At 40.3% G+C, this 72,089-nt stretch overlaps 5 pseudogenes; all 5 read left to right on the top strand.

Annotated features, from left to right (window-relative positions):
* Nucleotides 1-6,525: 6,525 nt before the first annotated feature.
* Nucleotides 6,526-7,408, top strand: LOC130679452 (olfactory receptor 11G2-like; annotated as a pseudogene).
* A 14,349-nt stretch (nt 7,409-21,757) lies between these two features.
* On the top strand, nt 21,758-22,640 carry LOC130679450 (olfactory receptor 11G2-like; annotated as a pseudogene).
* Nucleotides 22,641-37,151: 14,511 nt separating this feature from the next.
* Nucleotides 37,152-37,789, top strand: LOC130679435 (olfactory receptor 11G2-like; annotated as a pseudogene).
* A 14,612-nt stretch (nt 37,790-52,401) lies between these two features.
* On the top strand, nt 52,402-53,039 carry LOC130679436 (olfactory receptor 11G2-like; annotated as a pseudogene).
* A 14,600-nt stretch (nt 53,040-67,639) lies between these two features.
* LOC130679434 (olfactory receptor 11G2-like) lies at nt 67,640-68,277 on the top strand (annotated as a pseudogene).
* The last annotated feature ends 3,812 nt before the right edge of the window (nt 68,278-72,089 follow it).

Genomic DNA, 72,089 nt, shown 5'->3' with positions numbered 1-72,089 from the left:
GTGCACCTGGAACGTTTTCAAGAATAGATCATAGACTAGACCACAGCAACAGCCTTGGCAAATTCAAAAAGATTGAAATTGTACCAACCAGTTTCTCAGACCAGAAATATCCCACAAATACATGGAGGTTTCACAGTATGCTCCTAAATAACCAATGGATCAATGACCAAATAAAAACATAGATCCTGCAATATATGGAGACAAATGACAATAATTCAAGAGCACAAACTCTGTGGGATGCGGCCAAGGGCATGCTGAGAGGAAAGTATATTGCAATACAGGCCCACCTCAGGAAAGAAGGACAATCCCATATGAGCAGTCTAAACTCACAATTAATGAAACCAGAAAAAGAAGAACAAATGAGGCCCAAAGTCAGTACAAGGAGTGACACAATAAAGATTGGAGCAGAAATAAATAAAATTGAGAAGACTAAAACAATAGAAAGAATCAATGAAAGCAAGAGCTAGTTCTTCGAGAAGATAAACAAAATAGATAAACCCCTAGCCAAACTTAACAAGGAAGGAAAGAGAGTCTGCCCACATAAACAGAATCAGAAATGAGAAAGGAAAAGAATCCCTATGGACACCAGAGAAATGCAGAGAATTATTAGAGAATACCATGAAAAATTATGTGGTAACAAACTGGATAACCTAGAAGAAATGGACAACTTTCTAGAAAAACACAACCTTCCAACGCTGACCAAAGAGGAAACAGAAAATCTGAACAGACCAATTGCCAGCAACGAAATTGAACTGGTAATCAGAAAAACTACCCAAGAACAAAACTCCTGGACCAGATGGCTTCACCATTGAATTTAATCAAACATTTAGGGAAGACCTAATACTCATCCCCCTTAAAGTTTCCCACAGAACAGAAGAGGTGGGAATACTTCCAAAATCATTGTATGAGGCCAGCCCCCATCACTCTAATACCAAAACCAGGCAAAGACACCACAGAAAAAGGAAAATTACAGACCAATATCCCTGATGGACATAGACGCAAAATCACTCAACAAAATATTAGCAAACCAAATTCAAAAATACATCAAAAAGATCATCCATCATGATCAAGTAGGATTTCTTCCGGGGAGGCTAGGATGGTACATTGGAAAATCCATCAACATCCTCAACCACATCAACAAAAAGTAGGACAAAAACCAACACCATTCACGATAAAAAACTCTCAACAAAATGGGTATGGAAGGCAAGTACCTCGACATAATAAAGGCCATATATGACAAACCCACAGCCAACATTATACATAACAGCGAGAAGCTGAAAGCTTTCCCCTTAAGACCAGGAACAAGACAAGGATGCCCAGTGTCCCCACTTCTATTTAACATAGTACTGGAGGTCGTAGCCACGGCCATCAGGCAACACAAAGAAATAAAAGGCATCCAGATCGGCAAGGAAGTAGTTTAACTGTCCCTGTTTGCAAATGCCACGACATTGTAAATAAAAAAACCCTCAGGAATCCACTCCAAAACTACTAGATCTAATATCTGAATTCAGCAAAGTTGCAGGACGCAAAAGTAATACGCAGATTTCTGTGGCATTCCTATACGCTAACAATGAACTAGCAGAGAGAGAAATCAGGAAAACCAATTCCATTCACAATTGCATCAAAAAGAATAAAACACCTAGGAATAAACCTAACCAAGGAACCGAAAGACCTATCCTCTGAAAACTACAAGACGCTCATGAGAGAAATTAAAGAAGATATCAATAAATGGAGACACATCCATGCTCATGGATAGGAAGAATTAATATTGCCAAAATGGCCATCCTGCCTAAAGCAGTCTATAGATTCAATGCAATTCCTATCAAAATCCCAACAGCATCCTTCAACCAACTAGAGAAAATAGGCCTAAAATTCATATGGAACCACAAAAGACCCCGACTAGCCAAAGCAATCGTGAGAAGGAAGAATAAAGCAGGGGGGATTACGCTCCCCCACTTCAAGCTCTAGTACAAAGCCACAGTAATCAAGACAATTCGGTACTGGCACAAGAACAGTCCCATAGACCAGTATGGGAGAATATATTTGTAAGTGACATATCTGACAAGGGGTTAACATCCAAAACATATAAAGAACTTACATGCCTCAACACCCAAAAAGGCAAATAACCCAGAGAACAAATGGCAGAGGCTATGAAGAGACAGTTCTCCAAAGAGAAATTCCGATGGCCAACAAGCACATGAAAAGATGCTCCACATCACTAATCATCAGGGAAATGCAAATTAAAACCACAATGAGATATCACCTCACACCAGTAAGGATGGCCAGCATCGAAAAGACTGAGAACAACAAATGCTGGCGAGGATGCAGAGAAAGGGGAACCCCTCCCCCCCTACACTGCTGGTGGGAATGTAACGTAGTTCAAGACGTTGTGGCAAGCAATACGGAGGTTCCTCAAAACACTAAAAATAGAAATACCATTTGACTCTGGAATCCCACTCCTTGTAATTTACCCAAAGAATACAACTTCTCAGATTCAGAAAGACATATGCACCCTTTTGTTTATTACATCACTTTTTACAATGGCCAAGATACGGAAGCAACCTAAGTGTCCATCTGTAGATGAACGGATAAGGAAGATGTGGTACACATACACAATGCAATACTATCCAGCCATAAGAAAGAAACAAATCCTATCATTTGCAACAACATGGATGGGGCTGGAGGACATTATGCTCAGTGAAATAAGCCAGGCAGAGAAAGACAAGTGCCAAATGATTTCCCTCTTTTGTGGAGTATAACAATGAAGCAAAACTGAAGGAACAAAATGGCAGCAGACTCAGAGACTCCAAGAATGAACTAGAGGTTACCAAAGGGGAGGGGTGTGGGAGGGCAGGTGGGGAGGGAGGGAGAAGGGGATGGAAGTGTATTACGTTTAGTACACATGGTGTGAGGGATCACGGGGAGAACAGTGTAGCACAGACAAGGACATAGTGTATCCTTGGCATCTTGCTGCACTGATGGACAGTGACTGCACTGGGGCATGGGTGGGGACTTGATAATAGGGGAAAATGTAGTACCCACATTGTTTTTTCACGTGAAACCATCATAAGAGTGTATATCAATCATACCTTAATAAAAAAATGTTTTTAAAAAGCTGCCTGTTAGGCTCTCTTTAAAACCCTATTTAAAATGGTAACTCCTCTTCATTTCCAATCTACCCCTCTCACAACACTTCGTTTTCCTCAAATGAAAAATATTAAAATGACTTATTCACTGATTGACTTTTTTTTCTGTTGCTGCCCACACACAGTCTTCAGTTGAAATGTGCTATGCAAGCAGGAATTTGTTTCTATTTCGTTTACCCTGCTATACCCCCAGTGCAGGTGAAGCCCTCAATAAACATTTGTTGAGTAACCCTGTACCAGTCTTAACACTTAAATGTCATGTTTAAAGAGCTATCATAAAATTACAACTGAAATGTCTCTAAAATGACAAATCTGAAAATATGGGTGAGGAAAGAATTCTTTCTCTTTCTTCAAAAATAGAGACAAGGAGTTTTAATGATACGTCTTGCTAGTGCAGCTATGACGACAAGCTTCTTACCATTTACTTTAATGCCCAGGAACCTTCGGCAATGACTGGTTAGTGGAGGCATGAGAAAAGATAAGGACCTAGTTCTGTGCATGCACCATTCCTCAGGGAATAGCAGACATTGGGATTTGAGTACAAAGGAATGAAATTCAAAAACAATCTCATCTGCTGAAGAAATAGTTATATCAGGGGAGAGGGTCCCAAATGTCAAAAGGCCATGATGCAAGGAAATAATATAAACAGTTATGTGCATCTAGGATTTTTATTTTGACTACAAATATGAGCTTTGAAGGCAGCAAGAAACATCTCTCAAAATTCACTCTTTGCAACTCACGGCAGGTGGCATTACCGGATCACCCAATTTTTCACAAGTCCCTCGCATGCTTTTTGCTCCGGGGTAATATTTTCTCCCCACCCCCACCCCCCACCCGCCCTCTGACCTTTCTTCTCCACATGTATCCACATAACTGAAACTCTGCATGCTCTATTGCAAATGCTTAGTTTACCACATAAGTGGATTTACTGGCAAATGCTTTCTTCTTGTTCTGAAAATGTAAGTATCAGAATAAAATTCAGAGACAAGGTTTCAAAATATTAGTCTTTCTCTTATATCCTCAAATCTTGGAAATATTAATGAGTATTATGCACAAGAGGCCTGGAGAGAGTGTACGAAAATGTTTAACTGATAAATTACGGGGGACAGATTTATTATCAGTATCCTGGTGAATTTTGTTGCTTGTTCAATAGACCAAAAAAATGACAAAATTTCTGATTCCACTCTAATATCATATCTCTCCCACCCACATAGTGCAATCTGTTTCACTAATTTAATATGACTTGGTTTCATGGCAAATGACCTGTCCTTAAAGGACAAACCGTTCAGCGTCTGTGTGCTTCCTGTTTCTTGCATTTGCGGGATCTTTGCATTGTGACTTTTAAAGTGTGTGGACCCAAGCGATACTGTTCGGAAAACCCAGATGTGTGGGTATTAATACTGATCTGATTTACCATGGGGTCCCAAGGTCAGTGAAAATGACTAAGATAGCTTGGAGTAGGGCACCAACATATCAGGACACAGGCCAGAGCATGACAGACAAAAATGAAGTGAGTTTTAAAAACTCAGTCAAATTCAGTTATGAAGATAACCACTAAGACCTGTGTGGCAACTAAACGAGCTTTTTCATCAACAAAAGAAACAGCAGAATAGTTTGTGGGCATCCTATAAGTATGTTATTTTTGAAATGTACTCATATCAGCAGCCTCTCACATTAATAGTAATATCATGCTTTTTTTTTTTTTCTCTTTGCCTCTGTGTATTCTGTGTGCTACTTGTGCTGAAGTACAATTTAAATGCTCGTAAGTGAAACGCACTCTGTTTTTCATTCCTAATGAATTTCCAAGATTCACTAACTCTACAATTTGCTGTCTCCAGAAAAGATGACATTTATTATTGCCCACATACTGTACAACAATCTCAGCTGAGAAAGTTACACAACTATTCAGAATAAAAATACTAAGTAATCCTTTTTTGAAAAGTATTCACTATACAATCATAACAAATCAAGAGAGGAATTTTTTGTCTTACAGGCCGAACAAAACACACACACACACACACACACACACACGCAAACGCAAACACGAACCAAAAAAAGTCCCCTCATATAATTTGAGAAATCTGGGACCTGCCCTAATTGCCACCTGAGATGATGTGATTGTTATGGGAAACAGACTGAACTACCAGACTCCATTCAGAAAAGGTGCAGTCCACATAGCCTCATGGGCAATGAGATTATAAACAGCAGTCTTTCCACTTAATGCCAAATGTGGTGACGGCCATGAGTAGGTTTCTAAGGAGACAAGACATAGAAAAAGTTAAGCTTTGATTCAGTAACAACAAACTGGAGAAAGTTCAGGAGCAGGAGGGAGGGAAGCAAGACATTCCATGTCAACAGAAAATGCCTTGAATGGCCACAAATGTACCAGAGGCAAGTATAAAAACAAAAACACTTCAAACACAGAAAGGAGCAATCGAAGCGATTTAGAACACCACACACACAAATCTGAACATGCAAGTGAACTTTACCACCACACTTTTGGAAAAATTGGCCAAGTCTCATCCCATCAACAGTCCAGCCACTCAGAGCAGTGGCTCTCCCTAAGGTCAGGTGCCCCAAATGGCATATCTAGTTCTCACATTCACAAGAGAGGGCATTAAAATTTTCAACCAGGGAAATTTGAATGCCAAAGTGCAGGGCTCTTCCCCATGCTCTGGAGCTGAAGCCACCAGCTGGAGAGAGAGAGAAAGCATTTCCTACACACCAAACTTGTGTGGTCATGTCATACACATCTGTGCCGGAACGAGAGAGGCCCTTCGAGCCATCGCTTTGCAATACCATAAACAAGCACAGAGAGAGGAATATTTGCCCTGCCCCGTCACTGTTCCTCAGTGAGACACCACCTTTTCCAATGTGAGACTTGAGTAGTGCTTCATTTGGCGTTACTATCACTATTACTGATTATGATAAATTAGTTTTACAGAATGCTTTAGAAGAGATTTCATATACACTGATTTGCTTGTACAATACTCTGTACATGGTACGTAGATGAGGTTAACAAATAGAGGTTAAGTGACATATTCAAAGTTACAACTTCTGCACTCCTTATGTGTAAATCCTGTTCCTGACGTAACTGAGAGATTATAATTGAGAGATTACAACAAACCCTGTTTTTTATTTTATTTTTTGCATCTAATTAGAATGAAATCATACTCTTGGGGTATAGGTTGTGAGGATCAGCTTTGTTGTTTTAACAGAAACCTCATTCTGTATTTCTTTATGCAAAAACAAGGTAAGGACATTTGGTGGAAGAGCCAGCAAACCCCACTAGAGTGCAATAGCCGATGTCATCGCCGCGCCCTCCGAACTCATGAACGTGTCCGGCAGAGAAACCACCCACGCCGTCAGCCACTTTATCCTCATGGGCTTTCCCTCCAGGCCCGAAGCGCAGCTCCTCTACTTCGGGCACTTCTCTGCGGCCTACACCCTGACCCTGATGGGGGAACGCGGCCGTTGCCTGCGCTGTGCGGTGGGACCGACGCCTTCACAGCCCGATCGATGTACATCCTCTTGGGGAATTTCTCTCTCCTGGAACTATGTTATGTCACCACCACCACCGTCCCCAACATGTTGGCCAGCTACCCGTCCACAAGCAAGTCCATCTCCTTTGTGAGCTGTCTTGTGCAGTTCTCCTTCTTCTCTTCCGGGTGCGAAGAGGGCTTCTTCCTTTGCATCATGGCCTTTGACAGGCACCTTGCCGTGTGCCGCCCTCCGCGTTACCCGCGCATCATGACCAGACAGCTGTGCACGGGCCTCGTCGTCCTTGGATGGTCGTGTGGGTTCACCCTCCTACCTACCGCCAGTTGTCCTCATTTCTCAGCTGCCCTACCGTGGCCCAAACACCATCAGCCATTTCGTGTGTGATCCTGTCCCACTGATGGTGCTGTCGTGTTCTGATGACACCACCACACAGTTCATTTACTCGACCTTCAATTCTGTTTTCATGATCGGCCCCCTTCTCTTTATCCTTTGCTCCTACGCTCTGGTGACTCTGGCTGTGCTACGGATGCCCTCAGCAGCGGGCAAACGCAAGGCTTTCTCCACTTGTGCTTCTCATCTGGCTGTGGTGATCCTGTTTCTTTGGCTCTGTTACGGTGATGTGCGTTAGTCCCGGATCGGGACACCCAGTGGACATGGAAAAAATCGTTACTTTGTTTTATTCTGTGAAAACACCTCTGTGCATTCCGCTAATATATAGGCTCAGGAACAAGGAGATGAAGGCTGCTCTGAGGAAGATCCTGAGGACTGCCCAAGGTATTCATAAAATACAAAGAGCCAAATTCTTCTCTCAAACGCAACTGATCTCAAGACATGAGTGATATATTTGTCGACAAATTCATTAACTTTTATTAAGAAACTACTATAATGAGGGCCCATTATCATCCTAAGCAAGATGCAGTAATGTTATTTAAGAATGTTTTAACTAACAAGTGAATGCAACTGTGTTGAAGTTAGTATCAAGTAAATGAAATGATATGTATGTAAGTCAATCAGTCTCTATATGTAATTCAATTTCTAAAGAGAAGGTAGAAGCATGCTGTGCATTGCTGAGTTGAATTAACTAATATACATGTAGTAGAGATCATAGATTGCTTTGGGGATTAACACTCCAAACCAGTAGTTCTCCACTAACACGCACTGATTGATAAAGAAGTCTCGAATTTGAAGGAAGTCGCCGTGCCAGAGTGTAGCATGTGACTTGACTTTAAGGAAACAGAATAATAGCCGTGGCTGGACGGTAGTGATTGTTTAGGGTGTACAAGACAAGAATTAGGAATTTAAAGGTATTACTAACTTAGAATATAGCAAATAAAAGAGCTAAACATAAGAACCGGGGCACTACTCAGGGCATAACCCACTTTCGGGTAAATCCCATTTGAGTAACAGCTTCCGGTACTACTTGTAGTTTAGTGTTAGTACTGTGTGACTGTTTTTAAACTGCCATAAGCATCCTTAATACTAATACGACTTCTACTGCGTTTCTGTTGCCATTTTTTTTTTTTTCAAACATGGCTCTTCAACACATACTTTAAAAGAATCATAGTATGAAATGCAATTTTTACCAAATTGTAATTTGTAGTCTTCAAGAAGTCAATTCCTCTACAAAGTGAGGTGCCGCATCAATTGGGTTTTGTTTCATGAACAATCTGGGTTGAGAATACTTTCTGAAGATTAAAAGGCAGGATTTTTGAGTTCGGGGAAAGAAGTGGTTATCTTTCTTCTACTTCACAAAAGAAACAAAGAGCTGGACAATTGCCTGAAAGCTACGTCATATTGGAAGAAAATATGAACAATTTAGGACTTCGTGCACATGAACTACAACAGTAGATTTACAGTGCCGATGGCTTTAACACCGATTTTCATTCACGAAGGTTAAGGAATGTTTGTGACAATTCCATTCGTCTTTCATAATCACAGAAGAAAAAGGAAAAAGAAGAGATTCTTAATAAAACAGTGTGTTGATTGTGATAAAGGTGGAAGTGCCCGTTATTTGTTATTGCCTTTATTCTTGACCAACGTTTTCTCACCGATCTTAAATTCCACCTCATATTGTTTCTTTTTTGTATCATCAATATACGATTACATGAGCAGCATTGTGGTTACTAGATTCCTCCCATTATCAAGTCCCCACCACATACGCCATTACAGTCACTCTCCATCAGCATAGTAAGATGCTACAGAGCAGAGTCACTACTTGTATTCTCTGTGCCATGCGGTCTTCCCCTCCCCACCCCCACATTACCTGTGCTAATCACAACGCCCTTTATTCCCTTCTCCCATACTTCCCACCCACCACCACACCCAGTCCTTTTCTCTTTGACAACTGTTAGTCCATTCTTGGGTTCTGTGAGTTTGCTATTTTGTTCTTTCAGTTTTCCCTTTGTTCTTATGCTCCACAGATGAGTGAAAAATCATTTGGCACTTCTCTTTCTCTGCTTGGCTTATTTTATTTCACTGAGCATAAATAATAGCCTCCCGCTCCATTCATGTTGTTGCAAATGTGTAGGATTCGTTCTCTTCTTACGGCTGAAGAATATTCCATTGTGTATATAGACCACTTCTTCTTTATCCATACACCTACTGATGGACACTTAGGTGGCTTCCATTTCTTGGCTACTGTAAATAGTGCTGCGATAAACATAGGGGTGCATATGTCTTTTTGAAACTGGGCTCCTGCGTTCTTAGGGTAAATTCCTAGGAGTGGAATTCCTGGGTCAAATGGTATTTTTTTTTTTTTATTTCTGGTCTTTTGAGGAATCTCCACACCGCTTTCCGCAATGGTTGAACTACTTTACATTCCCACCAGCAGTGTAGGAGGGTTCCCCTTTCTCTGCATCCTAACCAACACTTGTTGTTCCCATTCTTTTCCATGTTGGCCGTACTAACTGGTGTGAGGTGGTATCTCACTGTGGTTTTAATTTGCATTCCCTGATGATCAGTGATGTGGAGCATCTTTTCATGTGCCTGTTGGCCATCTGAATTCCTTCTTTGGAGAAGTGCCTGTTCGGATCCTCCACCCATTTTTTAATAGGGTTATTTGCTTTTCGGGTGTTGAGGCATGTGAGTTGTTGATGTATTTTGGATGTTAACCCCTTGTTGGATATGTCATTTACAAATATATTCTCCCATGCTGATGGACACCTTTTTGTTCCGCTGATGGCGTCCCCTGCTGTAAAGGAGATTTTAGCATGATGTAGTCGCCTTTGTTCCTTTTTTAGTTTGCTTCCCTTGCCCGAGGACACGCGTCCAGGAAAAAGTTGCTCATGTTTATATTCAAGAGATTTTTGCCTATGTTTTCTTCTAAGAGCTTTATGGTTTCATGACTTACATTCAGGTCCTTGATCCATTTTGAGTTTACTTTCCTGTATGAGGTTAGACAGTAATCCAGTTTCATTCTCTTACATGTAGCTGTACAGTTTTGCCCCACACCAGCTGTTGGAGAGGCTGTCAATTCCCCATTGTATATGCATGGCTCCTTTATCATATAATAATTAACCATATATGTTTGGGTGAACATCTGGACTCTCTATTGTGTTCCACTGGTCTGTGCCAGTACCAAAGTGTCTTGATTACGGTGGCTTTGTAGTAGAGCTTGAAGTTGGGAAGTGAGATCCCCCTGCTTTATTCTTCCTTCTCAGGATTGCTTTGGCTATTCGGGGGTCTTTGGTGGTTCCACGTGAATTTTAGACATATTTGTTCCAGTTTGTTGAAGAATGCTGCTGGTACTTTGGTAGGGATACTGCATTGAATCTGTAGATTTCTTTAGGCAGGATGGCCATTTTGACAATATTAATTCTTCCTAGCCAAGAGCATGGAATGAATTTCCATTTGTTAGTGTCCTCTTTAATTTCCCTTAAGAGTGTCTTGTAGATTTCCAGGTATAGGTCTTTCACTTCCTTCGTTAGGTTTCCAGGTATAGGTCTTTCACTTCCTTCGTTAGGTTTCCAGGTATAGGTCTTTCACTTCCTTCGTTAGGTTTACTCCTAGGTATTTTATTCTTTTTGATGCAATTGTAAATGGAATTGTTTTCCTGATTTCTCTTTCTGCTCATTCATCATTAGTGTACACGAATGCAACAGATTTCTGTGTATTAATGTTGTATCCCACAGCTTTGCTGAGTTCACATACTAGATCTAGTAGTTTTGGAGTGGATTCTTTAGGGTTTTTTTATATACAGTATCATGTCATCTGCAAACAGGGACAGTTTAACTTCTTCCTTACCAATATGAATGCCTTTTGTTCCTTTGTGTCGTCTGATTGCCGTGGCTAGGACCTCAAGAACTAGGTCGTATAAAAGTGGGGAGAGTGGGCATCCTTTTCTTGTTCCTGGTCTTAAGGGGAAAGCTTTCAGCTTCTCGCTTTTATGCATAATGTTGGCTGTGGGTTTGTCATATATGGCCTTTATTATGTTGAGGGACTTGCCCTCTATACCCATTTTGCTGAGAGTTTTCCTCATGAACGGATGTCGAATTTTGTCGAATGCTCTTTCAGCATCTATGGAGATGACCGTGTGGTTTTTGCCCTTCTTTTCATTGATGTGGTAGTCGATGTTGATGAATTTTCAAATGTAGCACCATCCTTGCATGCCTGGGAGGAATCCCACTTGATCGTGGTGGATGATACTTCTGATCGATCTTTGAATTCGGTTTGCTAATATTTTCTTGAATATTTTTGCATCTATGTTCATCATGAATATTGGTCGATAATTTTCTTTTATTTATTTTTTCCGTGTGTTTGCATGGTTTGGATATTAGAGTGATGTTGGCCACATAGAATGAGTTTGGGAGTATTTCCACCTCTTCTACTTTTAGAAAGACTTTAAGGAGGATGGGTATTAGGTCTTCACTAAATGTTTGATAAAATTCAGCAGTGAAACCTTCTGGTCCAGGGATTTGGTTCTTGGGTAGTTTTCTGATTACCGATTCAACTTCATTACTGGTAATTGGTCTGTTTAGATTTTCTGTTTCTTACTAGGTCAGTCTAGGAAGTCGTATTTTTCTAGAAAGTTGCCCATTTCCTCTAGGTTTTCCAGTTTGCTAGAATATAATTAATTTTTCATAGTATTCTCTCATAATACTTGTATTTCTGTGGTGTCCGTAGTGACTTTCCTTCTCTCATTTCTGATTCTGTGTATGTGTGTCGACTCTCTTTTTCTCTTGATAAGTCTGGCTTGGGGTTTATCTATTTTGCTTATTTTCTCATAGAACCAGCTCCTGCTTTCATTCATTCTTCCTATTGTTTGATTCTTCTCGATTTTATTTATTTCCGCTCTAACCCTTATCATGCCCATCCTTCTACTGACTTTGGGCCTCATTTGTTCCTCTTTTCCTAGTTTCATTAATTGTGAGTTTAGATTGTTCATTTGGGCTTGTTCTTCTTTTCTGAGATAGGCCTGTATTGCAATATGCTTCCCTCTTAGCACTCTCTTCGCTGCGTCCCACAGATTTTGCAGGGTTGAATTATCGTTGTCACTTGTCTCCATACATTGCTTGACCTCTGTTTTTATTTGGTCATCGATCCATTGGTTATTAAGGTGCGTGCTGTTAAGCCTCCATGTGTTTCTAAGGCTCTTTTCATGTTCTTTGCATAATTTATTTCTAGGTTCATACTCTCGTCTTCTGAGAAGGTGGTTGGTACAATTTCAATCTTTTTGAATTTACTGAGTCTCTTTTTATGGCCTAGTGTATGATCTATACATGAAAATGTTCCATGTGAACTTGAGAAGAATGTGTATTCTGCTGCTTTTGGGTGTGGAGTCCTGTAGATGACTGCTAGATCCATCTGTTCGAATGTGTTATTCAGTGCCTCTGTCTCCTTACTTATTTTCTGTCTGGCTGACCTGTCCTTTGGAGTGAGTGGTGTGTTGACGTCTCCTAAAATGAATGCATTGCATTGTATTTCCCCCTTTGATTCTGTTAAGTATTTGTTACACATACGTTGGTGATCCTGTGTTGGGTGCATAGATATTTATAACGGTTATATCCTCTTGTTGGACTGACTGCTTTATCGTTATATAATGTCCTTCTTCATCTCCGGTTATTTTCCTTGTTTTGAAGTCTATTTTGTCTGATACAAGTTCTGCAACTCCTGCTTTTCTCTCCCCACGAATTGCATGAAATCTCTTTTTTCCATCCCTTCAGTATCAGTCTGTGTATGTCTTTGGGTGTGAAGTGAGTCTCTTGTACGCAGCATATAGATGGGCCTTGTTATTTGATCCATTCAGTGACTCTATGTCTTTTGATAGTGCATTCAGTGCATTTACATTTAGGGTGATTATCGATAGGAATGTATTTATTGCCATTGCAGGCTTTAGGTTTGTAGCTACCAAAGGTTCAAGGGTTATTTCTTTACTATCTAACAGTCTAATTTAACTTGCTTAGTGCTCTATTACAAACAGAAACTAAAGGTTCTTTTCTTTTTCCTCGTTTTTCTTCCTCCTCCATTCTTCAAATATTAGCTAGCATATTCTGTACTCATTCCCTACCCCTTGATTCAATTTGGGGGTAGCTGATTTCATTTCCCATCTGCTTAGTTGTTGTTCTACTTTGCTGTGCTTTTATTTCCACTGGTGACAGCTATTTAGCCCTAGGAATACTTCTATCTGCGGCAGGCCATCCAAAATGAACTGTAAAGGTGGTTTTCGGGACATAAATTCTCTCAGTTTCTGCTTCTCTGAAAATTGTTTTAATCCCACCTTCAAATTTAAATGATAACCTTTCCGGGTAGGCTATTCTTGGTTCAAGGCCCTTCTGCTTCATTGCGTTACATACATCAAGTCACTCCCTGCTGGCCTGTAAGGTTTCTATTGAGAAGTCTGATGATAGCCTGATGGGTTTTCCTTTGTATGTGATCTTTTTCCTCTCTAGCTGCTTTCAAAACTCTATCCTCGCCCTCGATCTTTGCCATTTTAAGTACTATATGTCTTGGTGTTGTCTTCCTTCGGTCCCTTGTGTTGGGAGATCTGTGAATCTCCATGGCCTGAGAGACTATTATCTCCTTCCCCAGACTGGGGAAGTTTTCAGCAATTACCTCCTCATGACACTTTCTATCCCTTTTTCTCTGTCTTCTTCTTCTGGTAGTCTTCAAATATGAATACGGTTCCGTTTGGATTCATCACACAGTTCACTCACTATTCTTTCATTCCTAGAGATCCTTTTTTCTCTCTGTGCCTGTTTCTTTGTATTCCTCGTCTCTAGTTTCTATTCTCTTCACCAACTCTTCTACTACATCTAATCTGCCTTTAAATCCCTCCTTTGTATGTTTCGTTTCAGACATGGAATTTCTTAATGATTGAACCTCCATCCTAAATTCATCCCTGAGTAATTAAAATGGCAAAGATCAAGGATAAGGACAGACTATTGAAAACAGCCACAGAGAGAAATAAGATCACATACAAAAGACATGCCATCAGGCTAACTTCTTCTCAGCAGAAACATTACAGGCCAGAAGGGAGTGGCATGATGTATTTAATGCAATAAAGCACAATGGCCTAAAACCAAGAATACCTTATCCAGCAAGATTACCATTTAAATTTGAAGGAGGGATTAAACAACTTCCAGATAAGCAAAAGCTGAGAGAATTTACCTTCCACAAACCATCTCTACATTGTATTTTGGAGGGACTGCTGTAGATGGAAGTGTTCCTAAGGTCTAATAGCTGTCACTAGAGGTAAGAAAAGCACAGTAAAGAAAGTAGAACAGCTAATTACTAAGAAAATGCAAAATTAAATTTACTGTCCCCAAAGCCAACCGAAGAATAGACAAAGAGTACAGAATATAACACCTAATACATGAGGAATGGAGGAAGAAGAAAAAGGAGAAAAAGAAAAGAACCTTTGGATTGTGTTTACGATAGCATATTAAGTTTAAGTTACGTTAGACTCTTAGATAGTAAGGAAGTTAACCTTGAACCTTTGGTAACCAAGAATCTAAAGTCCGCAATGGCAATAAGTGCATAACTATCGATAATCACCCTAAATGTAAATGGACTGAATGTACCAACCGGAAGACATAGAGTCATTGAATGGATAAAAAAACAAGACCCATCTATATGCTACCTGCGAGAGACTCACTTGAAACCCAAAGACATACACAGACTAAAAGTGAAGGGATGGAAAAATATATTTCATGCAACTAACAAGGAGAAAAAAAATCAGGAGTTGCGGTACTTGTATCAGGCAAAATAGACTTCAAAACAAAGAAAGTCACAACCGATAAAGAAGGACATTACATAATGATAAAGGGGTCAATCCAATAAGAGGAAATAAACATTATAAATACCTATGCTCCCAACACAGGAGCACCTACAAATGTGAACCCATTACAAACAGAATTAAAAGGGGAAATAGAATACAATGCATTCATTCTAGGAGACTTCAACACTCCAGTAACTCTGAGGGACAGATCAACAAGACAGAAAATAAGTAAGGACATACAGGCATTGAACAACACATTAGAACAGATGGACCTAACATACATCTACAGAACTCAACACCCAAAAGCAGCAGAATACACATTCTTCTCAAGTGCACCTGGAACGTTTTCAAGAATAGATCATAGACTAGACCACAGCAACAGCCTTGGCAAATTCAAAAAGATTGAAATTGTACCAACCAGTTTCTCAGACCAGAAAGGTATGAAACTAGAAATAAATGCTGCAAAGAAAATGAAATATCCCACAAATACATGGAGGTTTCACAGTATGCTCCTAAATAACCAATGGATCAATGACCAAATAAAAACATAGATCCTGCAATATATGGAGACAAATGACAATAATTCAAGAGCACAAACTCTGTGGGATGCGGCCAAGGGCATGCTGAGAGGAAAGTATATTGCAATACAGGCCCACCTCAGGAAAGAAGGACAATCCCATATGAGCAGTCTAAACTCACAATTAATGAAACCAGAAAAAGAAGAACAAATGAGGCCCAAAGTCAGTACAAGGAGTGACACAATAAAGATTGGAGCAGAAATAAATAAAATTGAGAAGACTAAAACAATAGAAAGAATCAATGAAAGCAAGAGCTAGTTCTTCGAGAAGATAAACAAAATAGATAAACCCCTAGCCAAACTTAACAAGGAAGGAAAGAGAGTCTGCCCACATAAACAGAATCAGAAATGAGAAAGGAAAAGAATCCCTATGGACACCAGAGAAATGCAGAGAATTATTAGAGAATACCATGAAAAATTATGTGGTAACAAACTGGATAACCTAGAAGAAATGGACAACTTTCTAGAAAAACACAACCTTCCAACGCTGACCAAAGAGGAAACAGAAAATCTGAACAGACCAATTGCCAGCAACGAAATTGAACTGGTAATCAGAAAAACTACCCAAGAACAAAACTCCTGGACCAGATGGCTTCACCATTGAATTTAATCAAACATTTAGGGAAGACCTAATACTCATCCCCCTTAAAGTTTCCCACAGAACAGAAGAGGTGGGAATACTTCCAAAATCATTGTATGAGGCCAGCCCCCATCACTCTAATACCAAAACCAGGCAAAGACACCACAGAAAAAGGAAAATTACAGACCAATATCCCTGATGGACATAGACGCAAAATCACTCAACAAAATATTAGCAAACCAAATTCAAAAATACATCAAAAAGATCATCCATCATGATCAAGTAGGATTTCTTCCGGGGAGGCTAGGATGGTACATTGGAAAATCCATCAACATCCTCAACCACATCAACAAAAAGTAGGACAAAAACCAACACCATTCACGATAAAAAACTCTCAACAAAATGGGTATGGAAGGCAAGTACCTCGACATAATAAAGGCCATATATGACAAACCCACAGCCAACATTATACATAACAGCGAGAAGCTGAAAGCTTTCCCCTTAAGACCAGGAACAAGACAAGGATGCCCAGTGTCCCCACTTCTATTTAACATAGTACTGGAGGTCGTAGCCACGGCCATCAGGCAACACAAAGAAATAAAAGGCATCCAGATCGGCAAGGAAGTAGTTTAACTGTCCCTGTTTGCAAATGCCACGACATTGTAAATAAAAAAACCCTCAGGAATCCACTCCAAAACTACTAGATCTAATATCTGAATTCAGCAAAGTTGCAGGACGCAAAAGTAATACGCATATTTCTGTGGCATTCCTATACGCTAACAATGAACTAGCAGAGAGAGAAATCAGGAAAACCAATTCCATTCACAATTGCATCAAAAAGAATAAAACACCTAGGAATAAACCTAACCAAGGAACCGAAAGACCTATCCTCTGAAAACTACAAGACGCTCATGAGAGAAATTAAAGAAGATATCAATAAATGGAGACACATCCATGCTCATGGATAGGAAGAATTAATATTGCCAAAATGGCCATCCTGCCTAAAGCAGTCTATAGATTCAATGCAATTCCTATCAAAATCCCAACAGCATCCTTCAACCAATAGAGAAAATAGGCCTAAAATTCATATGGAACCACAAAAGACCCCGACTAGCCAAAGCAATCGTGAGAAGGAAGAATAAAGCAGGGGGGATTACGCTCCCCCACTTCAAGCTCTAGTACAAAGCCACAGTAATCAAGACAATTCGGTACTGGCACAAGAACAGTCCCATAGACCAGTATGGGAGAATATATTTGTAAGTGACATATCTGACAAGGGGTTAACATCCAAAACATATAAAGAACTTACATGCCTCAACACCCAAAAAGGCAAATAACCCAGAGAACAAATGGCAGAGGCTATGAAGAGACAGTTCTCCAAAGAGAAATTCCGATGGCCAACAAGCACATGAAAAGATGCTCCACATCACTAATCATCAGGGAAATGCAAATTAAAACCACAATGAGATATCACCTCACACCAGTAAGGATGGCCAGCATCGAAAAGACTGAGAACAACAAATGCTGGCGAGGATGCAGAGAAAGGGGAACCCCTCCCCCCCTACACTGCTGGTGGGAATGTAACGTAGTTCAAGACGTTGTGGCAAGCAATACGGAGGTTCCTCAAAACACTAAAAATAGAAATACCATTTGACTCTGGAATCCCACTCCTTGTAATTTACCCAAAGAATACAACTTCTCAGATTCAGAAAGACATATGCACCCTTTTGTTTATTACATCACTTTTTACAATGGCCAAGATACGGAAGCAACCTAAGTGTCCATCTGTAGATGAACGGATAAGGAAGATGTGGTACACATACACAATGCAATACTATCCAGCCATAAGAAAGAAACAAATCCTATCATTTGCAACAACATGGATGGGGCTGGAGGACATTATGCTCAGTGAAATAAGCCAGGCAGAGAAAGACAAGTGCCAAATGATTTCCCTCTTTTGTGGAGTATAACAATGAAGCAAAACTGAAGGAACAAAATGGCAGCAGACTCAGAGACTCCAAGAATGAACTAGAGGTTACCAAAGGGGAGGGGTGTGGGAGGGCAGGTGGGGAGGGAGGGAGAAGGGGATGGAAGTGTATTACGTTTAGTACACATGGTGTGAGGGATCACGGGGAGAACAGTGTAGCACAGACAAGGACATAGTGTATCCTTGGCATCTTGCTGCACTGATGGACAGTGACTGCACTGGGGCATGGGTGGGGACTTGATAATAGGGGAAAATGTAGTACCCACATTGTTTTTTCACGTGAAACCATCATAAGAGTGTATATCAATCATACCTTAATAAAAAAATGTTTTTAAAAAGCTGCCTGTTAGGCTCTCTTTAAAACCCTATTTAAAATGGTAACTCCTCTTCATTTCCAATCTACCCCTCTCACAACACTTCGTTTTCCTCAAATGAAAAATATTAAAATGACTTATTCACTGATTGACTTTTTTTTCTGTTGCTGCCCACACACAGTCTTCAGTTGAAATGTGCTATGCAAGCAGGAATTTGTTTCTATTTCGTTTACCCTGCTATACCCCCAGTGCGGGTGAAGCCCTCAATAAACATTTGTTGAGTAACCCTGTACCAGTCTTAACACTTAAATGTCATGTTTAAAGAGCTATCATAAAATTACAACTTAAATGTCTCTAAAATGACAAATCTGAAAATATGGGTGAGGAAAGAACTCTTTCTCTTTCTTCAAAAATAGAGACAGGGAGTTTTAATGATACGTCTTGCTAGTGCAGCTATGACGACAAGCTTCTTACCATTTACTTTAATGCCCAGGAACCTTCGGCAATGACTGGTTAGTGGAGGCATGAGGAAAGATAAGGACCTAGTTCTGTGCATGCACCATTCCTCAGGGAATAGCAGACATTGGGATTTGAGTACAAAGGAATGAAATTCAAAAACAATCTCATCTGCTGAAGAAATAGTTATATCAGGGGAGAGGGTCCCAAATGTCAAAAGGCCATGATGCAAGGAAATAATATAAACAGTTATGTGCATCTAGGATTTTTATTTTGACTACAAATATGAGCTTTGAAGGCAGCAAGAAACATCTCTCAAAATTCACTCTTTGCAACTCACGGCAGGTGGCATTACCGGATCACCCAATTTTTCACAAGTCCCTCGCATGCTTTTTGCTCCGGGGTAATATTTTCTCCCCACCCCCACCCCCCACCCGCCCTCTGACCTTTCTTCTCCACATGTATCCACATAACTGAAACTCTGCATGCTCTATTGCAAATGCTTAGTTTACCACATAAGTGGATTTACTGGCAAATGCTTTCTTCTTGTTCTGAAAATGTAAGTATCAGAATAAAATTCAGAGACAAGGTTTCAAAATATTAGTCTTTCTCTTATATCCTCAAATCTTGGAAATATTAATGAGTATTATGCACAAGAGGCCTGGAGAGAGTGTATGAAAATGTTTAACTGATAAATTACGGGGGACAGATTTATTATCAGTATCCTGGTGAATTTTGTTGCTTGTTCAATAGACCAAAAAAATGACAAAATTTCTGATTCCACTCTAATATCATATCTCTCCCACCCACATAGTGCAATCTGTTTCACTAATTTAATATGACTTGGTTTCATGGCAAATGACCTGTCCTTAAAGGACAAACCGTTCAGCGTCTGTGTGCTTCCTGTTTCTTGCATTTGCGGGATCTTTGCATTGTGACTTTTAAAGTGTGTGGACCCAAGCGATACTGTTCGGAAAACCCAGATGTGTGGGTATTAATACTGATCTGATTTACCATGGGGTCCCAAGGTCAGTGAAAATGACTAAGATAGCTTGGAGTAGGGCACCAACATATCAGGACACAGGCCAGAGCATGACAGACAAAAATGAAGTGAGTTTTAAAAACTCAGTCAAATTCAGTTATGAAGATAACCACTAAGACCTGTGTGGCAACTAAACGAGCTTTTTCATCAACAAAAGAAACAGCAGAATAGTTTGTGGGCATCCTATAAGTATGTTATTTTTGAAATGTACTCATATCAGCAGCCTCTCACATTAATAGTAATATCATGCTTTTTTTTTTTTTCTCTTTGCCTCTGTGTATTCTGTGTGCTACTTGTGCTGAAGTACAATTTAAATGCTCATAAGTGAAACGCACTCTGTTTTTCATTCCTAATGAATTTCCAAGATTCACTAACTCTACAATTTGCTGTCTCCAGAAAAGATGACATTTATTATTGCCCACATACTGTACAACAATCTCAGCTGAGAAAGTTACACAACTATTCAGAATAAAAATACTAAGTAATCCTTTTTTGAAAAGTATTCACTATACAATCATAACAAATCAAGAGAGGAATTTTTTGTCTTACAGGCCGAACAAAACACACACACACACACACACACACACACACGCAAACGCAAACACGAACCAAAAAAAGTCCCCTCATATAATTTGAGAAATCTGGGACCTGCCCTAATTGCCACCTGAGATGATGTGATTGTTATGGGAAACAGACTGAACTACCAGACTCCATTCAGAAAAGGTGCAGTCCACATAGCCTCATGGGCAATGAGATTATAAACAGCAGTCTTTCCACTTAATGCCAAATGTGGTGACGGCCATGAGTAGGTTTCTAAGGAGACAAGACATAGAAAAAGTTAAGCTTTGATTCAGTAACAACAAACTGGAGAAAGTTCAGGAGCAGGAGGGAGGGAAGCAAGACATTCCATGTCAACAGAAAATGCCTTGAATGGCCACAAATGTACCAGAGGCAAGTATAAAAACAAAAACACTTCAAACACAGAAAGGAGCAATCGAAGCGATTTAGAACACCACACACACAAATCTGAACATGCAAGTGAACTTTACCACCACACTTTTGGAAAAATTGGCCAAGTCTCATCCCATCAACAGTCCAGCCACTCAGAGCAGTGGCTCTCCCTAAGGTCAGGTGCCCCAAACGGCATATCTAGTTCTCACATTCACAAGAGAGGGCATTAAAATTTTCAACCAGGGAAATTTGAATGCCAAAGTGCAGGGCTCTTCCCCATGCTCTGGAGCTGAAGCCACCAGCTGGAGAGAGAGGGAAAGCATTTCCTACACACCAAACTTGTGTGGTCATGTCATACACATCTGTGCCGGAACGAGAGAGGCCCTTCGAGCCATCGCTTTGCAATACCATAAACAAGCACAGAGAGAGGAATATTTGCCCTGCCCCGTCACTGTTCCTCAGTGAGACACCACCTTTTCCAATGTGAGACTTGAGTAGTGCTTCATTTGGCGTTACTATCACTATTACTGATTATGATAAATTAGTTTTACAGAATGCTTTAGAAGAGATTTCATATACACTGATTTGCTTGTACAATACTCTGTACATGGTACGTAGATGAGGTTAACAAATAGAGGTTAAGTGACATATTCAAAGTTACAACTTCTGCACTCCTTATGTGTAAATCCTGTTCCTGACGTAACTGAGAGATTATAATTGAGAGATTACAACAAACCCTGTTTTTTATTTTATTTTTTGCATCTAATTAGAATGAAATCATACTCTTGGGGTATAGGTTGTGAGGATCAGCTTTGTTGTTTTAACAGAAACCTCATTCTGTATTTCTTTATGCAAAAACAAGGTAAGGACATTTGGTGGAAGAGCCAGCAAACCCCACTAGAGTGCAATAGCCGATGTCATCGCCGCGCCCTCCGAACTCATGAACGTGTCCGGCAGAGAAACCACCCACGCCGTCAGCCACTTTATCCTCATGGGCTTTCCCTCCAGGCCCGAAGCGCAGCTCCTCTACTTCGGGCACTTCTCTGCGGCCTACACCCTGACCCTGATGGGGGAACGCGGCCGTTGCCTGCGCTGTGCGGTGGGACCGACGCCTTCACAGCCCGATCGATGTACATCCTCTTGGGGAATTTCTCTCTCCTGGAACTATGTTATGTCACCACCACCACCGTCCCCAACATGTTGGCCAGCTACCCGTCCACAAGCAAGTCCATCTCCTTTGTGAGCTGTCTTGTGCAGTTCTCCTTCTTCTCTTCCGGGTGCGAAGAGGGCTTCTTCCTTTGCATCATGGCCTTTGACAGGCACCTTGCCGTGTGCCGCCCTCCGCGTTACCCGCGCATCATGACCAGACAGCTGTGCACGGGCCTCGTCGTCCTTGGATGGTCGTGTGGGTTCACCCTCCTACCTACCGCCAGTTGTCCTCATTTCTCAGCTGCCCTACCGTGGCCCAAACACCATCAGCCATTTCGTGTGTGATCCTGTCCCACTGATGGTGCTGTCGTGTTCTGATGACACCACCACACAGTTCATTTACTCGACCTTCAATTCTGTTTTCATGATCGGCCCCCTTCTCTTTATCCTTTGCTCCTACGCTCTGGTGACTCTGGCTGTGCTACGGATGCCCTCAGCAGCGGGCAAACGCAAGGCTTTCTCCACTTGTGCTTCTCATCTGGCTGTGGTGATCCTGTTTCTTTGGCTCTGTTACGGTGATGTGCGTTAGTCCCGGATCGGGACACCCAGTGGACATGGAAAAAATCGTTACTTTGTTTTATTCTGTGAAAACACCTCTGTGCATTCCGCTAATATATAGGCTCAGGAACAAGGAGATGAAGGCTGCTCTGAGGAAGATCCTGAGGACTGCCCAAGGTATTCATAAAATACAAAGAGCCAAATTCTTCTCTCAAACGCAACTGATCTCAAGACATGAGTGATATATTTGTCGACAAATTCATTAACTTTTATTAAGAAACTACTATAATGAGGGCCCATTATCATCCTAAGCAAGATGCAGTAATGTTATTTAAGAATGTTTTAACTAACAAGTGAATGCAACTGTGTTGAAGTTAGTATCAAGTAAATGAAATGATATGTATGTAAGTCAATCAGTCTCTATATGTAATTCAATTTCTAAAGAGAAGGTAGAAGCATGCTGTGCATTGCTGAGTTGAATTAACTAATATACATGTAGTAGAGATCATAGATTGCTTTGGGGATTAACACTCCAAACCAGTAGTTCTCCACTAACACGCACTGATTGATAAAGAAGTCTCGAATTTGAAGGAAGTCGCCGTGCCAGAGTGTAGCATGTGACTTGACTTTAAGGAAACAGAATAATAGCCGTGGCTGGACGGTAGTGATTGTTTAGGGTGTACAAGACAAGAATTAGGAATTTAAAGGTATTACTAACTTAGAATATAGCAAATAAAAGAGCTAAACATAAGAACCGGGGCACTACTCAGGGCATAACCCACTTTCGGGTAAATCCCATTTGAGTAACAGCTTCCGGTACTACTTGTAGTTTAGTGTTAGTACTGTGTGACTGTTTTTAAACTGCCATAAGCATCCTTAATACTAATACGACTTCTACTGCGTTTCTGTTGCCATTTTTTTTTTTTTCAAACATGGCTCTTCAACACATACTTTAAAAGAATCATAGTATGAAATGCAATTTTTACCAAATTGTAATTTGTAGTCTTCAAGAAGTCAATTCCTCTACAAAGTGAGGTGCCGCATCAATTGGGTTTTGTTTCATGAACAATCTGGGTTGAGAATACTTTCTGAAGATTAAAAGGCAGGATTTTTGAGTTCGGGGAAAGAAGTGGTTATCTTTCTTCTACTTCACAAAAGAAACAAAGAGCTGGACAATTGCCTGAAAGGTACGTCATATTGGAAGAAAATATGAACAATTTAGGACTTCGTGCACATGAACTACAACAGTAGATTTACAGTGCCGATGGCTTTAACACCGATTTTCATTCACGAAGGTTAAGGAATGTTTGTGACAATTCCATTCGTCTTTCATAATCACAGAAGAAAAAGGAAAAAGAAGAGATTCTTAATAAAACAGTGTGTTGATTGTGATAAAGGTGGAAGTGCCCGTTATTTGTTATTGCCTTTATTCTTGACCAACGTTTTCTCACCGATCTTAAATTCCACCTCATATTGTTTCTTTTTTGTATCATCAATATACGATTACATGAGCAGCATTGTGGTTACTAGATTCCTCCCATTATCAAGTCCCCACCACATACGCCATTACAGTCACTCTCCATCAGCATAGTAAGATGCTACAGAGCAGAGTCACTACTTGTATTCTCTGTGCCATGCGGTCTTCCCCTCCCCACCCCCACATTACCTGTGCTAATCACAACGCCCTTTATTCCCTTCTCCCATACTTCCCACCCACCACCACACCCAGTCCTTTTCTCTTTGACAACTGTTAGTCCATTCTTGGGTTCTGTGAGTTTGCTATTTTGTTCTTTCAGTTTTCCCTTTGTTCTTATGCTCCACAGATGAGTGAAAAATCATTTGGCACTTCTCTTTCTCTGCTTGGCTTATTTTATTTCACTGAGCATAAATAATAGCCTCCCGCTCCATTCATGTTGTTGCAAATGTGTAGGATTCGTTCTCTTCTTACGGCTGAAGAATATTCCATTGTGTATATAGACCACTTCTTCTTTATCCATACACCTACTGATGGACACTTAGGTGGCTTCCATTTCTTGGCTACTGTAAATAGTGCTGCGATAAACATAGGGGTGCATATGTCTTTTTGAAACTGGGCTCCTGCGTTCTTAGGGTAAATTCCTAGGAGTGGAATTCCTGGGTCAAATGGTATTTTTTTTTTTTTTATTTCTGGTCTTTTGAGGAATCTCCACACCGCTTTCCGCAATGGTTGAACTACTTTACATTCCCACCAGCAGTGTAGGAGGGTTCCCCTTTCTCTGCATCCTAACCAACACTTGTTGTTCCCATTCTTTTCCATGTTGGCCGTACTAACTGGTGTGAGGTGGTATCTCACTGTGGTTTTAATTTGCATTCCCTGATGATCAGTGATGTGGAGCATCTTTTCATGTGCCTGTTGGCCATCTGAATTCCTTCTTTGGAGAAGTGCCTGTTCGGATCCTCCACCCATTTTTTAATAGGGTTATTTGCTTTTCGGGTGTTGAGGCATGTGAGTTGTTGATGTATTTTGGATGTTAACCCCTTGTTGGATATGTCATTTACAAATATATTCTCCCATGCTGATGGACACCTTTTTGTTCCGCTGATGGCGTCCCCTGCTGTAAAGGAGATTTTAGCATGATGTAGTCGCCTTTGTTCCTTTTTTAGTTTGCTTCCCTTGCCCGAGGACACGCGTCCAGGAAAAAGTTGCTCATGTTTATATTCAAGAGATTTTTGCCTATGTTTTCTTCTAAGAGCTTTATGGTTTCATGACTTACATTCAGGTCCTTGATCCATTTTGAGTTTACTTTCCTGTATGAGGTTAGACAGTAATCCAGTTTCATTCTCTTACATGTAGCTGTACAGTTTTGCCCCACACCAGCTGTTGGAGAGGCTGTCAATTCCCCATTGTATATGCATGGCTCCTTTATCATATAATAATTAACCATATATGTTTGGGTGAACATCTGGACTCTCTATTGTGTTCCACTGGTCTGTGCCAGTACCAAAGTGTCTTGATTACGGTGGCTTTGTAGTAGAGCTTGAAGTTGGGAAGTGAGATCCCCCTGCTTTATTCTTCCTTCTCAGGATTGCTTTGGCTATTCGGGGGTCTTTGGTGGTTCCACGTGAATTTTAGACATATTTGTTCCAGTTTGTTGAAGAATGCTGTTGGTACTTTGGTAGGGATACTGCATTGAATCTGTAGATTTCTTTAGGCAGGATGGCCATTTTGACAATATTAATTCTTCCTAGCCAAGAGCATGGAATGAATTTCCATTTGTTAGTGTCCTCTTTAATTTCCCTTAAGAGTGTCTTGTAGATTTCCAGGTATAGGTCTTTCACTTCCTTCGTTAGGTTTCCAGGTATAGGTCTTTCACTTCCTTCGTTAGGTTTCCAGGTATAGGTCTTTCACTTCCTTCGTTAGGTTTACTCCTAGGTATTTTATTCTTTTTGATGCAATTGTAAATGGAATTGTTTTCCTGATTTCTCTTTCTGCTCATTCATCATTAGTGTACACGAATGCAACAGATTTCTGTGTATTAATGTTGTATCCCACAGCTTTGCTGAGTTCACATACTAGATCTAGTAGTTTTGGAGTGGATTCTTTAGGGTTTTTTTATATACAGTATCATGTCATCTGCAAACAGGGACAGTTTAACTTCTTCCTTACCAATATGAATGCCTTTTGTTCCTTTGTGTCGTCTGATTGCCGTGGCTAGGACCTCAAGAACTAGGTCGTATAAAAGTGGGGAGAGTGGGCATCCTTTTCTTGTTCCTGGTCTTAAGGGGAAAGCTTTCAGCTTCTCGCTTTTATGCATAATGTTGGCTGTGGGTTTGTCATATATGGCCTTTATTATGTTGAGGGACTTGCCCTCTATACCCATTTTGCTGAGAGTTTTCCTCATGAACGGATGTCGAATTTTGTCGAATGCTCTTTCAGCATCTATGGAGATGACCGTGTGGTTTTTGCCCTTCTTTTCATTGATGTGGTAGTCGATGTTGATGAATTTTCAAATGTAGCACCATCCTTGCATGCCTGGGAGGAATCCCACTTGATCGTGGTGGATGATACTTCTGATCGATCTTTGAATTCGGTTTGCTAATATTTTCTTGAATATTTTTGCATCTATGTTCATCATGAATATTGGTCGATAATTTTCTTTTATTTATTTTTTCCGTGTGTTTGCATGGTTTGGATATTAGAGTGATGTTGGCCACATAGAATGAGTTTGGGAGTATTTCCACCTCTTCTACTTTTAGAAAGACTTTAAGGAGGATGGGTATTAGGTCTTCACTAAATGTTTGATAAAATTCAGCAGTGAAACCTTCTGGTCCAGGGATTTGGTTCTTGGGTAGTTTTCTGATTACCGATTCAACTTCATTACTGGTAATTGGTCTGTTTAGATTTTCTGTTTCTTACTAGGTCAGTCTAGGAAGTCGTATTTTTCTAGAAAGTTGCCCATTTCCTCTAGGTTTTCCAGTTTGCTAGAATATAATTAATTTTTCATAGTATTCTCTCATAATACTTGTATTTCTGTGGTGTCCGTAGTGACTTTCCTTCTCTCATTTCTGATTCTGTGTATGTGTGTCGACTCTCTTTTTCTCTTGATAAGTCTGGCTTGGGGTTTATCTATTTTGCTTATTTTCTCATAGAACCAGCTCCTGCTTTCATTCATTCTTCCTATTGTTTGATTCTTCTCGATTTTATTTATTTCCGCTCTAACCCTTATCATGCCCATCCTTCTACTGACTTTGGGCCTCATTTGTTCCTCTTTTCCTAGTTTCATTAATTGTGAGTTTAGATTGTTCATTTGGGCTTGTTCTTCTTTTCTGAGATAGGCCTGTATTGCAATATGCTTCCCTCTTAGCACTCTCTTCGCTGCGTCCCACAGATTTTGCAGGGTTGAATTATCGTTGTCACTTGTCTCCATACATTGCTTGACCTCTGTTTTTATTTGGTCATCGATCCATTGGTTATTAAGGTGCGTGCTGTTAAGCCTCCATGTGTTTCTAAGGCTCTTTTCATGTTCTTTGCATAATTTATTTCTAGGTTCATACTCTCGTCTTCTGAGAAGGTGGTTGGTACAATTTCAATCTTTTTGAATTTACTGAGTCTCTTTTTATGGCCTAGTGTATGATCTATACATGAAAATGTTCCATGTGAACTTGAGAAGAATGTGTATTCTGCTGCTTTTGGGTGTGGAGTCCTGTAGATGACTGCTAGATCCATCTGTTCGAATGTGTTATTCAGTGCCTCTGTCTCCTTACTTATTTTCTGTCTGGCTGACCTGTCCTTTGGAGTGAGTGGTGTGTTGACGTCTCCTAAAATGAATGCATTGCATTGTATTTCCCCCTTTGATTCTGTTAAGTATTTGTTACACATACGTTGGTGATCCTGTGTTGGGTGCATAGATATTTATAACGGTTATATCCTCTTGTTGGACTGACTGCTTTATCGTTATATGATGTCCTTCTTCATCTCCGGTTATTTTCCTTGTTTTGAAGTCTATTTTGTCTGATACAAGTTCTGCAACTCCTGCTTTTCTCTCCCCACGAATTGCATGAAATCTCTTTTTTCCATCCCTTCAGTATCAGTCTGTGTATGTCTTTGGGTGTGAAGTGAGTCTCTTGTACGCAGCATATAGATGGGCCTTGTTATTTGATCCATTCAGTGACTCTATGTCTTTTGATAGTGCATTCAGTGCATTTACATTTAGGGTGATTATCGATAGGAATGTATTTATTGCCATTGCAGGCTTTAGGTTTGTAGCTACCAAAGGTTCAAGGGTTATTTCTTTACTATCTAACAGTCTAATTTAACTTGCTTAGTGCTCTATTACAAACAGAAACTAAAGGTTCTTTTCTTTTTCCTCGTTTTTCTTCCTCGTCCATTCTTCAAATATTAGCTAGCATATTCTGTACTCATTCCCTACCCCTTGATTCAATTTGGGGGTAGCTGATTTCATTTCCCATCTGCTTAGTTGTTGTTCTACTTTGCTGTGCTTTTATTTCCACTGGTGACAGCTATTTAGCCCTAGGAATACTTCTATCTGCGGCAGGCCATCCAAAATGAACTGTAAAGGTGGTTTTCGGGACATAAATTCTCTCAGTTTCTGCTTCTCTGAAAATTGTTTTAATCCCACCTTCAAATTTAAATGATAACCTTTCCGGGTAGGCTATTCTTGGTTCAAGGCCCTTCTGCTTCATTGCGTTACATACATCAAGTCACTCCCTGCTGGCCTGTAAGGTTTCTATTGAGAAGTCTGATGATAGCCTGATGGGTTTTCCTTTGTATGTGATCTTTTTCCTCTCTAGCTGCTTTCAAAACTCTATCCTCGCCCTCGATCTTTGCCATTTTAAGTACTATATGTCTTGGTGTTGTCTTCCTTCGGTCCCTTGTGTTGGGAGATCTGTGAATCTCCATGGCCTGAGAGACTATTATCTCCTTCCCCAGACTGGGGAAGTTTTCAGCAATTACCTCCTCATGACACTTTCTATCCCTTTTTCTCTGTCTTCTTCTTCTGGTAGTCTTCAAATATGAATACGGTTCCGTTTGGATTCATCACACAGTTCACTCACTATTCTTTCATTCCTAGAGATCCTTTTTTCTCTCTGTGCCTGTTTCTTTGTATTCCTCGTCTCTAGTTTCTATTCTCTTCACCAACTCTTCTACTACATCTAATCTGCCTTTAAATCCCTCCTTTGTATGTTTCGTTTCAGACATGGAATTTCTTAATGATTGAACCTCCATCCTAAATTCATCCCTGAGTAATTAAAATGGCAAAGATCAAGGATAAGGACAGACTATTGAAAACAGCCACAGAGAGAAATAAGATCACATACAAAAGACATGCCATCAGGCTAACTTCTTCTCAGCAGAAACATTACAGGCCAGAAGGGAGTGGCATGATGTATTTAATGCAATAAAGCACAATGGCCTAAAACCAAGAATACCTTATCCAGCAAGATTACCATTTAAATTTGAAGGAGGGATTAAACAACTTCCAGATAAGCAAAAGCTGAGAGAATTTACCTTCCACAAACCATCTCTACATTGTATTTTGGAGGGACTGCTGTAGATGGAAGTGTTCCTAAGGTCTAATAGCTGTCACTAGAGGTAAGAAAAGCACAGTAAAGAAAGTAGAACAGCTAATTACTAAGAAAATGCAAAATTAAATTTACTGTCCCCAAAGCCAACCGAAGAATAGACAAAGAGTACAGAATATAACACCTAATACATGAGGAATGGAGGAAGAAGAAAAAGGAGAAAAAGAAAAGAACCTTTGGATTGTGTTTACGATAGCATATTAAGTTTAAGTTACGTTAGACTCTTAGATAGTAAGGAAGTTAACCTTGAACCTTTGGTAACCAAGAATCTAAAGTCCGCAATGGCAATAAGTGCATAACTATCGATAATCACCCTAAATGTAAATGGACTGAATGTACCAACCGGAAGACATAGAGTCATTGAATGGATAAAAAAACAAGACCCATCTATATGCTACCTGCGAGAGACTCACTTGAAACCCAAAGACATACACAGACTAAAAGTGAAGGGATGGAAAAATATATTTCATGCAACTAACAAGGAGAAAAAAAATCAGGAGTTGCGGTACTTGTATCAGGCAAAATAGACTTCAAAACAAAGAAAGTCACAACCGATAAAGAAGGACATTACATAATGATAAAGGGGTCAATCCAATAAGAGGAAATAAACATTATAAATACCTATGCTCCCAACACAGGAGCACCTACAAATGTGAACCCATTACAAACAGAATTAAAAGGGGAAATAGAATACAATGCATTCATTCTAGGAGACTTCAACACTCCAGTAACTCTGAGGGACAGATCAACAAGACAGAAAATAAGTAAGGACATACAGGCATTGAACAACACATTAGAACAGATGGACCTAACATACATCTACAGAACTCAACACCCAAAAGCAGCAGAATACACATTCTTCTCAAGTGCACCTGGAACGTTTTCAAGAATAGATCATAGACTAGACCACAGCAACAGCCTTGGCAAATTCAAAAAGATTGAAATTGTACCAACCAGTTTCTCAGACCAGAAAGGTATGAAACTAGAAATAAATGCTGCAAAGAAAATGAAATATCCCACAAATACATGGAGGTTTCACAGTATGCTCCTAAATAACCAATGGATCAATGACCAAATAAAAACATAGATCCTGCAATATATGGAGACAAATGACAATAATTCAAGAGCACAAACTCTGTGGGATGCGGCCAAGGGCATGCTGAGAGGAAAGTATATTGCAACACAGGCCCACCTCAGGAAAGAAGGACAATCCCATATGAGCAGTCTAAACTCACAATTAATGAAACCAGAAAAAGAAGAACAAATGAGGCCCAAAGTCAGTACAAGGAGTGACACAATAAAGATTGGAGCAGAAATAAATAAAATTGAGAAGACTAAAACAATAGAAAGAATCAATGAAAGCAAGAGCTAGTTCTTCGAGAAGATAAACAAAATAGATAAACCCCTAGCCAAACTTAACAAGGAAGGAAAGAGAGTCTGCCCACATAAACAGAATCAGAAATGAGAAAGGAAAAGAATCCCTATGGACACCAGAGAAATGCAGAGAATTATTAGAGAATACCATGAAAAATTATGTGGTAACAAACTGGATAACCTAGAAGAAATGGACAACTTTCTAGAAAAACACAACCTTCCAACGCTGACCAAAGAGGAAACAGAAAATCTGAACAGACCAATTGCCAGCAACGAAATTGAACTGGTAATCAGAAAAACTACCCAAGAACAAAACTCCTGGACCAGATGGCTTCACCATTGAATTTAATCAAACATTTAGGGAAGACCTAATACTCATCCCCCTTAAAGTTTCCCACAGAACAGAAGAGGTGGGAATACTTCCAAAATCATTGTATGAGGCCAGCCCCCATCACTCTAATACCAAAACCAGGCAAAGACACCACAGAAAAAGGAAAATTACAGACCAATATCCCTGATGGACATAGACGCAAAATCACTCAACAAAATATTAGCAAACCAAATTCAAAAATACATCAAAAAGATCATCCATCATGATCAAGTAGGATTTCTTCCGGGGAGGCTAGGATGGTACATTGGAAAATCCATCAACATCCTCAACCACATCAACAAAAAGTAGGACAAAAACCAACACCATTCACGATAAAAAACTCTCAACAAAATGGGTATGGAAGGCAAGTACCTCGACATAATAAAGGCCATATATGACAAACCCACAGCCAACATTATACATAACAGCGAGAAGCTGAAAGCTTTCCCCTTAAGACCAGGAACAAGACAAGGATGCCCAGTGTCCCCACTTCTATTTAACATAGTACTGGAGGTCGTAGCCACGGCCATCAGGCAACACAAAGAAATAAAAGGCATCCAGATCGGCAAGGAAGTAGTTTAACTGTCCCTGTTTGCAAATGCCACGACATTGTAAATAAAAAAACCCTCAGGAATCCACTCCAAAACTACTAGATCTAATATCTGAATTCAGCAAAGTTGCAGGACGCAAAAGTAATACGCAGATTTCTGTGGCATTCCTATACGCTAACAATGAACTAGCAGAGAGAGAAATCAGGAAAACCAATTCCATTCACAATTGCATCAAAAAGAATAAAACACCTAGGAATAAACCTAACCAAGGAACCGAAAGACCTATCCTCTGAAAACTACAAGACGCTCATGAGAGAAATTAAAGAAGATATCAATAAATGGAGACACATCCATGCTCATGGATAGGAAGAATTAATATTGCCAAAATGGCCATCCTGCCTAAAGCAGTCTATAGATTCAATGCAATTCCTATCAAAATCCCAACAGCATCCTTCAACCAACTAGAGAAAATAGGCCTAAAATTCATATGGAACCACAAAAGACCCCGACTAGCCAAAGCAATCGTGAGAAGGAAGAATAAAGCAGGGGGGATTACGCTCCCCCACTTCAAGCTCTAGTACAAAGCCACAGTAATCAAGACAATTCGGTACTGGCACAAGAACAGTCCCATAGACCAGTATGGGAGAATATATTTGTAAGTGACATATCTGACAAGGGGTTAACATCCAAAACATATAAAGAACTTACATGCCTCAACACCCAAAAAGGCAAATAACCCAGAGAACAAATGGCAGAGGCTATGAAGAGACAGTTCTCCAAAGAGAAATTCCGATGGCCAACAAGCACATGAAAAGATGCTCCACATCACTAATCATCAGGGAAATGCAAATTAAAACCACAATGAGATATCACCTCACACCAGTAAGGATGGCCAGCATCGAAAAGACTGAGAACAACAAATGCTGGCGAGGATGCAGAGAAAGGGGAACCCCTCCCCCCCTACACTGCTGGTGGGAATGTAACGTAGTTCAAGACGTTGTGGCAAGCAATACGGAGGTTCCTCAAAACACTAAAAATAGAAATACCATTTGACTCTGGAATCCCACTCCTTGTAATTTACCCAAAGAATACAACTTCTCAGATTCAGAAAGACATATGCACCCTTTTGTTTATTACATCACTTTTTACAATGGCCAAGATACGGAAGCAACCTAAGTGTCCATCTGTAGATGAACGGATAAGGAAGATGTGGTACACATACACAATGCAATACTATCCAGCCATAAGAAAGAAACAAATCCTATCATTTGCAACAACATGGATGGGGCTGGAGGACATTATGCTCAGTGAAATAAGCCAGGCAGAGAAAGACAAGTGCCAAATGATTTCCCTCTTTTGTGGAGTATAACAATGAAGCAAAACTGAAGGAACAAAATGGCAGCAGACTCAGAGACTCCAAGAATGAACTAGAGGTTACCAAAGGGGAGGGGTGTGGGAGGGCAGGTGGGGAGGGAGGGAGAAGGGGATGGAAGTGTATTACGTTTAGTACACATGGTGTGAGGGATCACGGGGAGAACAGTGTAGCACAGACAAGGACATAGTGTATCCTTGGCATCTTGCTGCACTGATGGACAGTGACTGCACTGGGGCATGGGTGGGGACTTGATAATAGGGGAAAATGTAGTACCCACATTGTTTTTTCACGTGAAACCATCATAAGAGTGTATATCAATCATACCTTAATAAAAAAATGTTTTTAAAAAGCTGCCTGTTAGGCTCTCTTTAAAACCCTATTTAAAATGGTAACTCCTCTTCATTTCCAATCTACCCCTCTCACAACACTTCGTTTTCCTCAAATGAAAAATATTAAAATGACTTATTCACTGATTGACTTTTTTTTCTGTTGCTGCCCACACACAGTCTTCAGTTGAAATGTGCTATGCAAGCAGGAATTTGTTTCTATTTCGTTTACCCTGCTATACCCCCAGTGCGGGTGAAGCCCTCAATAAACATTTGTTGAGTAACCCTGTACCAGTCTTAACACTTAAATGTCATGTTTAAAGAGCTATCATAAAATTACAACTGAAATGTCTCTAAAATGACAAATCTGAAAATATGGGTGAGGAAAGAACTCTTTCTCTTTCTTCAAAAATAGAGACAGGGAGTTTTAATGATACGTCTTGCTAGTGCAGCTATGACGACAAGCTTCTTACCATTTACTTTAATGCCCAGGAACCTTCGGCAATGACTGGTTAGTGGAGGCATGAGAAAAGATAAGGACCTAGTTCTGTGCATGCACCATTCCTCAGGGAATAGCAGACATTGGGATTTGAGTACAAAGGAATGAAATTCAAAAACAATCTCATCTGCTGAAGAAATAGTTATATCAGGGGAGAGGGTCCCAAATGTCAAAAGGCCATGATGCAAGGAAATAATATAAACAGTTATGTGCATCTAGGATTTTTATTTTGACTACAAATATGAGCTTTGAAGGCAGCAAGAAACATCTCTCAAAATTCACTCTTTGCAACTCACGGCAGGTGGCATTACCGGATCACCCAATTTTTCACAAGTCCCTCGCATGCTTTTTGCTCCGGGGTAATATTTTCTCCCCACCCCCACCCCCCACCCGCCCTCTGACCTTTCTTCTCCACATGTATCCACATAACTGAAACTCTGCATGCTCTATTGCAAATGCTTAGTTTACCACATAAGTGGATTTACTGGCAAATGCTTTCTTCTTGTTCTGAAAATGTAAGTATCAGAATAAAATTCAGAGACAAGGTTTCAAAATATTAGTCTTTCTCTTATATCCTCAAATCTTGGAAATATTAATGAGTATTATGCACAAGAGGCCTGGAGAGAGTGTATGAAAATGTTTAACTGATAAATTACGGGGGACAGATTTATTATCAGTATCCTGGTGAATTTTGTTGCTTGTTCAATAGACCAAAAAAATGACAAAATTTCTGATTCCACTCTAATATCATATCTCTCCCACCCACATAGTGCAATCTGTTTCACTAATTTAATATGACTTGGTTTCATGGCAAATGACCTGTCCTTAAAGGACAAACCGTTCAGCGTCTGTGTGCTTCCTGTTTCTTGCATTTGCGGGATCTTTGCATTGTGACTTTTAAAGTGTGTGGACCCAAGCGATACTGTTCGGAAAACCCAGATGTGTGGGTATTAATACTGATCTGATTTACCATGGGGTCCCAAGGTCAGTGAAAATGACTAAGATAGCTTGGAGTAGGGCACCAACATATCAGGACACAGGCCAGAGCATGACAGACAAAAATGAAGTGAGTTTTAAAAACTCAGTCAAATTCAGTTATGAAGATAACCACTAAGACCTGTGTGGCAACTAAACGAGCTTTTTCATCAACAAAAGAAACAGCAGAATAGTTTGTGGGCATCCTATAAGTATGTTATTTTTGAAATGTACTCATATCAGCAGCCTCTCACATTAATAGTGATATCATGCTTTTTTTTTTTTTCTCTTTGCCTCTGTGTATTCTGTGTGCTACTTGTGCTGAAGTACAATTTAAATGCTCGTAAGTGAAACGCACTCTGTTTTTCATTCCTAATGAATTTCCAAGATTCACTAACTCTACAATTTGCTGTCTCCAGAAAAGATGACATTTATTATTGCCCACATACTGTACAACAATCTCAGCTGAGAAAGTTACACAACTATTCAGAATAAAAATACTAAGTAATCCTTTTTTGAAAAGTATTCACTATACAATCATAACAAATCAAGAGAGGAATTTTTTGTCTTACAGGCCGAACAAAACACACACACACACACACACACACACACAGACACACACACACACACACACGCAAACGCAAACACGAACCAAAAAAAGTCCCCTCATATAATTTGAGAAATCTGGGACCTGCCCTAATTGCCACCTGAGATGATGTGATTGTTATGGGAAACAGACTGAACTACCAGACTCCATTCAGAAAAGGTGCAGTCCACATAGCCTCATGGGCAATGAGATTATAAACAGCAGTCTTTCCACTTAATGCCAAATGTGGTGACGGCCATGAGTAGGTTTCTAAGGAGACAAGACATAGAAAAAGTTAAGCTTTGATTCAGTAACAACAAACTGGAGAAAGTTCAGGAGCAGGAGGGAGGGAAGCAAGACATTCCATGTCAACAGAAAATGCCTTGAATGGCCACAAATGTACCAGAGGCAAGTATAAAAACAAAAACACTTCAAACACAGAAAGGAGCAATCGAAGCGATTTAGAACACCACACACACAAATCTGAACATGCAAGTGAACTTTACCACCACACTTTTGGAAAAATTGGCCAAGTCTCATCCCATCAACAGTCCAGCCACTCAGAGCAGTGGCTCTCCCTAAGGTCAGGTGCCCCAAACGGCATATCTAGTTCTCACATTCACAAGAGAGGGCATTAAAATTTTCAACCAGGGAAATTTGAATGCCAAAGTGCAGGGCTCTTCCCCATGCTCTGGAGCTGAAGCCACCAGCTGGAGAGAGAGGGAAAGCATTTCCTACACACCAAACTTGTGTGGTCATGTCATACACATCTGTGCCGGAACGAGAGAGGCCCTTCGAGCCATCGCTTTGCAATACCATAAACAAGCACAGAGAGAGGAATATTTGCCCTGCCCCGTCACTGTTCCTCAGTGAGACACCACCTTTTCCAATGTGAGACTTGAGTAGTGCTTCATTTGGCGTTACTATCACTATTACTGATTATGATAAATTAGTTTTACAGAATGCTTTAGAAGAGATTTCATATACACTGATTTGCTTGTACAATACTCTGTACATGGTACATAGATGAGGTTAACAAATAGAGGTTAAGTGACATATTCAAAGTTACAACTTCTGCACTCCTTATGTGTAAATCCTGTTCCTGACGTAACTGAGAGATTATAATTGAGAGATTACAACAAACCCTGTTTTTTATTTTATTTTTTGCATCTAATTAGAATGAAATCATACTCTTGGGGTATAGGTTGTGAGGATCAGCTTTGTTGTTTTAACAGAAACCTCATTCTGTATTTCTTTATGCAAAAACAAGGTAAGGACATTTGGTGGAAGAGCCAGCAAACCCCACTAGAGTGCAATAGCCGATGTCATTGCCGCGCCCTCCGAACTCATGAACGTGTCCGGCAGAGAAACCACCCACGCCGTCAGCCACTTTATCCTCATGGGCTTTCCCTCCAGGCCCGAAGCGCAGCTCCTCTACTTCGGGCACTTCTCTGCGGCCTACACCCTGACCCTGATGGGGGAACGCGGCCGTTGCCTGCGCTGTGCGGTGGGACCGACGCCTTCACAGCCCGATCGATGTACATCCTCTTGGGGAATTTCTCTCTCCTGGAACTATGTTATGTCACCACCACCACCGTCCCCAACATGTTGGCCAGCTACCCGTCCACAAGCAAGTCCATCTCCTTTGTGAGCTGTCTTGTGCAGTTCTCCTTCTTCTCTTCCGGGTGCGAAGAGGGCTTCTTCCTTTGCATCATGGCCTTTGACAGGCACCTTGCCGTGTGCCGCCCTCCGCGTTACCCGCGCATCATGACCAGACAGCTGTGCACGGGCCTCGTCGTCCTTGGATGGTCGTGTGGGTTCACCCTCCTACCTACCGCCAGTTGTCCTCATTTCTCAGCTGCCCTACCGTGGCCCAAACACCATCAGCCATTTCGTGTGTGATCCTGTCCCACTGATGGTGCTGTCGTGTTCTGATGACACCACCACACAGTTCATTTACTCGACCTTCAATTCTGTTTTCATGATCGGCCCCCTTCTCTTTATCCTTTGCTCCTACGCTCTGGTGACTCTGGCTGTGCTACGGATGCCCTCAGCAGCGGGCAAACGCAAGGCTTTCTCCACTTGTGCTTCTCATCTGGCTGTGGTGATCCTGTTTCTTTGGCTCTGTTACGGTGATGTGCGTTAGTCCCGGATCGGGACACCCAGTGGACATGGAAAAAATCGTTACTTTGTTTTATTCTGTGAAAACACCTCTGTGCATTCCGCTAATATATAGGCTCAGGAACAAGGAGATGAAGGCTGCTCTGAGGAAGATCCTGAGGACTGCCCAAGGTATTCATAAAATACAAAGAGCCAAATTCTTCTCTCAAACGCAACTGATCTCAAGACATGAGTGATATATTTGTCGACAAATTCATTAACTTTTATTAAGAAACTACTATAATGAGGGCCCATTATCATCCTAAGCAAGATGCAGTAATGTTATTTAAGAATGTTTTAACTAACAAGTGAATGCAACTGTGTTGAAGTTAGTATCAAGTAAATGAAATGATATGTATGTAAGTCAATCAGTCTCTATATGTAATTCAATTTCTAAAGAGAAGGTAGAAGCATGCTGTGCATTGCTGAGTTGAATTAACTAATATACATGTAGTAGAGATCATAGATTGCTTTGGGGATTAACACTCCAAACCAGTAGTTCTCCACTAACACGCACTGATTGATAAAGAAGTCTCGAATTTGAAGGAAGTCGCCGTGCCAGAGTGTAGCATGTGACTTGACTTTAAGGAAACAGAATAATAGCCGTGGCTGGACGGTAGTGATTGTTTAGGGTGTACAAGACAAGAATTAGGAATTTAAAGGTATTACTAACTTAGAATATAGCAAATAAAAGAGCTAAACATAAGAACCGGGGCACTACTCAGGGCATAACCCACTTTCGGGTAAATCCCATTTGAGTAACAGCTTCCGGTACTACTTGTAGTTTAGTGTTAGTACTGTGTGACTGTTTTTAAACTGCCATAAGCATCCTTAATACTAATACGACTTCTACTGCGTTTCTGTTGCCATTTTTTTTTTTCAAACATGGCTCTTCAACACATACTTTAAAAGAATCATAGTATGAAATGCAATTTTTACCAAATTGTAATTTGTAGTCTTCAAGAAGTCAATTCCTCTACAAAGTGAGGTGCCGCATCAATTGGGTTTTGTTTCATGAACAATCTGGGTTGAGAATACTTTCTGAAGATTAAAAGGCAGGATTTTTGAGTTCGGGGAAAGAAGTGGTTATCTTTCTTCTACTTCACAAAAGAAACAAAGAGCTGGACAATTGCCTGAAAGGTACGTCATATTGGAAGAAAATATGAACAATTTAGGACTTCGTGCACATGAACTACAACAGTAGATTTACAGTGCCGATGGCTTTAACACCGATTTTCATTCACGAAGGTTAAGGAATGTTTGTGACAATTCCATTCGTCTTTCATAATCACAGAAGAAAAAGGAAAAAGAAGAGATTCTTAATAAAACAGTGTGTTGATTGTGATAAAGGTGGAAGTGCCCGTTATTTGTTATTGCCTTTATTCTTGACCAACGTTTTCTCACCGATCTTAAATTCCACCTCATATTGTTTCTTTTTTGTATCATCAATATACGATTACATGAGCAGCATTGTGGTTACTAGATTCCTCCCATTATCAAGTCCCCACCACATACGCCATTACAGTCACTCTCCATCAGCATAGTAAGATGCTACAGAGCAGAGTCACTACTTGTATTCTCTGTGCCATGCGGTCTTCCCCTCCCCACCCCCACATTACCTGTGCTAATCACAACGCCCTTTATTCCCTTCTCCCATACTTCCCACCCACCACCACACCCAGTCCTTTTCTCTTTGGCAACTGTTAGTCCATTCTTGGGTTCTGTGAGTTTGCTATTTTGTTCTTTCAGTTTTCCCTTTGTTCTTATGCTCCACAGATGAGTGAAAAATCATTTGGCACTTCTCTTTCTCTGCTTGGCTTATTTTATTTCACTGAGCATAAATAATAGCCTCCCGCTCCATTCATGTTGTTGCAAATGTGTAGGATTCGTTCTCTTCTTACGGCTGAAGAATATTCCATTGTGTATATAGACCACTTCTTCTTTATCCATACACCTACTGATGGACACTTAGGTGGCTTCCATTTCTTGGCTACTGTAAATAGTGCTGCGATAAACATAGGGGTGCATATGTCTTTTTGAAACTGGGCTCCTGCGTTCTTAGGGTAAATTCCTAGGAGTGGAATTCCTGGGTCAAATGGTATTTTTTTTTTTTTTATTTCTGGTCTTTTGAGGAATCTCCACACCGCTTTCCGCAATGGTTGAACTACTTTACATTCCCACCAGCAGTGTAGGAGGGTTCCCCTTTCTCTGCATCCTAACCAACACTTGTTGTTCCCATTCTTTTCCATGTTGGCCGTACTAACTGGTGTGAGGTGGTATCTCACTGTGGTTTTAATTTGCATTCCCTGATGATCAGTGATGTGGAGCATCTTTTCATGTGCCTGTTGGCCATCTGAATTCCTTCTTTGGAGAAGTGCCTGTTCGGATCCTCCACCCATTTTTTAATAGGGTTATTTGCTTTTCGGGTGTTGAGGCATGTGAGTTGTTGATGTATTTTGGATGTTAACCCCTTGTTGGATATGTCATTTACAAATATATTCTCCCATGCTGATGGACACCTTTTTGTTCCGCTGATGGCGTCCCCTGCTGTAAAGGAGATTTTAGCATGATGTAGTCGCCTTTGTTCCTTTTTTAGTTTGCTTCCCTTGCCCGAGGACACGCGTCCAGGAAAAAGTTGCTCATGTTTATATTCAAGAGATTTTTGCCTATGTTTTCTTCTAAGAGCTTTATGGTTTCATGACTTACATTCAGGTCCTTGATCCATTTTGAGTTTACTTTCCTGTATGAGGTTAGACAGTAATCCAGTTTCATTCTCTTACATGTAGCTGTACAGTTTTGCCCCACACCAGCTGTTGGAGAGGCTGTCAATTCCCCATTGTATATGCATGGCTCCTTTATCATATAATAATTAACCATATATGTTTGGGTGAACATCTGGACTCTCTATTGTGTTCCACTGGTCTGTGCCAGTACCAAAGTGTCTTGATTACGGTGGCTTTGTAGTAGAGCTTGAAGTTGGGAAGTGAGATCCCCCTGCTTTATTCTTCCTTCTCAGGATTGCTTTGGCTATTCGGGGGTCTTTGGTGGTTCCACGTGAATTTTAGACATATTTGTTCCAGTTTGTTGAAGAATGCTGTTGGTACTTTGGTAGGGATACTGCATTGAATCTGTAGATTTCTTTAGGCAGGATGGCCATTTTGACAATATTAATTCTTCCTAGCCAAGAGCATGGAATGAATTTCCATTTGTTAGTGTCCTCTTTAATTTCCCTTAAGAGTGTCTTGTAGACTTCCAGGTATAGGTCTTTCACTTCCTTCGTTAGGTTTCCAGGTATAGGTCTTTCACTTCCTTCGTTAGGTTTCCAGGTATAGGTCTTTCACTTCCTTCGTTAGGTTTACTCCTAGGTATTTTATTCTTTTTGATGCAATTGTAAATGGAATTGTTTTCCTGATTTCTCTTTCTGCTCATTCATCATTAGTGTACACGAATGCAACAGATTTCTGTGTATTAATGTTGTATCCCACAGCTTTGCTGAGTTCACATACTAGATCTAGTAGTTTTGGAGTGGATTCTTTAGGGTTTTTTTATATACAGTATCATGTCATCTGCAAACAGGGACAGTTTAACTTCTTCCTTACCAATATGAATGCCTTTTGTTCCTTTGTGTCGTCTGATTGCCGTGGCTAGGACCTCAAGAACTAGGTCGTATAAAAGTGGGGAGAGTGGGCATCCTTTTCTTGTTCCTGGTCTTAAGGGGAAAGCTTTCAGCTTCTCGCTTTTATGCATAATGTTGGCTGTGGGTTTGTCATATATGGCCTTTATTATGTTGAGGGACTTGCCCTCTATACCCATTTTGCTGAGAGTTTTCCTCATGAACGGATGTCGAATTTTGTCGAATGCTCTTTCAGCATCTATGGAGATGACCGTGTGGTTTTTGCCCTTCTTTTCATTGATGTGGTAGTCGATGTTGATGAATTTTCAAATGTAGCACCATCCTTGCATGCCTGGGAGGAATCCCACTTGATCGTGGTGGATGATACTTCTGATCGATCTTTGAATTCGGTTTGCTAATATTTTCTTGAATATTTTTGCATCTATGTTCATCATGAATATTGGTCGATAATTTTCTTTTATTTATTTTTTCCGTGTGTTTGCATGGTTTGGATATTAGAGTGATGTTGGCCACATAGAATGAGTTCGGGAGTATTTCCACCTCTTCTACTTTTAGAAAGACTTTAAGGAGGATGGGTATTAGGTCTTCACTAAATGTTTGATAAAATTCAGCAGTGAAACCTTCTGGTCCAGGGATTTGGTTCTTGGGTAGTTTTCTGATTACCGATTCAACTTCATTACTGGTAATTGGTCTGTTTAGATTTTCTGTTTCTTACTAGGTCAGTCTAGGAAGTCGTATTTTTCTAGAAAGTTGCCCATTTCCTCTAGGTTTTCCAGTTTGCTAGAATATAATTAATTTTTCATAGTATTCTCTCATAATACTTGTATTTCTGTGGTGTCCGTAGTGACTTTCCTTCTCTCATTTCTGATTCTGTGTATGTGTGTCGACTCTCTTTTTCTCTTGATAAGTCTGGCTTGGGGTTTATCTATTTTGCTTATTTTCTCATAGAACCAGCTCCTGCTTTCATTCATTCTTCCTATTGTTTGATTCTTCTCGATTTTATTTATTTCCGCTCTAACCCTTATCATGCCCATCCTTCTACTGACTTTGGGCCTCATTTGTTCCTCTTTTCCTAGTTTCATTAATTGTGAGTTTAGATTGTTCATTTGGGCTTGTTCTTCTTTTCTGAGATAGGCCTGTATTGCAATATGCTTCCCTCTTAGCACTCTCTTCGCTGCGTCCCACAGATTTTGCAGGGTTGAATTATCGTTGTCACTTGTCTCCATACATTGCTTGACCTCTGTTTTTATTTGGTCATCGATCCATTGGTTATTAAGGTGCGTGCTGTTAAGCCTCCATGTGTTTCTAAGGCTCTTTTCATGTTCTTTGCATAATTTATTTCTAGGTTCATACTCTCGTCTTCTGAGAAGGTGGTTGGTACAATTTCAATCTTTTTGAATTTACTGAGTCTCTTTTTATGGCCTAGTGTATGATCTATACATGAAAATGTTCCATGTGAACTTGAGAAGAATGTGTATTCTGCTGCTTTTGGGTGTGGAGTCCTGTAGATGACTGCTAGATCCATCTGTTCGAATGTGTTATTCAGTGCCTCTGTCTCCTTACTTATTTTCTGTCTGGCTGACCTGTCCTTTGGAGTGAGTGGTGTGTTGACGTCTCCTAAAATGAATGCATTGCATTGTATTTCCCCCTTTGATTCTGTTAAGTATTTGTTACACATACGTTGGTGATCCTGTGTTGGGTGCATAGATATTTATAACGGTTATATCCTCTTGTTGGACTGACTGCTTTATCGTTATATAATGTCCTTCTTCATCTCCGGTTATTTTCCTTGTTTTGAAGTCTATTTTGTCTGATACAAGTTCTGCAACTCCTGCTTTTCTCTCCCCACGAATTGCATGAAATCTCTTTTTTCCATCCCTTCAGTATCAGTCTGTGTATGTCTTTGGGTGTGAAGTGAGTCTCTTGTACGCAGCATATAGATGGGCCTTGTTATTTGATCCATTCAGTGACTCTATGTCTTTTGATAGTGCATTCAGTGCATTTACATTTAGGGTGATTATCGATAGGAATGTATTTATTGCCATTGCAGGCTTTAGGTTTGTAGCTACCAAAGGTTCAAGGGTTATTTCTTTACTATCTAACAGTCTAATTTAACTTGCTTAGTGCTCTATTACAAACAGAAACTAAAGGTTCTTTTCTTTTTCCTCGTTTTTCTTCCTCGTCCATTCTTCAAATATTAGCTAGCATATTCTGTACTCATTCCCTACCCCTTGATTCAATTTGGGGGTAGCTGATTTCATTTCCCATCTGCTTAGTTGTTGTTCTACTTTGCTGTGCTTTTATTTCCACTGGTGACAGCTATTTAGCCCTAGGAATACTTCTATCTACGGCAGGCCATCCAAAATGAACTGTAAAGGTGGTTTTCGGGACATAAATTCTCTCAGTTTCTGCTTCTCTGAAAATTGTTTTAATCCCACCTTCAAATTTAAATGATAACCTTTCCGGGTAGGCTATTCTTGGTTCAAGGCCCTTCTGCTTCATTGCGTTACATACATCAAGTCACTCCCTGCTGGCCTGTAAGGTTTCTATTGAGAAGTCTGATGATAGCCTGATGGGTTTTCCTTTGTATGTGATCTTTTTCCTCTCTAGCTGCTTTCAAAACTCTATCCTCGCCCTCGATCTTTGCCATTTTAAGTACTATATGTCTTGGTGTTGTCTTCCTTCGGTCCCTTGTGTTGGGAGATCTGTGAATCTCCATGGCCTGAGAGACTATTATCTCCTTCCCCAGACTGGGGAAGTTTTCAGCAATTACCTCCTCATGACACTTTCTATCCCTTTTTCTCTGTCTTCTTCTTCTGGTAGTCTTCAAATATGAATACGGTTCCGTTTGGATTCATCACACAGTTCACTCACTATTCTTTCATTCCTAGAGATCCTTTTTTCTCTCTGTGCCTGTTTCTTTGTATTCCTCGTCTCTAGTTTCTATTCTCTTCACCAACTCTTCTACTACATCTAATCTGCCTTTAAATCCCTCCTTTGTATGTTTCGTTTCAGACATGGAATTTCTTAATGATTGAACCTCCATCCTAAATTCATCCCTGAGTAATTAAAATGGCAAAGATCAAGGATAAGGACAGACTATTGAAAACAGCCACAGAGAGAAATAAGATCACATACAAAAGACATGCCATCAGGCTAACTTCTTCTCAGCAGAAACATTACAGGCCAGAAGGGAGTGGCATGATGTATTTAATGCAATAAAGCACAATGGCCTAAAACCAAGAATACCTTATCCAGCAAGATTACCATTTAAATTTGAAGGAGGGATTAAACAACTTCCAGATAAGCAAAAGCTGAGAGAATTTACCTTCCACAAACCATCTCTACATTGTATTTTGGAGGGACTGCTGTAGATGGAAGTGTTCCTAAGGTCTAATAGCTGTCACTAGAGGTAAGAAAAGCACAGTAAAGAAAGTAGAACAGCTAATTACTAAGAAAATGCAAAATTAAATTTACTGTCCCCAAAGCCAACCGAAGAATAGACAAAGAGTACAGAATATAACACCTAATACATGAGGAATGGAGGAAGAAGAAAAAGGAGAAAAAGAAAAGAACCTTTGGATTGTGTTTACGATAGCATATTAAGTTTAAGTTACGTTAGACTCTTAGATAGTAAGGAAGTTAACCTTGAACCTTTGGTAACCAAGAATCTAAAGTCCGCAATGGCAATAAGTGCATAACTATCGATAATCACCCTAAATGTAAATGGACTGAATGTACCAACCGGAAGACATAGAGTCATTGAATGGATAAAAAAACAAGACCCATCTATATGCTACCTGCGAGAGACTCACTTGAAACCCAAAGACATACACAGACTAAAAGTGAAGGGATGGAAAAATATATTTCATGCAACTAACAAGGAGAAAAAAAATCAGGAGTTGCGGTACTTGTATCAGGCAAAATAGACTTCAAAACAAAGAAAGTCACAACCGATAAAGAAGGACATTACATAATGATAAAGGGGTCAATCCAATAAGAGGAAATAAACATTATAAATACCTATGCTCCCAACACAGGAGCACCTACAAATGTGAACCCATTACAAACAGAATTAAAAGGGGAAATAGAATACAATGCATTCATTCTAGGAGACTTCAACACTCCAGTAACTCTGAGGGACAGATCAACAAGACAGAAAATAAGTAAGGACATACAGGCATTGAACAACACATTAGAACAGATGGACCTAACATACATCTACAGAACTCAACACCCAAAAGCAGCAGAATACACATTCTTCTCAAGTGCACCTGGAACGTTTTCAAGAATAGATCATAGACTAGACCACAGCAACAGCCTTGGCAAATTCAAAAAGATTGAAATTGTACCAACCAGTTTCTCAGACCAGAAAGGTATGAAACTAGAAATAAATGCTGCAAAGAAAATGAAATATCCCACAAATACATGGAGGTTTCACAGTATGCTCCTAAATAACCAATGGATCAATGACCAAATAAAAACATAGATCCTGCAATATATGGAGACAAATGACAATAATTCAAGAGCACAAACTCTGTGGGATGCGGCCAAGGGCATGCTGAGAGGAAAGTATATTGCAACACAGGCCCACCTCAGGAAAGAAGGACAATCCCATATGAGCAGTCTAAACTCACAATTAATGAAACCAGAAAAAGAAGAACAAATGAGGCCCAAAGTCAGTACAAGGAGTGACACAATAAAGATTGGAGCAGAAATAAATAAAATTGAGAAGACTAAAACAATAGAAAGAATCAATGAAAGCAAGAGCTAGTTCTTCGAGAAGATAAACAAAATAGATAAACCCCTAGCCAAACTTAACAAGGAAGGAAAGAGAGTCTGCCCACATAAACAGAATCAGAAATGAGAAAGGAAAAGAATCCCTATGGACACCAGAGAAATGCAGAGAATTATTAGAGAATACCATGAAAAATTATGTGGTAACAAACTGGATAACCTAGAAGAAATGGACAACTTTCTAGAAAAACACAACCTTCCAACGCTGACCAAAGAGGAAACAGAAAATCTGAACAGACCAATTGCCAGCAACGAAATTGAACTGGTAATCAGAAAAACTACCCAAGAACAAAACTCCTGGACCAGATGGCTTCACCATTGAATTTAATCAAACATTTAGGGAAGACCTAATACTCATCCCCCTTAAAGTTTCCCACAGAACAGAAGAGGTGGGAATACTTCCAAAATCATTGTATGAGGCCAGCCCCCATCACTCTAATACCAAAACCAGGCAAAGACACCACAGAAAAAGGAAAATTACAGACCAATATCCCTGATGGACATAGACGCAAAATCACTCAACAAAATATTAGCAAACCAAATTCAAAAATACATCAAAAAGATCATCCATCATGATCAAGTAGGATTTCTTCCGGGGAGGCTAGGATGGTACATTGGAAAATCCATCAACATCCTCAACCACATCAACAAAAAGTAGGACAAAAACCAACACCATTCACGATAAAAAACTCTCAACAAAATGGGTATGGAAGGCAAGTACCTCGACATAATAAAGGCCATATATGACAAACCCACAGCCAACATTATACATAACAGCGAGAAGCTGAAAGCTTTCCCCTTAAGACCAGGAACAAGACAAGGATGCCCAGTGTCCCCACTTCTATTTAACATAGTACTGGAGGTCGTAGCCACGGCCATCAGGCAACACAAAGAAATAAAAGGCATCCAGATCGGCAAGGAAGTAGTTTAACTGTCCCTGTTTGCAAATGCCACGACATTGTAAATAAAAAAACCCTCAGGAATCCACTCCAAAACTACTAGATCTAATATCTGAATTCAGCAAAGTTGCAGGACGCAAAAGTAATACGCAGATTTCTGTGGCATTCCTATACGCTAACAATGAACTAGCAGAGAGAGAAATCAGGAAAACCAATTCCATTCACAATTGCATCAAAAAGAATAAAACACCTAGGAATAAACCTAACCAAGGAACCGAAAGACCTATCCTCTGAAAACTACAAGACGCTCATGAGAGAAATTAAAGAAGATATCAATAAATGGAGACACATCCATGCTCATGGATAGGAAGAATTAATATTGCCAAAATGGCCATCCTGCCTAAAGCAGTCTATAGATTCAATGCAATTCCTATCAAAATCCCAACAGCATCCTTCAACCAACTAGAGAAAATAGGCCTAAAATTCATATGGAACCACAAAAGACCCCGACTAGCCAAAGCAATCGTGAGAAGGAAGAATAAAGCAGGGGGGATTACGCTCCCCCACTTCAAGCTCTAGTACAAAGCCACAGTAATCAAGACAATTCGGTACTGGCACAAGAACAGTCCCATAGACCAGTATGGGAGAATATATTTGTAAGTGACATATCTGACAAGGGGTTAACATCCAAAACATATAAATAACTTACATGCCTCAACACCCAAAAAGGCAAATAACCCAGAGAACAAATGGCAGAGGCTATGAAGAGACAGTTCTCCAAAGAGAAATTCCGATGGCCAACAAGCACATGAAAAGATGCTCCACATCACTAATCATCAGGGAAATGCAAATTAAAACCACAATGAGATATCACCTCACACCAGTAAGGATGGCCAGCATCGAAAAGACTGAGAACAACAAATGCTGGCGAGGATGCAGAGAAAGGGGAACCCCTCCCCCCCTACACTGCTGGTGGGAATGTAACGTAGTTCAAGACGTTGTGGCAAGCAATACGGAGGTTCCTCAAAACACTAAAAATAGAAATACCATTTGACTCTGGAATCCCACTCCTTGTAATTTACCCAAAGAATACAACTTCTCAGATTCAGAAAGACATATGCACCCTTTTGTTTATTACATCACTTTTTACAATGGCCAAGATACGGAAGCAACCTAAGTGTCCATCTGTAGATGAACGGATAAGGAAGATGTGGTACACATACACAATGCAATACTATCCAGCCATAAGAAAGAAACAAATCCTATCATTTGCAACAACATGGATGGGGCTGGAGGACATTATGCTCAGTGAAATAAGCCAGGCAGAGAAAGACAAGTGCCAAATGATTTCCCTCTTTTGTGGAGTATAACAATGAAGCAAAACTGAAGGAACAAAATGGCAGCAGACTCAGAGACTCCAAGAATGAACTAGAGGTTACCAAAGGGGAGGGGTGTGGGAGGGCAGGTGGGGAGGGAGGGAGAAGGGGATGGAAGTGTATTACGTTTAGTACACATGGTGTGAGGGATCACGGGGAGAACAGTGTAGCACAGACAAGGACATAGTGTATCCTTGGCATCTTGCTGCACTGATGGACAGTGACTGCACTGGGGCATGGGTGGGGACTTGATAATAGGGGAAAATGTAGTACCCACATTGTTTTTTCACGTGAAACCATCATAAGAGTGTATATCAATCATACCTTAATAAAAAAATGTTTTTAAAAAGCTGCCTGTTAGGCTCTCTTTAAAACCCTATTTAAAATGGTAACTCCTCTTCATTTCCAATCTACCCCTCTCACAACACTTCGTTTTCCTCAAATGAAAAATATTAAAATGACTTATTCACTGATTGACTTTTTTTTCTGTTGCTGCCCACACACAGTCTTCAGTTGAAATGTGCTATGCAAGCAGGAATTTGTTTCTATTTCGTTTACCCTGCTATACCCCCAGTGCGGGTGAAGCCCTCAATAAACATTTGTTGAGTAACCCTGTACCAGTCTTAACACTTAAATGTCATGTTTAAAGAGCTATCATAAAATTACAACTGAAATGTCTCTAAAATGACAAATCTGAAAATATGGGTGAGGAAAGAACTCTTTCTCTTTCTTCAAAAATAGAGACAGGGAGTTTTAATGATACGTCTTGCTAGTGCAGCTATGACGACAAGCTTCTTACCATTTACTTTAATGCCCAGGAACCTTCGGCAATGACTGGTTAGTGGAGGCATGAGAAAAGATAAGGACCTAGTTCTGTGCATGCACCATTCCTCAGGGAATAGCAGACATTGGGATTTGAGTACAAAGGAATGAAATTCAAAAACAATCTCATCTGCTGAAGAAATAGTTATATCAGGGGAGAGGGTCCCAAATGTCAAAAGGCCATGATGCAAGGAAATAATATAAACAGTTATGTGCATCTAGGATTTTTATTTTGACTACAAATATGAGCTTTGAAGGCAGCAAGAAACATCTCTCAAAATTCACTCTTTGCAACTCACGGCAGGTGGCATTACCGGATCACCCAATTTTTCACAAGTCCCTCGCATGCTTTTTGCTCCGGGGTAATATTTTCTCCCCACCCCCACCCCCCACCCGCCCTCTGACCTTTCTTCTCCACATGTATCCACATAACTGAAACTCTGCATGCTCTATTGCAAATGCTTAGTTTACCACATAAGTGGATTTACTGGCAAATGCTTTCTTCTTGTTCTGAAAATGTAAGTATCAGAATAAAATTCAGAGACAAGGTTTCAAAATATTAGTCTTTCTCTTATATCCTCAAATCTTGGAAATATTAATGAGTATTATGCACAAGAGGCCTGGAGAGAGTGTATGAAAATGTTTAACTGATAAATTACGGGGGACAGATTTATTATCAGTATCCTGGTGAATTTTGTTGCTTGTTCAATAGACCAAAAAAATGACAAAATTTCTGATTCCACTCTAATATCATATCTCTCCCACCCACATAGTGCAATCTGTTTCACTAATTTAATATGACTTGGTTTCATGGCAAATGACCTGTCCTTAAAGGACAAACCGTTCAGCGTCTGTGTGCTTCCTGTTTCTTGCATTTGCGGGATCTTTGCATTGTGACTTTTAAAGTGTGTGGACCCAAGCGATACTGTTCGGAAAACCCAGATGTGTGGGTATTAATACTGATCTGATTTACCATGGGGTCCCAAGGTCAGTGAAAATGACTAAGATAGCTTGGAGTAGGGCACCAACATATCAGGACACAGGCCAGAGCATGACAGACAAAAATGAAGTGAGTTTTAAAAACTCAGTCAAATTCAGTTATGAAGATAACCACTAAGACCTGTGTGGCAACTAAACGAGCTTTTTCATCAACAAAAGAAACAGCAGAATAGTTTGTGGGCATCCTATAAGTATGTTATTTTTGAAATGTACTCATATCAGCAGCCTCTCACATTAATAGTAATATCATGCTTTTTTTTTTTTTCTCTTTGCCTCTGTGTATTCTGTGTGCTACTTGTGCTGAAGTACAATTTAAATGCTCGTAAGTGAAACGCACTCTGTTTTTCATTCCTAATGAATTTCCAAGATTCACTAACTCTACAATTTGCTGTCTCCAGAAAAGATGACATTTATTATTGCCCACATACTGTACAACAATCTCAGCTGAGAAAGTTACACAACTATTCAGAATAAAAATACTAAGTAATCCTTTTTTGAAAAGTATTCACTATACAATCATAACAAATCAAGAGAGGAATTTTTTGTCTTACAGGCCGAACAAAACACACACACACACACACACACACACAGACACACACACACACACACACGCAAACGCAAACACGAACCAAAAAAAGTCCCCTCATATAATTTGAGAAATCTGGGACCTGCCCTAATTGCCACCTGAGATGATGTGATTGTTATGGGAAACAGACTGAACTACCAGACTCCATTCAGAAAAGGTGCAGTCCACATAGCCTCATGGGCAATGAGATTATAAACAGCAGTCTTTCCACTTAATGCCAAATGTGGTGACGGCCATGAGTAGGTTTCTAAGGAGACAAGACATAGAAAAAGTTAAGCTTTGATTCAGTAACAACAAACTGGAGAAAGTTCAGGAGCAGGAGGGAGGGAAGCAAGACATTCCATGTCAACAGAAAATGCCTTGAATGGCCACAAATGTACCAGAGGCAAGTATAAAAACAAAAACACTTCAAACACAGAAAGGAGCAATCGAAGCGATTTAGAACACCACACACACAAATCTGAACATGCAAGTGAACTTTACCACCACACTTTTGGAAAAATTGGCCAAGTCTCATCCCATCAACAGTCCAGCCACTCAGAGCAGTGGCTCTCCCTAAGGTCAGGTGCCCCAAACGGCATATCTAGTTCTCACATTCACAAGAGAGGGCATTAAAATTTTCAACCAGGGAAATTTGAATGCCAAAGTGCAGGGCTCTTCCCCATGCTCTGGAGCTGAAGCCACCAGCTGGAGAGAGAGGGAAAGCATTTCCTACACACCAAACTTGTGTGGTCATGTCATACACATCTGTGCCGGAACGAGAGAGGCCCTTCGAGCCATCGCTTTGCAATACCATAAACAAGCACAGAGAGAGGAATATTTGCCCTGCCCCGTCACTGTTCCTCAGTGAGACACCACCTTTTCCAATGTGAGACTTGAGTAGTGCTTCATTTGGCGTTACTATCACTATTACTGATTATGATAAATTAGTTTTACAGAATGCTTTAGAAGAGATTTCATATACACTGATTTGCTTGTACAATACTCTGTACATGGTACGTAGATGAGGTTAACAAATAGAGGTTAAGTGACATATTCAAAGTTACAACTTCTGCACTCCTTATGTGTAAATCCTGTTCCTGACGTAACTGAGAGATTATAATTGAGAGATTACAACAAACCCTGTTTTTTATTTTATTTTTTGCATCTAATTAGAATGAAATCATACTCTTGGGGTATAGGTTGTGAGGATCAGCTTTGTTGTTTTAACAGAAACCTCATTCTGTATTTCTTTATGCAAAAACAAGGTAAGGACATTTGGTGGAAGAGCCAGCAAACCCCACTAGAGTGCAATAGCCGATGTCATCGCCGCGCCCTCCGAACTCATGAACGTGTCCGGCAGAGAAACCACCCACGCCGTCAGCCACTTTATCCTCATGGGCTTTCCCTCCAGGCCCGAAGCGCAGCTCCTCTACTTCGGGCACTTCTCTGCGGCCTACACCCTGACCCTGATGGGGGAACGCGGCCGTTGCCTGCGCTGTGCGGTGGGACCGACGCCTTCACAGCCCGATCGATGTACATCCTCTTGGGGAATTTCTCTCTCCTGGAACTATGTTATGTCACCACCACCACCGTCCCCAACATGTTGGCCAGCTACCCGTCCACAAGCAAGTCCATCTCCTTTGTGAGCTGTCTTGTGCAGTTCTCCTTCTTCTCTTCCGGGTGCGAAGAGGGCTTCTTCCTTTGCATCATGGCCTTTGACAGGCACCTTGCCGTGTGCCGCCCTCCGCGTTACCCGCGCATCATGACCAGACAGCTGTGCACGGGCCTCGTCGTCCTTGGATGGTCGTGTGGGTTCACCCTCCTACCTACCGCCAGTTGTCCTCATTTCTCAGCTGCCCTACCGTGGCCCAAACACCATCAGCCATTTCGTGTGTGATCCTGTCCCACTGATGGTGCTGTCGTGTTCTGATGACACCACCACACAGTTCATTTACTCGACCTTCAATTCTGTTTTCATGATCGGCCCCCTTCTCTTTATCCTTTGCTCCTACGCTCTGGTGACTCTGGCTGTGCTACGGATGCCCTCAGCAGCGGGCAAACGCAAGGCTTTCTCCACTTGTGCTTCTCATCTGGCTGTGGTGATCCTGTTTCTTTGGCTCTGTTACGGTGATGTGCGTTAGTCCCGGATCGGGACACCCAGTGGACATGGAAAAAATCGTTACTTTGTTTTATTCTGTGAAAACACCTCTGTGCATTCCGCTAATATATAGGCTCAGGAACAAGGAGATGAAGGCTGCTCTGAGGAAGATCCTGAGGACTGCCCAAGGTATTCATAAAATACAAAGAGCCAAATTCTTCTCTCAAACGCAACTGATCTCAAGACATGAGTGATATATTTGTCGACAAATTCATTAACTTTTATTAAGAAACTACTATAATGAGGGCCCATTATCATCCTAAGCAAGATGCAGTAATGTTATTTAAGAATGTTTTAACTAACAAGTGAATGCAACTGTGTTGAAGTTAGTATCAAGTAAATGAAATGATATGTATGTAAGTCAATCAGTCTCTATATGTAATTCAATTTCTAAAGAGAAGGTAGAAGCATGCTGTGCATTGCTGAGTTGAATTAACTAATATACATGTAGTAGAGATCATAGATTGCTTTGGGGATTAACACTCCAAACCAGTAGTTCTCCACTAACACGCACTGATTGATAAAGAAGTCTCGAATTTGAAGGAAGTCGCCGTGCCAGAGTGTAGCATGTGACTTGACTTTAAGGAAACAGAATAATAGCCGTGGCTGGACGGTAGTGATTGTTTAGGGTGTACAAGACAAGAATTAGGAATTTAAAGGTATTACTAACTTAGAATATAGCAAATAAAAGAGCTAAACATAAGAACCGGGGCACTACTCAGGGCATAACCCACTTTCGGGTAAATCCCATTTGAGTAACAGCTTCCGGTACTACTTGTAGTTTAGTGTTAGTACTGTGTGACTGTTTTTAAACTGCCATAAGCATCCTTAATACTAATACGACTTCTACTGCGTTTCTGTTGCCATTTTTTTTTTTTTCAAACATGGCTCTTCAACACATACTTTAAAAGAATCATAGTATGAAATGCAATTTTTACCAAATTGTAATTTGTAGTCTTCAAGAAGTCAATTCCTCTACAAAGTGAGGTGCCGCATCAATTGGGTTTTGTTTCATGAACAATCTGGGTTGAGAATACTTTCTGAAGATTAAAAGGCAGGATTTTTGAGTTCGGGGAAAGAAGTGGTTATCTTTCTTCTACTTCACAAAAGAAACAAAGAGCTGGACAATTGCCTGAAAGGTACGTCATATTGGAAGAAAATATGAACAATTTAGGACTTCGTGCACATGAACTACAACAGTAGATTTACAGTGCCGATGGCTTTAACACCGATTTTCATTCACGAAGGTTAAGGAATGTTTGTGACAATTCCATTCGTCTTTCATAATCACAGAAGAAAAAGGAAAAAGAAGAGATTCTTAATAAAACAGTGTGTTGATTGTGATAAAGGTGGAAGTGCCCGTTATTTGTTATTGCCTTTATTCTTGACCAACGTTTTCTCACCGATCTTAAATTCCACCTCATATTGTTTCTTTTTTGTATCATCAATATACGATTACATGAGCAGCATTGTGGTTACTAGATTCCTCCCATTATCAAGTCCCCACCACATACGCCATTACAGTCACTCTCCATCAGCATAGTAAGATGCTACAGAGCAGAGTCACTACTTGTATTCTCTGTGCCATGCGGTCTTCCCCTCCCCACCCCCACATTACCTGTGCTAATCACAACGCCCTTTATTCCCTTCTCCCATACTTCCCACCCACCACCACACCCAGTCCTTTTCTCTTTGACAACTGTTAGTCCATTCTTGGGTTCTGTGAGTTTGCTATTTTGTTCTTTCAGTTTTCCCTTTGTTCTTATGCTCCACAGATGAGTGAAAAATCATTTGGCACTTCTCTTTCTCTGCTTGGCTTATTTTATTTCACTGAGCATAAATAATAGCCTCCCGCTCCATTCATGTTGTTGCAAATGTGTAGGATTCGTTCTCTTCTTACGGCTGAAGAATATTCCATTGTGTATATAGACCACTTCTTCTTTATCCATACACCTACTGATGGACACTTAGGTGGCTTCCATTTCTTGGCTACTGTAAATAGTGCTGCGATAAACATAGGGGTGCATATGTCTTTTTGAAACTGGGCTCCTGCGTTCTTAGGGTAAATTCCTAGGAGTGGAATTCCTGGGTCAAATGGTATTTTTTTTTTTTTTATTTCTGGTCTTTTGAGGAATCTCCACACCGCTTTCCGCAATGGTTGAACTACTTTACATTCCCACCAGCAGTGTAGGAGGGTTCCCCTTTCTCTGCATCCTAACCAACACTTGTTGTTCCCATTCTTTTCCATGTTGGCCGTACTAACTGGTGTGAGGTGGTATCTCACTGTGGTTTTAATTTGCATTCCCTGATGATCAGTGATGTGGAGCATCTTTTCATGTGCCTGTTGGCCATCTGAATTCCTTCTTTGGAGAAGTGCCTGTTCGGATCCTCCACCCATTTTTTAATAGGGTTATTTGCTTTTCGGGTGTTGAGGCATGTGAGTTGTTGATGTATTTTGGATGTTAACCCCTTGTTGGATATGTCATTTACAAATATATTCTCCCATGCTGATGGACACCTTTTTGTTCCGCTGATGGCGTCCCCTGCTGTAAAGGAGATTTTAGCATGATGTAGTCGCCTTTGTTCCTTTTTTAGTTTGCTTCCCTTGCCCGAGGACACGCGTCCAGGAAAAAGTTGCTCATGTTTATATTCAAGAGATTTTTGCCTATGTTTTCTTCTAAGAGCTTTATGGTTTCATGACTTACATTCAGGTCCTTGATCCATTTTGAGTTTACTTTCCTGTATGAGGTTAGACAGTAATCCAGTTTCATTCTCTTACATGTAGCTGTACAGTTTTGCCCCACACCAGCTGTTGGAGAGGCTGTCAATTCCCCATTGTATATGCATGGCTCCTTTATCATATAATAATTAACCATATATGTTTGGGTGAACATCTGGACTCTCTATTGTGTTCCACTGGTCTGTGCCAGTACCAAAGTGTCTTGATTACGGTGGCTTTGTAGTAGAGCTTGAAGTTGGGAAGTGAGATCCCCCTGCTTTATTCTTCCTTCTCAGGATTGCTTTGGCTATTCGGGGGTCTTTGGTGGTTCCACGTGAATTTTAGACATATTTGTTCCAGTTTGTTGAAGAATGCTGTTGGTACTTTGGTAGGGATACTGCATTGAATCTGTAGATTTCTTTAGGCAGGATGGCCATTTTGACAATATTAATTCTTCCTAGCCAAGAGCATGGAATGAATTTCCATTTGTTAGTGTCCTCTTTAATTTCCCTTAAGAGTGTCTTGTAGATTTCCAGGTATAGGTCTTTCACTTCCTTCGTTAGGTTTCCAGGTATAGGTCTTTCACTTCCTTCGTTAGGTTTCCAGGTATAGGTCTTTCACTTCCTTCGTTAGGTTTACTCCTAGGTATTTTATTCTTTTTGATGCAATTGTAAATGGAATTGTTTTCCTGATTTCTCTTTCTGCTCATTCATCATTAGTGTACACGAATGCAACAGATTTCTGTGTATTAATGTTGTATCCCACAGCTTTGCTGAGTTCACATACTAGATCTAGTAGTTTTGGAGTGGATTCTTTAGGGTTTTTTTATATACAGTATCATGTCATCTGCAAACAGGGACAGTTTAACTTCTTCCTTACCAATATGAATGCCTTTTGTTCCTTTGTGTCGTCTGATTGCCGTGGCTAGGACCTCAAGAACTAGGTCGTATAAAAGTGGGGAGAGTGGGCATCCTTTTCTTGTTCCTGGTCTTAAGGGGAAAGCTTTCAGCTTCTCGCTTTTATGCATAATGTTGGCTGTGGGTTTGTCATATATGGCCTTTATTATGTTGAGGGACTTGCCCTCTATACCCATTTTGCTGAGAGTTTTCCTCATGAACGGATGTCGAATTTTGTCGAATGCTCTTTCAGCATCTATGGAGATGACCGTGTGGTTTTTGCCCTTCTTTTCATTGATGTGGTAGTCGATGTTGATGAATTTTCAAATGTAGCACCATCCTTGCATGCCTGGGAGGAATCCCACTTGATCGTGGTGGATGATACTTCTGATCGATCTTTGAATTCGGTTTGCTAATATTTTCTTGAATATTTTTGCATCTATGTTCATCATGAATATTGGTCGATAATTTTCTTTTATTTATTTTTTCCGTGTGTTTGCATGGTTTGGATATTAGAGTGATGTTGGCCACATAGAATGAGTTTGGGAGTATTTCCACCTCTTCTACTTTTAGAAAGACTTTAAGGAGGATGGGTATTAGGTCTTCACTAAATGTTTGATAAAATTCAGCAGTGAAACCTTCTGGTCCAGGGATTTGGTTCTTGGGTAGTTTTCTGATTACCGATTCAACTTCATTACTGGTAATTGGTCTGTTTAGATTTTCTGTTTCTTACTAGGTCAGTCTAGGAAGTCGTATTTTTCTAGAAAGTTGCCCATTTCCTCTAGGTTTTCCAGTTTGCTAGAATATAATTAATTTTTCATAGTATTCTCTCATAATACTTGTATTTCTGTGGTGTCCGTAGTGACTTTCCTTCTCTCATTTCTGATTCTGTGTATGTGTGTCGACTCTCTTTTTCTCTTGATAAGTCTGGCTTGGGGTTTATCTATTTTGCTTATTTTCTCATAGAACCAGCTCCTGCTTTCATTCATTCTTCCTATTGTTTGATTCTTCTCGATTTTATTTATTTCCGCTCTAACCCTTATCATGCCCATCCTTCTACTGACTTTGGGCCTCATTTGTTCCTCTTTTCCTAGTTTCATTAATTGTGAGTTTAGATTGTTCATTTGGGCTTGTTCTTCTTTTCTGAGATAGGCCTGTATTGCAATATGCTTCCCTCTTAGCACTCTCTTCGCTGCGTCCCACAGATTTTGCAGGGTTGAATTATCGTTGTCACTTGTCTCCATACATTGCTTGACCTCTGTTTTTATTTGGTCATCGATCCATTGGTTATTAAGGTGCGTGCTGTTAAGCCTCCATGTGTTTCTAAGGCTCTTTTCATGTTCTTTGCATAATTTATTTCTAGGTTCATACTCTCGTCTTCTGAGAAGGTGGTTGGTACAATTTCAATCTTTTTGAATTTACTGAGTCTCTTTTTATGGCCTAGTGTATGATCTATACATGAAAATGTTCCATGTGAACTTGAGAAGAATGTGTATTCTGCTGCTTTTGGGTGTGGAGTCCTGTAGATGACTGCTAGATCCATCTGTTCGAATGTGTTATTCAGTGCCTCTGTCTCCTTACTTATTTTCTGTCTGGCTGACCTGTCCTTTGGAGTGAGTGGTGTGTTGACGTCTCCTAAAATGAATGCATTGCATTGTATTTCCCCCTTTGATTCTGTTAAGTATTTGTTACACATACGTTGGTGATCCTGTGTTGGGTGCATAGATATTTATAACGGTTATATCCTCTTGTTGGACTGACTGCTTTATCGTTATATGATGTCCTTCTTCATCTCCGGTTATTTTCCTTGTTTTGAAGTCTATTTTGTCTGATACAAGTTCTGCAACTCCTGCTTTTCTCTCCCCACGAATTGCATGAAATCTCTTTTTTCCATCCCTTCAGTATCAGTCTGTGTATGTCTTTGGGTGTGAAGTGAGTCTCTTGTACGCAGCATATAGATGGGCCTTGTTATTTGATCCATTCAGTGACTCTATGTCTTTTGATAGTGCATTCAGTGCATTTACATTTAGGGTGATTATCGATAGGAATGTATTTATTGCCATTGCAGGCTTTAGGTTTGTAGCTACCAAAGGTTCAAGGGTTATTTCTTTACTATCTAACAGTCTAATTTAACTTGCTTAGTGCTCTATTACAAACAGAAACTAAAGGTTCTTTTCTTTTTCCTCGTTTTTCTTCCTCGTCCATTCTTCAAATATTAGCTAGCATATTCTGTACTCATTCCCTACCCCTTGATTCAATTTGGGGGTAGCTGATTTCATTTCCCATCTGCTTAGTTGTTGTTCTACTTTGCTGTGCTTTTATTTCCACTGGTGACAGCTATTTAGCCCTAGGAATACTTCTATCTGCGGCAGGCCATCCAAAATGAACTGTAAAGGTGGTTTTCGGGACATAAATTCTCTCAGTTTCTGCTTCTCTGAAAATTGTTTTAATCCCACCTTCAAATTTAAATGATAACCTTTCCGGGTAGGCTATTCTTGGTTCAAGGCCCTTCTGCTTCATTGCGTTACATACATCAAGTCACTCCCTGCTGGCCTGTAAGGTTTCTATTGAGAAGTCTGATGATAGCCTGATGGGTTTTCCTTTGTATGTGATCTTTTTCCTCTCTAGCTGCTTTCAAAACTCTATCCTCGCCCTCGATCTTTGCCATTTTAAGTACTATATGTCTTGGTGTTGTCTTCCTTCGGTCCCTTGTGTTGGGAGATCTGTGAATCTCCATGGCCTGAGAGACTATTATCTCCTTCCCCAGACTGGGGAAGTTTTCAGCAATTACCTCCTCATGACACTTTCTATCCCTTTTTCTCTGTCTTCTTCTTCTGGTAGTCTTCAAATATGAATACGGTTCCGTTTGGATTCATCACACAGTTCACTCACTATTCTTTCATTCCTAGAGATCCTTTTTTCTCTCTGTGCCTGTTTCTTTGTATTCCTCGTCTCTAGTTTCTATTCTCTTCACCAACTCTTCTACTACATCTAATCTGCCTTTAAATCCCTCCTTTGTATGTTTCGTTTCAGACATGGAATTTCTTAATGATTGAACCTCCATCCTAAATTCATCCCTGAGTAATTAAAATGGCAAAGATCAAGGATAAGGACAGACTATTGAAAACAGCCACAGAGAGAAATAAGATCACATACAAAAGACATGCCATCAGGCTAACTTCTTCTCAGCAGAAACATTACAGGCCAGAAGGGAGTGGCATGATGTATTTAATGCAATAAAGCACAATGGCCTAAAACCAAGAATACCTTATCCAGCAAGATTACCATTTAAATTTGAAGGAGGGATTAAACAACTTCCAGATAAGCAAAAGCTGAGAGAATTTACCTTCCACAAACCATCTCTACATTGTATTTTGGAGGGACTGCTGTAGATGGAAGTGTTCCTAAGGTCTAATAGCTGTCACTAGAGGTAAGAAAAGCACAGTAAAGAAAGTAGAACAGCTAATTACTAAGAAAATGCAAAATTAAATTTACTGTCCCCAAAGCCAACCGAAGAATAGACAAAGAGTACAGAATATAACACCTAATACATGAGGAATGGAGGAAGAAGAAAAAGGAGAAAAAGAAAAGAACCTTTGGATTGTGTTTACGATAGCATATTAAGTTTAAGTTACGTTAGACTCTTAGATAGTAAGGAAGTTAACCTTGAACCTTTGGTAACCAAGAATCTAAAGTCCGCAATGGCAATAAGTGCATAACTATCGATAATCACCCTAAATGTAAATGGACTGAATGTACCAACCGGAAGACATAGAGTCATTGAATGGATAAAAAAACAAGACCCATCTATATGCTACCTGCGAGAGACTCACTTGAAACCCAAAGACATACACAGACTAAAAGTGAAGGGATGGAAAAATATATTTCATGCAACTAACAAGGAGAAAAAAAATCAGGAGTTGCGGTACTTGTATCAGGCAAAATAGACTTCAAAACAAAGAAAGTCACAACCGATAAAGAAGGACATTACATAATGATAAAGGGGTCAATCCAATAAGAGGAAATAAACATTATAAATACCTATGCTCCCAACACAGGAGCACCTACAAATGTGAACCCATTACAAACAGAATTAAAAGGGGAAATAGAATACAATGCATTCATTCTAGGAGACTTCAACACTCCAGTAACTCTGAGGGACAGATCAACAAGACAGAAAATAAGTAAGGACATACAGGCATTGAACAACACATTAGAACAGATGGACCTAACATACATCTACAGAACTCAACACCCAAAAGCAGCAGAATACACATTCTTCTCAAGTGCACCTGGAACGTTTTCAAGAATAGATCATAGACTAGACCACAGCAACAGCCTTGGCAAATTCAAAAAGATTGAAATTGTACCAACCAGTTTCTCAGACCAGAAAGGTATGAAACTAGAAATAAATGCTGCAAAGAAAATGAAATATCCCACAAATACATGGAGGTTTCACAGTATGCTCCTAAATAACCAATGGATCAATGACCAAATAAAAACATAGATCCTGCAATATATGGAGACAAATGACAATAATTCAAGAGCACAAACTCTGTGGGATGCGGCCAAGGGCATGCTGAGAGGAAAGTATATTGCAACACAGGCCCACCTCAGGAAAGAAGGACAATCCCATATGAGCAGTCTAAACTCACAATTAATGAAACCAGAAAAAGAAGAACAAATGAGGCCCAAAGTCAGTACAAGGAGTGACACAATAAAGATTGGAGCAGAAATAAATAAAATTGAGAAGACTAAAACAATAGAAAGAATCAATGAAAGCAAGAGCTAGTTCTTCGAGAAGATAAACAAAATAGATAAACCCCTAGCCAAACTTAACAAGGAAGGAAAGAGAGTCTGCCCACATAAACAGAATCAGAAATGAGAAAGGAAAAGAATCCCTATGGACACCAGAGAAATGCAGAGAATTATTAGAGAATACCATGAAAAATTATGTGGTAACAAACTGGATAACCTAGAAGAAATGGACAACTTTCTAGAAAAACACAACCTTCCAACGCTGACCAAAGAGGAAACAGAAAATCTGAACAGACCAATTGCCAGCAACGAAATTGAACTGGTAATCAGAAAAACTACCCAAGAACAAAACTCCTGGACCAGATGGCTTCACCATTGAATTTAATCAAACATTTAGGGAAGACCTAATACTCATCCCCCTTAAAGTTTCCCACAGAACAGAAGAGGTGGGAATACTTCCAAAATCATTGTATGAGGCCAGCCCCCATCACTCTAATACCAAAACCAGGCAAAGACACCACAGAAAAAGGAAAATTACAGACCAATATCCCTGATGGACATAGACGCAAAATCACTCAACAAAATATTAGCAAACCAAATTCAAAAATACATCAAAAAGATCATCCATCATGATCAAGTAGGATTTCTTCCGGGGAGGCTAGGATGGTACATTGGAAAATCCATCAACATCCTCAACCACATCAACAAAAAGTAGGACAAAAACCAACACCATTCACGATAAAAAACTCTCAACAAAATGGGTATGGAAGGCAAGTACCTCGACATAATAAAGGCCATATATGACAAACCCACAGCCAACATTATACATAACAGCGAGAAGCTGAAAGCTTTCCCCTTAAGACCAGGAACAAGACAAGGATGCCCAGTGTCCCCACTTCTATTTAACATAGTACTGGAGGTCGTAGCCACGGCCATCAGGCAACACAAAGAAATAAAAGGCATCCAGATCGGCAAGGAAGTAGTTTAACTGTCCCTGTTTGCAAATGCCACGACATTGTAAATAAAAAAACCCTCAGGAATCCACTCCAAAACTACTAGATCTAATATCTGAATTCAGCAAAGTTGCAGGACGCAAAAGTAATACGCAGATTTCTGTGGCATTCCTATACGCTAACAATGAACTAGCAGAGAGAGAAATCAGGAAAACCAATTCCATTCACAATTGCATCAAAAAGAATAAAACACCTAGGAATAAACCTAACCAAGGAACCGAAAGACCTATCCTCTGAAAACTACAAGACGCTCATGAGAGAAATTAAAGAAGATATCAATAAATGGAGACACATCCATGCTCATGGATAGGAAGAATTAATATTGCCAAAATGGCCATCCTGCCTAAAGCAGTCTATAGATTCAATGCAATTCCTATCAAAATCCCAACAGCATCCTTCAACCAACTAGAGAAAATAGGCCTAAAATTCATATGGAACCACAAAAGACCCCGACTAGCCAAAGCAATCGTGAGAAGGAAGAATAAAGCAGGGGGGATTACGCTCCCCCACTTCAAGCTCTAGTACAAAGCCACAGTAATCAAGACAATTCGGTACTGGCACAAGAACAGTCCCATAGACCAGTATGGGAGAATATATTTGTAAGTGACATATCTGACAAGGGGTTAACATCCAAAACATATAAAGAACTTACATGCCTCAACACCCAAAAAGGCAAATAACCCAGAGAACAAATGGCAGAGGCTATGAAGAGACAGTTCTCCAAAGAGAAATTCCGATGGCCAACAAGCACATGAAAAGATGCTCCACATCACTAATCATCAGGGAAATGCAAATTAAAACCACAATGAGATATCACCTCACACCAGTAAGGATGGCCAGCATCGAAAAGACTGAGAACAACAAATGCTGGCGAGGATGCAGAGAAAGGGGAACCCCTCCCCCCCTACACTGCTGGTGGGAATGTAACGTAGTTCAAGACGTTGTGGCAAGCAATACGGAGGTTCCTCAAAACACTAAAAATAGAAATACCATTTGACTCTGGAATCCCACTCCTTGTAATTTACCCAAAGAATACAACTTCTCAGATTCAGAAAGACATATGCACCCTTTTGTTTATTACATCACTTTTTACAATGGCCAAGATACGGAAGCAACCTAAGTGTCCATCTGTAGATGAACGGATAAGGAAGATGTGGTACACATACACAATGCAATACTATCCAGCCATAAGAAAGAAACAAATCCTATCATTTGCAACAACATGGATGGGGCTGGAGGACATTATGCTCAGTGAAATAAGCCAGGCAGAGAAAGACAAGTGCCAAATGATTTCCCTCTTTTGTGGAGTATAACAATGAAGCAAAACTGAAGGAACAAAATGGCAGCAGACTCAGAGACTCCAAGAATGAACTAGAGGTTACCAAAGGGGAGGGGTGTGGGAGGGCAGGTGGGGAGGGAGGGAGAAGGGGATGGAAGTGTATTACGTTTAGTACACATGGTGTGAGGGATCACGGGGAGAACAGTGTAGCACAGACAAGGACATAGTGTATCCTTGGCATCTTGCTGCACTGATGGACAGTGACTGCACTGGGGCATGGGTGGGGACTTGATAATAGGGGAAAATGTAGTACCCACATTGTTTTTTCACGTGAAACCATCATAAGAGTGTATATCAATCATACCTTAATAAAAAAATGTTTTTAAAAAGCTGCCTGTTAGGCTCTCTTTAAAACCCTATTTAAAATGGTAACTCCTCTTCATTTCCAATCTACCCCTCTCACAACACTTCGTTTTCCTCAAATGAAAAATATTAAAATGACTTATTCACTGATTGACTTTTTTTTCTGTTGCTGCCCACACACAGTCTTCAGTTGAAATGTGCTATGCAAGCAGGAATTTGTTTCTATTTCGTTTACCCTGCTATACCCCCAGTGCGGGTGAAGCCCTCAATAAACATTTGTTGAGTAACCCTGTACCAGTCTTAACACTTAAATGTCATGTTTAAAGAGCTATCATAAAATTACAACTGAAATGTCTCTAAAATGACAAATCTGAAAATATGGGTGAGGAAAGAACTCTTTCTCTTTCTTCAAAAATAGAGACAGGGAGTTTTAATGATACGTCTTGCTAGTGCAGCTATGACGACAAGCTTCTTACCATTTACTTTAATGCCCAGGAACCTTCGGCAATGACTGGTTAGTGGAGGCATGAGAAAAGATAAGGACCTAGTTCTGTGCATGCACCATTCCTCAGGGAATAGCAGACATTGGGATTTGAGTACAAAGGAATGAAATTCAAAAACAATCTCATCTGCTGAAGAAATAGTTATATCAGGGGAGAGGGTCCCAAATGTCAAAAGGCCATGATGCAAGGAAATAATATAAACAGTTATGTGCATCTAGGATTTTTATTTTGACTACAAATATGAGCTTTGAAGGCAGCAAGAAACATCTCTCAAAATTCACTCTTTGCAACTCACGGCAGGTGGCATTACCGGATCACCCAATTTTTCACAAGTCCCTCGCATGCTTTTTGCTCCGGGGTAATATTTTCTCCCCACCCCCACCCCCCACCCGCCCTCTGACCTTTCTTCTCCACATGTATCCACATAACTGAAACTCTGCATGCTCTATTGCAAATGCTTAGTTTACCACATAAGTGGATTTACTGGCAAATGCTTTCTTCTTGTTCTGAAAATGTAAGTATCAGAATAAAATTCAGAGACAAGGTTTCAAAATATTAGTCTTTCTCTTATATCCTCAAATCTTGGAAATATTAATGAGTATTATGCACAAGAGGCCTGGAGAGAGTGTATGAAAATGTTTAACTGATAAATTACGGGGGACAGATTTATTATCAGTATCCTGGTGAATTTTGTTGCTTGTTCAATAGACCAAAAAAATGACAAAATTTCTGATTCCACTCTAATATCATATCTCTCCCACCCACATAGTGCAATCTGTTTCACTAATTTAATATGACTTGGTTTCATGGCAAATGACCTGTCCTTAAAGGACAAACCGTTCAGCGTCTGTGTGCTTCCTGTTTCTTGCATTTGCGGGATCTTTGCATTGTGACTTTTAAAGTGTGTGGACCCAAGCGATACTGTTCGGAAAACCCAGATGTGTGGGTATTAATACTGATCTGATTTACCATGGGGTCCCAAGGTCAGTGAAAATGACTAAGATAGCTTGGAGTAGGGCACCAACATATCAGGACACAGGCCAGAGCATGACAGACAAAAATGAAGTGAGTTTTAAAAACTCAGTCAAATTCAGTTATGAAGATAACCACTAAGACCTGTGTGGCAACTAAACGAGCTTTTTCATCAACAAAAGAAACAGCAGAATAGTTTGTGGGCATCCTATAAGTATGTTATTTTTGAAATGTACTCATATCAGCAGCCTCTCACATTAATAGTGATATCATGCTTTTTTTTTTTTTCTCTTTGCCTCTGTGTATTCTGTGTGCTACTTGTGCTGAAGTACAATTTAAATGCTCGTAAGTGAAACGCACTCTGTTTTTCATTCCTAATGAATTTCCAAGATTCACTAACTCTACAATTTGCTGTCTCCAGAAAAGATGACATTTATTATTGCCCACATACTGTACAACAATCTCAGCTGAGAAAGTTACACAACTATTCAGAATAAAAATACTAAGTAATCCTTTTTTGAAAAGTATTCACTATACAATCATAACAAATCAAGAGAGGAATTTTTTGTCTTACAGGCCGAACAAAACACACACACACAGACACACACACACACACACACACAAACGCAAACACGAACCAAAAAAAGTCCCCTCATATAATTTGAGAAATCTGGGACCTGCCCTAATTGCCACCTGAGATGATGTGATTGTTATGGGAAACAGACTGAACTACCAGACTCCATTCAGAAAAGGTGCAGTCCACATAGCCTCATGGGCAATGAGATTATAAACAGCAGTCTTTCCACTTAATGCCAAATGTGGTGACGGCCATGAGTAGGTTTCTAAGGAGACAAGACATAGAAAAAGTTAAGCTTTGATTCAGTAACAACAAACTGGAGAAAGTTCAGGAGCAGGAGGGAGGGAAGCAAGACATTCCATGTCAACAGAAAATGCCTTGAATGGCCACAAATGTACCAGAGGCAAGTATAAAAACAAAAACACTTCAAACACAGAAAGGAGCAATCGAAGCGATTTAGAACACCACACACACAAATCTGAACATGCAAGTGAACTTTACCACCACACTTTTGGAAAAATTGGCCAAGTCTCATCCCATCAACAGTCCAGCCACTCAGAGCAGTGGCTCTCCCTAAGGTCAGGTGCCCCAAACGGCATATCTAGTTCTCACATTCACAAGAGAGGGCATTAAAATTTTCAACCAGGGAAATTTGAATGCCAAAGTGCAGGGCTCTTCCCCATGCTCTGGAGCTGAAGCCACCAGCTGGAGAGAGAGGGAAAGCATTTCCTACACACCAAACTTGTGTGGTCATGTCATACACATCTGTGCCGGAACGAGAGAGGCCCTTCGAGCCATCGCTTTGCAATACCATAAACAAGCACAGAGAGAGGAATATTTGCCCTGCCCCGTCACTGTTCCTCAGTGAGACACCACCTTTTCCAATGTGAGACTTGAGTAGTGCTTCATTTGGCGTTACTATCACTATTACTGATTATGATAAATTAGTTTTACAGAATGCTTTAGAAGAGATTTCATATACACTGATTTGCTTGTACAATACTCTGTACATGGTACGTAGATGAGGTTAACAAATAGAGGTTAAGTGACATATTCAAAGTTACAACTTCTGCACTCCTTATGTGTAAATCCTGTTCCTGACGTAACTGAGAGATTATAATTGAGAGATTACAACAAACCCTGTTTTTTATTTTATTTTTTGCATCTAATTAGAATGAAATCATACTCTTGGGGTATAGGTTGTGAGGATCAGCTTTGTTGTTTTAACAGAAACCTCATTCTGTATTTCTTTATGCAAAAACAAGGTAAGGACATTTGGTGGAAGAGCCAGCAAACCCCACTAGAGTGCAATAGCCGATGTCATCGCCGCGCCCTCCGAACTCATGAACGTGTCCGGCAGAGAAACCACCCACGCCGTCAGCCACTTTATCCTCATGGGCTTTCCCTCCAGGCCCGAAGCGCAGCTCCTCTACTTCGGGCACTTCTCTGCGGCCTACACCCTGACCCTGATGGGGGAACGCGGCCGTTGCCTGCGCTGTGCGGTGGGACCGACGCCTTCACAGCCCGATCGATGTACATCCTCTTGGGGAATTTCTCTCTCCTGGAACTATGTTATGTCACCACCACCACCGTCCCCAACATGTTGGCCAGCTACCCGTCCACAAGCAAGTCCATCTCCTTTGTGAGCTGTCTTGTGCAGTTCTCCTTCTTCTCTTCCGGGTGCGAAGAGGGCTTCTTCCTTTGCATCATGGCCTTTGACAGGCACCTTGCCGTGTGCCGCCCTCCGCGTTACCCGCGCATCATGACCAGACAGCTGTGCACGGGCCTCGTCGTCCTTGGATGGTCGTGTGGGTTCACCCTCCTACCTACCGCCAGTTGTCCTCATTTCTCAGCTGCCCTACCGTGGCCCAAACACCATCAGCCATTTCGTGTGTGATCCTGTCCCACTGATGGTGCTGTCGTGTTCTGATGACACCACCACACAGTTCATTTACTCGACCTTCAATTCTGTTTTCATGATCGGCCCCCTTCTCTTTATCCTTTGCTCCTACGCTCTGGTGACTCTGGCTGTGCTACGGATGCCCTCAGCAGCGGGCAAACGCAAGGCTTTCTCCACTTGTGCTTCTCATCTGGCTGTGGTGATCCTGTTTCTTTGGCTCTGTTACGGTGATGTGCGTTAGTCCCGGATCGGGACACCCAGTGGACATGGAAAAAATCGTTACTTTGTTTTATTCTGTGAAAACACCTCTGTGCATTCCGCTAATATATAGGCTCAGGAACAAGGAGATGAAGGCTGCTCTGAGGAAGATCCTGAGGACTGCCCAAGGTATTCATAAAATACAAAGAGCCAAATTCTTCTCTCAAACGCAACTGATCTCAAGACATGAGTGATATATTTGTCGACAAATTCATTAACTTTTATTAAGAAACTACTATAATGAGGGCCCATTATCATCCTAAGCAAGATGCAGTAATGTTATTTAAGAATGTTTTAACTAACAAGTGAATGCAACTGTGTTGAAGTTAGTATCAAGTAAATGAAATGATATGTATGTAAGTCAATCAGTCTCTATATGTAATTCAATTTCTAAAGAGAAGGTAGAAGCATGCTGTGCATTGCTGAGTTGAATTAACTAATATACATGTAGTAGAGATCATAGATTGCTTTGGGGATTAACACTCCAAACCAGTAGTTCTCCACTAACACGCACTGATTGATAAAGAAGTCTCGAATTTGAAGGAAGTCGCCGTGCCAGAGTGTAGCATGTGACTTGACTTTAAGGAAACAGAATAATAGCCGTGGCTGGACGGTAGTGATTGTTTAGGGTGTACAAGACAAGAATTAGGAATTTAAAGGTATTACTAACTTAGAATATAGCAAATAAAAGAGCTAAACATAAGAACCGGGGCACTACTCAGGGCATAACCCACTTTCGGGTAAATCCCATTTGAGTAACAGCTTCCGGTACTACTTGTAGTTTAGTGTTAGTACTGTGTGACTGTTTTTAAACTGCCATAAGCATCCTTAATACTAATACGACTTCTACTGCGTTTCTGTTGCCATTTTTTTTTTTCAAACATGGCTCTTCAACACATACTTTAAAAGAATCATAGTATGAAATGCAATTTTTACCAAATTGTAATTTGTAGTCTTCAAGAAGTCAATTCCTCTACAAAGTGAGGTGCCGCATCAATTGGGTTTTGTTTCATGAACAATCTGGGTTGAGAATACTTTCTGAAGATTAAAAGGCAGGATTTTTGAGTTCGGGGAAAGAAGTGGTTATCTTTCTTCTACTTCACAAAAGAAACAAAGAGCTGGACAATTGCCTGAAAGGTACGTCATATTGGAAGAAAATATGAACAATTTAGGACTTCGTGCACATGAACTACAACAGTAGATTTACAGTGCCGATGGCTTTAACACCGATTTTCATTCACGAAGGTTAAGGAATGTTTGTGACAATTCCATTCGTCTTTCATAATCACAGAAGAAAAAGGAAAAAGAAGAGATTCTTAATAAAACAGTGTGTTGATTGTGATAAAGGTGGAAGTGCCCGTTATTTGTTATTGCCTTTATTCTTGACCAACGTTTTCTCACCGATCTTAAATTCCACCTCATATTGTTTCTTTTTTGTATCATCAATATACGATTACATGAGCAGCATTGTGGTTACTAGATTCCTCCCATTATCAAGTCCCCACCACATACGCCATTACAGTCACTCTCCATCAGCATAGTAAGATGCTACAGAGCAGAGTCACTACTTGTATTCTCTGTGCCATGCGGTCTTCCCCTCCCCACCCCCACATTACCTGTGCTAATCACAACGCCCTTTATTCCCTTCTCCCATACTTCCCACCCACCACCACACCCAGTCCTTTTCTCTTTGGCAACTGTTAGTCCATTCTTGGGTTCTGTGAGTTTGCTATTTTGTTCTTTCAGTTTTCCCTTTGTTCTTATGCTCCACAGATGAGTGAAAAATCATTTGGCACTTCTCTTTCTCTGCTTGGCTTATTTTATTTCACTGAGCATAAATAATAGCCTCCCGCTCCATTCATGTTGTTGCAAATGTGTAGGATTCGTTCTCTTCTTACGGCTGAAGAATATTCCATTGTGTATATAGACCACTTCTTCTTTATCCATACACCTACTGATGGACACTTAGGTGGCTTCCATTTCTTGGCTACTGTAAATAGTGCTGCGATAAACATAGGGGTGCATATGTCTTTTTGAAACTGGGCTCCTGCGTTCTTAGGGTAAATTCCTAGGAGTGGAATTCCTGGGTCAAATGGTATTTTTTTTTTTTTTATTTCTGGTCTTTTGAGGAATCTCCACACCGCTTTCCGCAATGGTTGAACTACTTTACATTCCCACCAGCAGTGTAGGAGGGTTCCCCTTTCTCTGCATCCTAACCAACACTTGTTGTTCCCATTCTTTTCCATGTTGGCCGTACTAACTGGTGTGAGGTGGTATCTCACTGTGGTTTTAATTTGCATTCCCTGATGATCAGTGATGTGGAGCATCTTTTCATGTGCCTGTTGGCCATCTGAATTCCTTCTTTGGAGAAGTGCCTGTTCGGATCCTCCACCCATTTTTTAATAGGGTTATTTGCTTTTCGGGTGTTGAGGCATGTGAGTTGTTGATGTATTTTGGATGTTAACCCCTTGTTGGATATGTCATTTACAAATATATTCTCCCATGCTGATGGACACCTTTTTGTTCCGCTGATGGCGTCCCCTGCTGTAAAGGAGATTTTAGCATGATGTAGTCGCCTTTGTTCCTTTTTTAGTTTGCTTCCCTTGCCCGAGGACACGCGTCCAGGAAAAAGTTGCTCATGTTTATATTCAAGAGATTTTTGCCTATGTTTTCTTCTAAGAGCTTTATGGTTTCATGACTTACATTCAGGTCCTTGATCCATTTTGAGTTTACTTTCCTGTATGAGGTTAGACAGTAATCCAGTTTCATTCTCTTACATGTAGCTGTACAGTTTTGCCCCACACCAGCTGTTGGAGAGGCTGTCAATTCCCCATTGTATATGCATGGCTCCTTTATCATATAATAATTAACCATATATGTTTGGGTGAACATCTGGACTCTCTATTGTGTTCCACTGGTCTGTGCCAGTACCAAAGTGTCTTGATTACGGTGGCTTTGTAGTAGAGCTTGAAGTTGGGAAGTGAGATCCCCCTGCTTTATTCTTCCTTCTCAGGATTGCTTTGGCTATTCGGGGGTCTTTGGTGGTTCCACGTGAATTTTAGACATATTTGTTCCAGTTTGTTGAAGAATGCTGTTGGTACTTTGGTAGGGATACTGCATTGAATCTGTAGATTTCTTTAGGCAGGATGGCCATTTTGACAATATTAATTCTTCCTAGCCAAGAGCATGGAATGAATTTCCATTTGTTAGTGTCCTCTTTAATTTCCCTTAAGAGTGTCTTGTAGACTTCCAGGTATAGGTCTTTCACTTCCTTCGTTAGGTTTCCAGGTATAGGTCTTTCACTTCCTTCGTTAGGTTTCCAGGTATAGGTCTTTCACTTCCTTCGTTAGGTTTACTCCTAGGTATTTTATTCTTTTTGATGCAATTGTAAATGGAATTGTTTTCCTGATTTCTCTTTCTGCTCATTCATCATTAGTGTACACGAATGCAACAGATTTCTGTGTATTAATGTTGTATCCCACAGCTTTGCTGAGTTCACATACTAGATCTAGTAGTTTTGGAGTGGATTCTTTAGGGTTTTTTTATATACAGTATCATGTCATCTGCAAACAGGGACAGTTTAACTTCTTCCTTACCAATATGAATGCCTTTTGTTCCTTTGTGTCGTCTGATTGCCGTGGCTAGGACCTCAAGAACTAGGTCGTATAAAAGTGGGGAGAGTGGGCATCCTTTTCTTGTTCCTGGTCTTAAGGGGAAAGCTTTCAGCTTCTCGCTTTTATGCATAATGTTGGCTGTGGGTTTGTCATATATGGCCTTTATTATGTTGAGGGACTTGCCCTCTATACCCATTTTGCTGAGAGTT

Source organism: Manis pentadactyla, chromosome 11, assembly GCF_030020395.1.
Source record: "Manis pentadactyla isolate mManPen7 chromosome 11, mManPen7.hap1, whole genome shotgun sequence".
Classification (NCBI taxonomy): domain Eukaryota; kingdom Metazoa; phylum Chordata; class Mammalia; order Pholidota; family Manidae; genus Manis; species Manis pentadactyla.
This window is presented reverse-complemented; position numbering and strand designations above follow the sequence as displayed.